Consider the following 72,089-nt stretch of genomic DNA (forward strand, 5'->3'; position numbering starts at 1 on the left):
CTGGGACTTCGATCGATTATTCTATTATTTATCAAACTCTTGGATCGTTCTGGGATCCAAGCCCGATCTGGGATTTCGGTCGGTTCTTCTATCAAAGCCTTGGCCCGTCATGGAAGTCGAGCCCGATCTGAGACTTCGATCGGTTATTCTATTATTTATCAAAGTCTTGGATCATTCTGGGATCCAAGCCCGATCAGGGATTTCGGTGGGTTCTTCTGTCAAAGCCTTGGCCCGTCATGGAAGTCGAGCCCGATCTGGGACTTCGATCGATTATTCTATTACTTATCAAAGCATTGGCTTGTCATGGGAGCCGAGTTTGATCTAGGACTTTGATATGTTATTCTACTATTTATCAAAGTCTTTGATCGTTTTGAGATCCAAGCCCAATATGGGATTTCGATCGGTTCCTCTATTACTTATCTAAATCTTGGATCATTTCGGGATCCAAGCCCGATCTGGGACTTCGGTCGGTTCTTCTATTATTTAACGAAAGTCCTGGCTCGTGAAGGGAACAAACCCCAACCGTAAGGGGGTCGACACACAACGAAAATCTTGGCTCGTGAAGGGAACCAAGTTCGGTCAATGAGGGTTGGGCTAACTCGTCTTTGTTTTTTTTAAAACAACTAGTTCGTAAGGGAGGCAAGTCCAATCATTAGGGTGGGTTTAATTGATTTCTGTTCCAAACCTAATCGTAGGGGGTTATATCTATTATGGTGGCACCACACCCAGTCGATAATTAGAAATGACAATTTATAGGGTGCGTGACTACGTGTCACATAGTACCATTCATTTATTCTCGGGCACTGAGACTAAAAGTCCAAACCCCCGAGAAGGGGTATTGTGGAGGATATTTATTGTTAGGTACCAAGGGGCGACACATGACACCTAGGGATTCGATTCAAGTACAGAGATACAAGGGTAAGCTCGATGACTCGGTCACAAACCAACCATTGGTTAGGGTTTCAGTTGGAGAAAAGCAGGGAATAGATCAAAATGGATTAAATCGTCCCTCATTGGGATCGTCAATTTGCAATATCAACACGTATTCCGGGGTGGACACGTGGCATCATTTGAAGAGGTTTATTTTCCTTTTTAATATAATAACTAATTTAGGTAAGGGTAATCTGGTGAATTGTATCCTAAGAAGGGTTATAACTCTTTTAGGGCTTTTTTATAAAAAGGCGTTGGGGCCATTGGAGAGGGAGGTGAAGAGAAAGGAGAGAGAAGGAGGTCATGTAACCGCGAGTTTGATAGTGGAACGGCTCCTCGAGCCCGTGGACGTAGGCACGTTTGCCGAACCACATTTTTTAAACTTCTATTATCATTTTGTGGATTGAATGTGAAAATGGTGATCGAGGTTGATTTATCCGAAAATCAACTTCCATAGCTAGCACTATCGCCGGCTCTCTCACATGGCAATACAAAGGAAAGGCAATGCCTTTCTAAGTAATACAAGACAAGGCCTTGCAACGCGGATTATGACTCATCTCTTGGCCTCCAAACATTTGACCTTTATTCTCTCACATATAGTGTAGTCAAGGCAAGTGTCTCAGTGCGCCTCACAGCAGGGCGGGGCAGACCGAAGGCGTCTAAATACATGTGAGGCGAGGCATCTTAAGTGAGGCGCACCAAGGCGTGCGCCTTGACCACAACTCAATCAAGATGGGCCACATGTGCGCCTCTTTAAAAATGAATTAATTTATTTAATTAAGACACTAATTTCATATTTGATTGTATACTTTTTATATACAAAATAAATTTTATTTTGTATGTTCAATTTTTTTCCATTAAAAATATTGAATTTTAAATTTGGTGATACTTACTTAGCCCAAGCCTGTTAGGACCTAGTTGACTCAGGCCCGATAAGGATATCGAGCTAGTCTAAGGTTGAACCCAACTTTTTAAGGTTTGGTTAGTGTTCAATCAAGCCTGACCAGAACCCACTTGATAGTCATAGTTGTTGTTCTGCCGTAGCAACAACAACATATGTTGTTGGCCTACTTTTACTTCTATGTCTACTTTTACTTCTTTTTCTTCCCTTATTTTTATTCTCCTTATTCGTCTCTACTTTTTCTTTTATTATAGATCATTCTTCTTCTTGAACTATTAACTCGTTTGTAAAAGCTCACATTTATACATGTTATAATTGTAAAATATCTAGAACCCACCTTTCACTATTTAATTTTTCAGTTTTCATAATTGTATTGTGCCTTACTTTACTCAGACATGCGCCTCGCCTTACGCCTTGCGTCTCAGGCACTAGGAGGCCTTTGCCCCTTAAGTGCACCTTTCGCCCCTAACTACAATGGACGTACTATACTAGCCATCTCACTCATGGGAAGTCCACAAGGAGTACATGTGGACCCATGTCATTGGCACCATGCCACCATCTACAATTCAAAGGCCTACACCACGAGATAGTCCTAAAGATTAATGGGATAAATCCAAAAGACTATTCAACCGTCTATATAGCATAGGGAGGACATCCTCCTCAGGCTGACAGCATTGATTCCTATCCAAACCCACTCAACCTAAACATTTTAGTCAAGGGAAGGTGCCAGCTAGCTTAGCTGGTTAAATCTATAGGCAATGATACCATCGACGTAGGTTCAATGCCCGTCGTCATTGATTTATTGATCTCACTAAAAAAAAAGGGCTTGCCAATCAAACAAACAAACAAAAAAATGGAATCTAGCAAATTTGTAAACTAATAAAGTAATTAGTGCACTCACATTGAGGAAACAAAGCTGAAATTAGAAAAGATGCACTATTACCTCAAATGCCTAGACAGAGACGCAGCCATCGCCCCAGATTTGGGGAATTGCCAACCAGACCACAAAGCCAGTGGCAAATACACATCAACCAATACTACAGCTCTCGCATCCCCATCGTCACGAACCGAAACCCTAACAATCCTAGTGAGAATCTCCAAACATTTATGCGCCGTTAACACATTAAGCTGATGGATCACACTCATACTCCCATGTACAAGCCCAATTTTCCTCCTTTTCTTCCTCGACGAACCACATTCACCATCAAAACCCTTAACTTTACCCAAATCAGGAGTTAAATCCCCAGAATTAACCTTTGTACTATCTTCCAAAGATGATTTACCGCTGTTTTGGATCAGCGAAAGCACGATGCCTTCTTCGGTGCGAAACCCTAACTCATCCGAGGAATCACGGAAGAGGTGACAGCGAGTTCCGAATGGTAGGGCTTTAGAGAGGTCGTTGAGCAGTTTTTCATGGTGATTTGCTGGATTTATAGAGAGAACGACGGAGAAGAAACCACAAAGCTTGTGTTGGTTAAGTAATTCTTCTGTTGCAGAACCTTGCATTGTCGAAATTGGTAATTAGGGTTTCGAATTTCGAATTTTAGGGTTTAGTGAGATTTCATCAATCCATGTTAGGATGAGAAACCGGAGAGAAGCTGCGAAGAGAACCAATTTGGAAAAAGCCAAACCTTTGAAATGTTTGGAGAATGAAGCGTGTGTTTGAATCTTCCGGGTAAGATAAATAAGTAATTATAAAAGCACCCCACAAAGTAATAAGGGCAACCCTCATCATAGAAAAATAAAAAAAAATTGCCTTATATGGGTTAAAAGTTCAGAATGATCATCTTCACCAAAAATCAGCCCATTTTGAATTTCTAATCTCATCAAAATAAGTTTAAAAATCATAAATCGTCAATTCTTTTTTTGTAAATTAGTTTTGATAGAGTTAGAAGTTTTGAAATGAACTGATTTTTTATGAGGATGATTTCCTCATTAGACCAAAAATTATCTTATTTCGAAACTTTTTACCTATATAAACCAAAATAATTCGGTTATGTTTAAAATCTTATTTGCAATCTCTTCTTTAATTCTTAAAAAATTCATAAATTTTTCATTTTTTTCAATTAAAGTATTATTCTTCATATTACTGGACTATTTTGAATAATTCACGAATAAGTTAAAAAAGAATAAAACACATTTTTTACAACTTTTATGGATTTTTAAAAATTCAATCGAAAAAAATGCTATTGTAAATTATTGTATGTTGCAAAGTGTAAACTTGTAAGTTGTGATGTGTTAACACAAGTCGACTTTAAAATGGCTAAATTTTGGAGGAATCCACCTTTTTAGGTTACAAATGTCTCTTTTATCTTTAAAAAAAATAATGACATGGCCCTCTACATTTATTTGAAATTGTACCTTAATTTTTCAAATTGATGATTTGTCCCTTGACTTTGATCTTCTTTTATAAACCAATAGAACAATGGTCCCAATGCCCTCATTATCACCACCATCATTATTATCATCACCAATTTCCTCTTCACCATCACTATCATATTATCGAATTTTTTATTTTCGAATTTTTAAAATGAGACGAATAATACACATATGAAGCATATGCTGCATATTTTCCTTTATTGAATTTTTGACCAGAATTTTACGATCTAATATTGAACTGAACTCAAATTTTCACGTATCAAAATTTTGTCGTATTCCGAATTGCTAACAAGGGTTTGGGTTGCCCTTATTAATTGGTGGGGTGCTTTTATAATCATCCAATAAATAATTAAAGAAATTAGAGTGTAATAAGTAAAAGTTGGTGTGGCAATAACAACTCTCTTGACTTTTATAGAGTTTCAATATTTATTATCTGAATTAGATATGAATTTATGATTAAAAATCTTATAATCTTCATTCCATGTTTTATAAAAAAAAAACTTAAAACTATTTTTATATAAATATAAATAATTGTGAATCAAATTAAATGCCTTATCTTGTCCAAGATGAGTTGACCCATTCGAGTCAAAGATTTGAAACCATGGCACGTGTACTATCAAAGAGTATAGTTGTTTGTTAAAAAGAAAAAAAAATTGAGAAAAATATAAAACTAAATTTGGACAATCGATTGAACGATACATCAATTGAAAACATGAAAATAAATCAAAAAACATCTTTATTTTAGAGATCTCAAAGCAGTAGTAATAATAGTAATAATAAGAGAGTCTAACAAATTCTTGTTCGATTCTAGAAGAAATTAATCTAATAGATATAGTCTAATAATATGTTATCTCTTCTAGACATTAAATTCATTATTAAACCATATTCTAAAAGTTCATTCATGTGTAACTTATGCAATTTAAATATAGCGTGAATAACATTGTCGATAATACATCAACATTCATATTATTGTGGACCTTTAACAATAATTAACAGTAACTTTCGGTAGAATCTCTCATCACAATTCGTGTTTGTAAAATATATTTTACTAATTTCAAACCGTTTGTTCTTTGTTGTCCATGTTTTTTATGCGGTGCTCTGGGTTACTTGTGATCTACAACTATTTGCTTTGAAAGTTGCACTCCATTTTATTCTTTCTACTCTTCACCAAAAATAGATAGATAAAGAATCATCTTTATCGTCTTTTAACGAAAAAAAAAAAAAAAAAAAGGGAAAGAACAAGAGTATATGGGGCAATGAGAAATATAAGTGATGGGGTGCAACCGATTCTTGGTGGTGTGCAAGTAGTCGCTCCCGAATTTTATAAAACCCGGGCTAAACTGGTCAAGTTTCCGATTTGACTAGGTGCACTTTTGAGTCGTCCGAGTTGACCCAAAGAGTAGATTCTATCGCGTTTCGGAGTCGTGCGTGTCACGTCGAAATCCAACCGAGCCGATTCGACGCAACGAGTTATAAAACTACTATAATTAGGAAAGAACCAAGACCGAACCGTTCGGGTTCAGGAAACCGGTCTCGTAAAAGGAAGGTGAAATCCAACTCAGCGAAAAACCAGAGAGAGAGAGAGGCAAAGAAGAGAAGTAATGGCGAGGGATAGCTGTCTTGCTCGGGTCACTACAGGTGTTGCAGTCGGTGGTGCTGTTGGAGGCGCTGTCGGTAATTTCAACTCCTTAAATCCTAAACCCTAAAAACCCTACTTTCCACTTTGAAAAAAGCAGTTTTTTTTTCTTGTTTAATTCAATGTTCTTTGTTTTGTATTCCAATTATACTTAATTGAACTGCTAATAATTTCATCTTCAATCCGATTTCATGGGTTTTCTTCTGTAGGTGCCGTTTATGGGACTTATGAAGCTATTAGGTATAAGGTGAAGTCTCTGATCCCTTATTCATCTTTAACACAATACTTTTTATGATTAAATTTTTTTTTTTTAATTTATTTATTTATTTAGTTTGTTGATTCATAATACTGAAATCACTCTTCAAATGATACATAATAAATTTATATCGAAATTTTACGGCATATAGTTAGTATGTGATAGGATATGGAATTGTAAGTGAATTTGTGGAAGAGTTTTATGTACATTGGACCCATATGGAGATGAATCAATGCTTGAATTTTCAGTGGGTATGATCTCCTGCCCATAGTAATTAAGACGAGATTCGCAATTATTTGATGGGGATCAGTTTCAATTAATTCAGATAAATCTGGGAAAGTTTTGGGAAAAAAATGAGGATTCATGAAGGTTTCTATTTTATAAAAGAATGTTTAATATGATTTTGGAAGAATGAGAAGTATTGGGTTGATGAGGTTTTAGGAAAGAATCAAGGTCCGAAAAAAGATCAATAAACCTTGAAGAAGAAGAAAGAAATGATAAAGCAACAATATACCTCGATTTTCCTCTTGCAGAAATTTGCCACACATTGGAGATCGATGGAAATAGTCAGACAAGATCAAGAATTGGGAGGGGCATAGTTGGAGCTGGAATTTTGGATTATTTCAGGGAATTAAAATCTAAAAACTGAAACACAATTGAATCCTTCAATAGGGAAGGGGGTCATTAAACGAGTCGGCGATATGTAATTTTCAAAAAAAAATTTAGTCGGTGATTTTATTGGCTTGTTTTTATGAATTTTTCTGAAATTTTGAAAAAATTCACAGGATTTTTTAACGGTGCCCACTATATTTCAATGTTTTTAGCATAGTGATGAGTGGCTTACAAGATAAACAGGTATGGATTGTCCACTTTCACCCTTAAATTGGATGCCTATTTGATTGGGTTAGAAGTTTAGAATGACTGATTTTCTATCCAATCCAAAAATCAGTCATCGATTCATCTCCATTTGGACTCAACAACCATGTGCGAACAAAAATATCAACTTTCCAAATGGCTATTAATCCTGGTCATAATACACACAAACTCCTGAACCTATCAAATGTGGCATTAAATTTAATTTTGAAAGTAGTTGTTTCATAATGTTTCGACTTGTAAACCACTTTTCTCTACATATGTTTGTGCACGTGTTAGATGTGTTATTTTTTTCTTTAATTTGGACACTTCCCACAGCATGTGGTTTTGCATTCCCACGTACACATTTTAAGTTTATATAAGTTGGTCCATATGAACCTTAACCAAATAGATCTATGTAGTCACTGACTGATCGAGACTTTGGCACTAGTATTCTGTTGTAATGTGGTTATCATGATCTTGTAGGCTGTCTTTAATTGTTGATTTTTGTTATCATCAGTTTAAGCCCTATTTAAATTTTTTGTTTTTTAATAAGTTAAAAATTTTATTGAAGAGAAAAAAATAATATAAAAGGCAATTTAAATCAACAGTTGGTACATGCGATTTGACTCTCAAACAATAAAAGAATATTATAATCAATATTAGCCTATGTTTTAAGGAGATTAATTTCAAGGGTATTAGGGTAGAGTCCTGGTATGTACATGCTACTGCTATGTAGCAGCAAGTTGACTAAGATTAGACTATGGTTGAGCTTGAGCTTATAGTAATTGGTTGATTTATTGCATCACAACAATGTGGTCCCAGGTTTGTTCGTGCTTAAACACCATACAAGGGAGCAATGCTCTCATATAAAGGTTTTAGAGTTTCTTTCTTGCATCAACCAAGTTGTTGTTGTTGGGGGTGCTGTGATAACTTGGCTAATGTTCCAAGACCAGACTGCCCTAGAACATTAACAAAGAATACCTCGGGATATGCACTATCCTTGGGGCAAACAATTTGGTGCAACTCATAGGTATTCACATCTCAAAATGCCTATCCCAAGGTATTTTTTATTATTGTTCTGCCACTTCTTACATCCATTTGATGCCAAGAAGTCTCAAATAGTATAATTCTCCACCAAATCCGGACTAACTTGTTTCTCTGCAAAAGAGTCTCAGTTGTTGATGATGTTGATGAGGTGGTAGGTATCTTGAGGATGTTTATGTCAAGCATTTTGTTCTTGGCTTATTTGGCTATTTATCATGGTTTTATCTATGGTGCATCAAGTTGATTTTCTAGCCACATGCAATATCATGCTCTCATAAATGATTTTTTCTAGGTTTAAAAATATGTAACACAACACGCTTAGCTGAAATTATCCATATCTACTTGTCCTATCTTTAGTGATATGTTCCTTTTTTAAACCCGGAGGTTTCCTTTCATTTTGACCGTATAGAAACACCGTGCGGCCAATTTTTTGGCAGCTTATTATTTTCTGCATAAATTAAATGTAATTGCTTATATATATATATATCTTTTATAAGTACAACAACTCTCTTGTACTGATCGGTAATAAAATTATTAATTACTAAGGAAAACAAAGGTTTGGGCTTGGCAAGCGCTCTCTTCTGTAAGTAGGGTATAAAATGGGTCGGATTTTATTCGAAATCCGAGTGATTTGAATTCGAATTTAGTGGGTTTGGTTCCTTGGAGGGTCGGATATGGGTTGATGCCCCTTTGACCCGAATCGGATCCCTATATCCGCCTCGATCCGAATGAAATATTGCTTTGAAAATTATATTATTATGTTTTTCAAGATAGCTTTCTTCTACTACTTTAATATAACATGAATTATATATATAATGGTAAAATAGAATACTATAGCAATTAGAAAAAAAAATATAGCAAAAAAATTTTGAATGGTTCGAAATTATCTGATCCAGCCGACCTGAATCAAGTAATTTGGACAGGTTGGATCTGGATACAGGGTTTAGTGATAGCAAAATGGGTTGGATATGGTTAGCTAATAGGAACTGAGTCGGATTCGGATCCAAAGCTGAATTTGGATCTGGATATACTCAAATCCAGCCCAAATCCGACCCATTTTATACCCTATCTGTAAGAGATTCTGTTTTTTTTTTTTCTCATTTGCATTCCTAATGGGTGTGTCCATACAAACTATTCAAGTCTTTGCCATAACAGACCTAAATTTAAGTGCTGGAATGTGAATCCAAATGATTAAATTTCAAGAACTGGCTGCATCTTATACAGTGTTGAAACCAACTTCATGAACATATTGCGTGTCAGAGGAATCTATTGTTGTTGTATCTGAGTCTTAGTAACCCAATCTTTTATTAGAGGTGACGCTCCCAATCTCAATCCCCATTATTGCGCTTTGGGAGCGAATCCTTCTCCAATCCCCACTGCCAAAATATGGGAACCCTCTCCCAAGATGTTTGAAACCCGCTCTTCATGAAGATTCCCATTTTATCCATTATATTAAGTATTTTTTATTTCTTAAATAATTATTAATCATGTATGGCCTTAAAAAACGAACATTGCAATAAATTTTTAAAATATTGGTGAATATTTCAATTAGAAGACAACAATAGTGTAACAATGAATTTTTTTAAAATATAATTGTAATCATAGAATTAATGTAAAACCTTCGAATTAGAAGAAACTTCAATTGTTAAAACTTATATTGATTATTGAATTACTAATAAATAATAATATTAATCAGAATTGTGTTGTTATAATTAACCAGGTGGGAATAGCATAGAAACACTGGTGATACTAGTCAAATTATGTAAATAGTACAAAAAAATGCATCCACTCCATGGACATAGGGTGAGTGAAAATATAACAGCTATGAACCCATGATTATATTTTTCAATATGAAATTTGTTTGTTTTCTTAAAATTGTCAATTCTAAATTGTAAAAAGGTTATCTTTAGCAACAGAGAGTAAGTGATGATGGAATAAATAAGCAAATGAAGCATACAAAAATAAAATTGATATTTGAGTATATTATTTATATAACGCTCTGGAGGCGCTCTACACCCTAATATATTTTTGAACTTGGCGCTCCCGTTATCTTGCTCTCACCCTCGCACCTGCCCCACACTCTGGTGTCTAAGATTTGAGATAATTGTTGTACAATTCAAGGCAAAAACAGAAGTGACCAACCTACTAATGCTTGCATCCATGGGTTTAGTTTTGTAGAGTCTCCAAATATCTTGTTTGAGACTGAAACTGAATCAGTGCATTGGTCCTAAAACATTTAATATTTTTTGTGATTTTCTCGGATTGTTTTTGTCGAGACTGATTCTTTTTATCTAAGATTTTAAACCTTGTTTACATCAGTGTTATTCTGTGAAGAGGTAATCTTTTAATCTGTTATTTCCAGTTCTTCTAAGTTGGTCATTTAAAACCTTGCAGGTCCCAGGGCTATTGAAGATTCGATACATTGGGCAGACCACACTTGGGAGTGCGGCCATTTTTGGTCTTTTCTTGGGTGCTGGGAGCTTAATACATTGTGGCAAATCTTATTGAGTCCTCACTCCTCAGCTTTGTTTGGCCAAGTTTGTGTACCAAATAAATTATTTTTAGTTTGGAAGGGATATTTATTTAGTTTGAAGTTCAGTTTTACTTTCTTAAAAATACAACACAAGCCTTCTTTAACAATATGAAGAGCAGAACTTTTGTCAAGTGGAAGTTAGCCTTCATTTTGATGGCATCTATACCATTGCCTGAAACTGTGTTCTTGGGATGATTCATTCTTTTGTTACAAAATAACAAAATTATGGTTTTGGCCTTCTTTGAACATTTCAAACTTTATTTCAAGTAATTGAGGATTTAAAGAGATTAGAACTCAAGGATGGGTTTGATGCTCTGCTCTTCTTTTTTTTTCTTGCTCTAGTTTTTATTTGGTTTTTTTTACCCCCAAAAAAGATATGTGAACTCAGAAGTTGGGACTGTTTGGACTGGACAGCCAAGTTTGTTTTGGATGCTGGTGGCGTTAACATGTGTGTATGAGATGGAGATTGGCCCTCTGCCTTTTCAATGGATGAGTGTTGTTATCCTAAGTTATGCCACAGGATCACCACATAAGTTAATAGTGGGCCAATCAGGTCGAATCATGATCCGTTGCATTCTTTGGACTGAATAGAAGGTATGGTTTGGTGGTTGAGGGGGGAGACCTATTATGGATACTCCGCGATACATGGGATCCGTTTTGTTACTAGTGGGAGTATCTGTATGACCGGGTCAACTATGATAAAAAGGGGTTCACGATGTCTCAAATTTATATGATTAGGCTAATGTTGCGATGTGTCCTATGTGTCATCAAGTCTTGATAAACATCAACGTTTTGGGGCTGGTCATGAAGATTAAAGTATCTTATCCACCCTCATTACAATGGCTGTTCGATTGTCTTTCTCGTAATGGATTATGATAGTACAAACCTACACTTGTCGGGTTCCTAGACAATGTTCTAAACAACGTGTTTTGTTCTATATAAGTTAAAAGTCTTGGAATTGGCCAATTTTTTATGAGGATGATTTTTATGGTGAGGGGATCATCCTCACAAAAAATCAGCCCATTCTGAAATTGTTACCCCCATTTTACAAGTTGAAGAATTATAGATTGTTCATTTTTATCGTTAGTTTGTAATCGTTTTTCATAGAGTTAGAAGTTTTAGAATTAGCTGATTTTTTGTGAGGATGATCTCTTCACCATAGAGATCATCCTTACAAAAAATTAGTCCATTCTGAAACCTTTTTGTCATAATAGGACAAAACATTGTCCATGTATATATATGTATACATGTAGGGTTGTTGTCCATATATATATATATATATATATATATATATATATATATATATATATATAAGGAAGTGACCTGCATCCTATTAGAGTTTGCACATGCTTACGGCATCATCCTTGAGTTCAAAGAAAAAAAAAGTGAAATCAGGGGGTATTATTGAAAAGTGGGTAAAAGAAGAAAGACAGTAAAATTATAAAGATATCATTGAAGAGGGGAGGATGAGAAAAGACAATAAAGTAGAAGATGTGAAGAGGAAAGATGATAAACTGGGGTAATGTAGACTCTACTCCACTATGGTTGGAGTGAAACGTTCATACCCTAGAATTTTTTTTGGCAAAGTGTGATTCACCGTTGTATTTTATATATGGAGATTGAGGATGTATGAGAGAAAAATATAATCTAAATTATCTCGCTCTCACACACACACACAACACAGTAAGATTTTTTTTTTTTTTAAAGATTTCTATGTACTATCCAAGAATCTATGGTGTAAATATTATTCTGATTGCTCTAGTAGTAATGATAGAGGGATTTTGGGTCTTTTCAATCTTTGTTGACCTAGGGCCGGCTCAATACACTTTGAGGCCTAAGGTGAAACCTCAATGTGATGCATTTTTTATATTTATTATTTTATTATAAATAATAATAATTACTTGTTTAAATAATAAAAATATTTAAAATTTACTTTTCTTGCTTTTTAGATGCAAAATTACTAATTAAGATTTTATGTTCTGATTTTGCTAATATATCTTTTTTCAATCAATAATATTTCTAGTCCATTAAATCTTTCTTGTGAGATAGTCGAACCAAAGTAAGATTTTATCGATTTAAAATTTGAAAAGCTTTTTTTTTTTCCGGCAAAAGCAATTGTTGTAGGTATTGTTAATGATATTAAATAAGCAATGTATGCATTTGAGAAATAATCTAATCTTTTATGTAATTCAATCTCTCGATAAGAATCTTTATTTCTACTTGTAAAATTTTCTTTAAAACTTTTAGTTCTAAAAATAAATTTAAACTATTAATGTCAGAAAACATATCATTCTTTAGAAAATATTCAAGATTAAGGCAATATTTATTTAGAGTTTCATTAATTTTTTAAAGTTGAATAAAAAATAAAAAATATCTTCATATATTTGAAAATTTTCAAATTTATTTTGAATTGAAGAAATAACTTGAATCTATCATATATATATATATATATATATGGGTCAAGATCAAGGGACATATGTAAAAACAATGTAACATTAATAAATTTTCAAAATTTAGGTTAGAAATTTCGGATTGAGTTGATTTTTTGTGCGGATGATCTCTATGATGGGAAGATCATCCAAAAAAAAAAATCAGTCCAATCTGAAACTTCTAACCCCATTAAAAGTGATTTAGAATGTGGACCGTTGATTTTTTGCCAATAATTTGTAAATCACTTTTGATGGATTTAGAAGTTTCTAATTTAGCTGATTTTTTGTGAGGATGATCTTCTCATCATAGTGACCATCCTTGCAAAAAATCAGCTCAATCCAAAACTTCTAACCCATATTTTGAAAGACCATTGTTTTTTCATATGTTTTTACATATGGCCCTTGAACCGCCCCCTATATATATTGTGGAGGCCGATTTTGGGATAAATCAACCTCTACCACCATTTTTTATTCAATTCCCCAAAACGATTATGAAAATATGAAAAAGAAATAGAAGACAGATTTTTTATGTGGTTCAGCAAATATGCCTACGTCCACGGGTTCGAGGAGTTGTTTTACTATGAATCTTTTGTTGGAATTAAAGGGTTGAATTAGAAAACCCTTTAATATTCATGTAATTGCAACCATATGGTAAATCAATCTATTAATCATAGGGTATTTAAATCCCATGTTTGCTTTTTTGCTTTTTACTTTATGCTTTTTACTTTATTGCTTTATGTTTAGTTGAATGTTTTGATTTTGCCTTGAGTAATTTTAGTCCAACATCGACTAGGAGAAGAATTGATTTGCAATTCTTAAGTAGTTATGCTTCTAATAGCTTTAAAGTAGATAGAAGTAGTAGGCGGGCTCACGCGCGTACACGGGAGTCTAAGAGGGAAACCCATGATTCTAATGGAAATTTGGATCCACCGGTCCAAAAACCTTAATGCGTGTGCGCACGTACGACGTGCGAGCAGGGAGGGGTGCAAATTCTCAGATTTACACCTCACGTGGGTGTGCGCAAAGGCCCGTTTTTGCTTTAATTACCAAGGCCCAAGCCCAATTTTAATTTCAAAATTCTAGACGTTTTTCTCTTTTATTTATATTAATTGTTTAATCGATTTAAACTACTTAATTTTCTCTGTTATTTTATATTTTCGAATTATCAATAATTTATTATTCGTTGTGAGAGCACACAACATCGTCGAATTCGAAATTACGTTCCAATTTAGAGTACCCTTTTGGATACGTGGGTTGTTGAATCCTGTAGAACGAACGCCTACAGACTGTGGTACCGTAGCAGGGGTGAATTTCGTTTTAGGACAGTACTTTGTGCAGGCCTCAACCATTTCTTTTTAGGTAATATTTTTCTTTTACATTCAATTTCGAAATTAAGATTTGTTCTAACTTCTTCTCTCTTTGCCATAAGAAATCAGTACATTAGAAATAACATCTTTTGGTTACATGGCCTCCTCAACTCCTCTTCCCCTTCACCTTCTTTTTCTTTTCAATAGCCTCAAGGCCTTTTTATAGAAAAGCCCTAAAAGAGTTCTAACCCTTCTTAGGAATTAATCAGATTACCCTTACCTAAATTAGTTATTACATTAAAAAAGAAAATAAATCTCTTCAAATGATACCACGTGTCCACCTCGGAATACGTGTTGATATTGTAAATGGACGATCCCAATGAGAGACGATTTAATCCATTTTAATCTATTCCCTGCTTTTCTCCAACTGAGACACTAACCCATAGTTGGTTTGTGACCGAGTCATCGAACTTACCCTCGTATCTCTATACTTGAATCGAATCCCTAGGTGTCACGTGTCGCCCCTTGATACCTAACAATAAATATCTTTCACATATATATATATATATAATTAATTAATTAATTCTAAAATATTCCTTAGTTGATTGTATTGACTCACCATCAACATTTTCATCAAATTGTCTTTTCCTATGAATTCGATGTCTTTCAAGAGAAAGAGATTATTAAAGATAGAATCTTGCAAATTTGTTTTGAGATTGGGTGATTTGAGGTAAAAACTAACGTAAAAGGAATTTTGTAAAGGTTATTTTTTTTTTATGTTTTATTTAGTTTTTAAGAAAATTAATGTACAAGAGTTTGAATTTATTATTATTATTATTATTAACATTGAAGTTTGGAGATAAGATTGTTTTAAATATTTTGGAAACTAGCTATTTTTAAGGGGGAAATTCCAACATAAGTGGATTGTACTTTTTTTTATATTTGTTTAATTTTAATTGAAATTTTTTTTAGAAAGTGTAAGATTATTAAAGAAAATTTATTTTTTGGGGGAATGAAAGAAACTCCCTAAGAGAGAAAATATTTAAAGAGTTTATTATTTTTAGGAATCTAAGAGATTTGGAAAATCGAATCTATTATTATTATTATTATTACTATTTTGGAAACTCTCCATTCCAACGTGTTAGGCAATAGGATTGAACGATTTCTTTTATTTATTTTTGAATATTCTCCCCCCTAATTCCACCATCTAAATGGTAATTAGGTTTTTTTTATTTTATTTTAATTATTAGTATTATTATTTTATTATTTTGAGGAGGGGGTATCTTTTTTCACTAAGGGGCCTTAGGCAGTTGTCGAAGTAGCCTCATGCTCAAGCCAGTCCTATGTTGACCAACAATAACGTGATATGATTTTGGTTCAACTTTTTCACTATTCACAAAAATATTACTAATCTTACAAGGAAAATTAAATATTTGATTGAGAAGATTAAGAAAGATAAAATAGAAATAAACACGTTTAATAAGACATACGAGTAACATGATTTTAAATCTCACTTGAGACTGAGACGACTCGTCCGATATGTCTCAATATCATCCACCAACGAGATGGATAGACAAGTCAAACGTATCATACGAGATTTAAAATCGTGGTTCATTTGTCTCATTGTTGAACGAGACAACTCATATGTATCCGAAAACTCATCCGAGATGGCTTGGTCTCGTTCGAAGAGTCAAGACATCAAAACTAATTTTAAAATCATGATGAACTAAACACGATGGAAATGTACACATTTTATTTGCCAATAATTATATATATATGGGTGGCCTACGGAAGTCCTGAAAAGAGCCAAATATTCTTTCAATGTATGAGTTAGAGGTTTCAGAATGAACTAATTTTTGATATGGATAATCTCTATGATGAAGAGGATATCCTTACAAAAAATTAGCCAATTCCAAAACTTCTAACCTCATCAAAAGTGATTTACAAAAATCGGACAGTTCACAATTTATCAATTTATAAATTAGAAAATTTCTAACTCCTATTTTGAAAAATGTTTGGCTCCCTTTAGTGCTTCGAACGCTTCTCATATATCATTAATTACTTATAATTTATATTATGTTGATAAATAATTCTAAAAGAATTCAACTGGTTTGACTAGTCCAAAATGACATGACTCGAACGAGTCAACTCTTTGTCGGTAGAGGACAGGTCGACTGGCGAGAGACTTAACGAGATACCGCGTTTTAAAACCGTGCTCACACATGTTTTTCTACATTTCAAAATCTTTGTCGGTTCGGTCAAATCTGTAAATTTCTTTGGATTTACACAGAAAAGTCTAGAAACACATGACAAAGGCTGCTTTTTGGTCTATTTTGCCACCTAACTACTCTTTATCTGAGTCTTCGATTGTCAAATTTTTATTCAGAATCGGACGATCTTCAATGGGTTTTAGCTAAATTTGGAGATAAACATTGGGTTGTTGATATTTTATTGAATCTGTGTCAAAAGAGAATAAAAAATTGCTAGATTCAAAGAAGACTTGGGTTTTGATTCTCTGCTGAATCTGTGTGAGAAGAAGAAGAATCATAGCCATGGCAATGCCATTAGGGATGGCTCTTTGGTTGACTAAGATGGTTTGGATGGCTATGTGTGAATGGATTTCTTCTTGTATGACAGTTGCACGTGAGATCGCACGTGCAATCAGAACAGGTGATATTGGTCTGCTTCATGTCGGCTGATTGATTGATCTGTCAATCTTGGCTTAATCTATCCAACAAAATTTTCGGGTTTGTTTTTGTGTTTGTTAGTTAATCCCCTTTGTTGATTATAGCTTTCTTGTTTACTTTTTGATTTTTTTTTGGTTAATTTAATGGTTGTTTGGTTACTAGAAATGGGTTTTAATTGAACACCCTAGAAAGGTTTGTTTTGGTGTTCTTGCTTGTTGTTAGTTAATTCCTATTCCTTTGGTTGATTATAGCTCTCTTGTTTGCTTTTTGATTTTGTGGTTAATTTAATGGTTGTTTGGTTACTAGAAATGGGTTTTTGTTGATCACCCAAAATTAGGGTTAGAATTGACTTGATTGTTCTTTTGGGTGTAAATGGTTTTGAATTCTCTGTTTTCTTATCAAAGTTGAATCGTTTTTATTGTTTTGCTTGATTCTTGTTTCATTGTTTGATGATTTGATTTGATTGGATTGGATTTTGTTTGGTTACCAACAATAGGTGTTTCATATGAACTATGTACTGAGTTGGGGAGAAGTTGGTGAGATTGGACATACCAATTATTGTCATTGATAGGATTCCATCTTATAGTTTGTCGTGTGACTATGACACAAACCCAACTGATACACCAACAATACCTAGGTATTAGTGACGTGGAAAGTTTAGTCCATATCTCTTTGGGGACTGGGATTGTAACTTACCACCATGTTCATCCGTTGACGTCTGTGGCAGCCCACTCTATGATGTCTTCTACTTTGTTACCCTTCCTTTTAGTGCCCCAAGTAGTTCTTTCCCCTGATCATCACTTCCTCTAACACCTCTAGTGCCTACTTTGTGGTGGTTTTCACTCTAGTACACTTCTTTTGGCCTCCCAAAGCAGCCTTTTCCTCATGTCACTCCTTCTGAGGTTTGAACCGAAGATGTGGTGCTGGCTCTAATACAAATTATATGAACCCAACAAATATCCCAAAACTACTTTGGTGTTAGTAGTGTGGAAAGTTATGATCATGTTTCTTTAGTGTTGTAACTGATAATCAGTTGATTTTGGTAGGTTTTTTTTTTTTTTTTTTTTTTTTCTGATTTTTATGGGTGCTTATAGATTGATTAAGAACTGAAAACAGTGGTTATTCAAACTCGAAATATTTTTTCTGATACAGATATCCTAAGTCATTTTACCAATGATGGTTTCTTGTGAGTTTTCTGTAAATTGGGGTCGTCTACTAAACATTCTCAATTTGTGTCTCACAGATTTAGAGGTTTTGTAAGGTGATAGGGAATGTTGCTAGGAGCTAGCCTTCTACTTCAAAACGTATGTAACAAGGACACCATACTTTTGAGATATTTGTTGTGTCAGATACCTATTGACACACATCCTACAATGTAAGATGGTGTTGTCCATTATTTTAATGAATTTCTAGAACTACTTCTGAAAGAGGATTGGTGTAAGTAATCCTCCATGCATCAATTGAGTAAACACAACCATGGTTTGATGTTAGAGATGTACTTCTATTTAGTTACGGTACATAGAATGTGTAGGGACATGTTAGCGTTTTGGGCTTCTCAAAGTACCGTCTTGGCCATCGACACATGTGTTTGTGTCCTTGTTAAATGATTAGAGCAAATCCAAGTAATTCCAGAAAGAAGCCAGTGAGTATGGATATCTGTAGACCCCTCTAGGCTGGTGTACACTAATAATTTTTTTTTTTTTTTTTTGTAGTTCCAATTTGATGACCCTTGATATGTTGGCAGTATGTCTCGTAGTACATATACTTTTAACCCTTCATTGAATTCAAAACTTTGCTTGATTTTTCCCCCTTCATAGGACCTAAACATAATGGAGTAGAAAATTGGGCAATCGACCAAAAAGTGTGCCTAAAGTTGGTGTAGCAAAAAAGAGGATATTGAGATAGTTGAGCAGAAAGACTAGAAAAGACAAAATAAATCAGCATGTCCAAGGGAATCAAGTAATAGCCCAACTAGGAGATACAGTTAAGGAAAATCAATTGAGATGGTTTTGGTATGTATAGTGAAGGCCAATCTCAGCACCAACAAGTACGAGAGTATCAGTGCAGGCTGAAAGCTCTAAACGGACGAGGCCGATGCTAAGGACATAGATTAGAATAACAAAAGGGAACAAAAGAAAATATTTGATGACACTTCAAGGAAAGATATGGCCTTATAAGGAATAAAACGGGATTCATGTTAATGGACCCAATAGTTGGGATAAGGAACTGTTTATTATGGTGATTGTGGTGGTAGTAATGGTGATGATGATGTTCTGAAAGAGGATCGATTGATATGCACAAACCACAGAATGAATAGAAGTGTGAATTCTTTGTAGTTTCACAAATCATCCCTCTTTTTTTTAATCCCTTGTTTTCCACATTTATGTTGATTTTTAGTTTGATGAATCGTTTGTTTCTTTCTAGATGGTCTTTTGCACTTTTGATCACACTATTTAATTTTACAATTGAACGACTTCTTATTTAGAAGGAAAATAATAGAAAGAAAAAGAAAAGAAGAAACTTGTAGTAAATCTTATGCTAAGTTACATTTTGTATTTTTAGTACAGCAGTTTTTGTATTTTACTTGCTAGTGACAACTAGGTGAAGCTATATTATGAATCCAAGTCCATATATTTTGAGCTGTTCTGTTGATAGCAGAACTGTTGTTTTGACATTGTGTCATAGCAATTTGAGTTGCATTTTTAATATGTACTTTTATCAAATAAATGAATTTATGCCTTTAGTTGGATACATCTTTAATTGTACAGAATTCAGTTGTCCAGAGGTGAATTTTGTCAATTTAAAATCCTAAGGCTTGCAAGCTTGTGTCATCTGCATTTTCTCATCTATCATTATCTTGATCTTTGTGTGCCTTTTTTCTTTTTTTGCTTAGTTCCAACCAGATTTAAATAGGGAAATTTCTCAAATAATTATCAAAGTTTTCAAAAATACCAAAAGTGTTACAAGTGTTGATAGAACTACCACATACTGTTGACAAATCATTCTCATAGTGTCTGCATTATGTCATAGCTTTGTCAACACTTGTAACACTTTCGGAATAAACAAAAATGCCTGTAATTATTTGGAAAATTTCCCATTTAAATATTGTGATGCCTTGATTCTCATCATCCTTTATTTTTTCAATTTCTTAACAACACCGGGAGAAAATGTTTAGGCTGGGTATCAAATGTTAGAATTATCGTTACGAGTATATATATGTGGTTTCTTATATCAGCAAAAGTAGATGCAAGAAGGGAATAAGAAAACCAAATTCTTCCTCAGAATAGTGAAATCCAAAAGAAAATATGATTTCATTTCTAAACTTAGTGGAGGGATCTCTAATCAAATATTGAGGAAAAGGTGAGGGAAGGTATGGTGAAATTCAATTCCAAACTCGATTTTACAAGCCTAGGCAAGACATTATGAATTTGGCATATTTTGCCCATGGAGAGGGATTTGTTGGGCATTATTGAAGTAGAGAAAACCAAGAAAATTGTGGGGTGCTATGATTAGAGATGGAGCTTCTTCTGTTCCAAATGGTTTCTCTATGGCTTTCTTCAAGAAATGTTGTATTTAATCAAGGAGGGCTTCATAAGGTGACAAAAGATTTCCAATAGGAAATTTTTATGGATAATGGATTAAAGTGTACTTCTATAGCTTTGATTCTCAATAAGGGAAGAGTAGAAGAGCTTATGGATTTTTGTCCTACCAATTTGGTGGGGAGTTTATTAGAATTTGGCTTAAGGCCAAAACTTTCATCTGGAAGAGGTGATATAAGCTCAATTGTTTCCCCATAATAGGATTAAGGACTCTTCTTGTTACCATTTTGGTGGACTAAAAGTCCGTTTGTCAATCGAAGGGTATGGTGGGTCTTTGAGACAAGGGATTTGATACCCTATATTTCTCTCTTATCTCATGGAGTTTTGAGTTGCTTCATCATCTTCTTCTTCTTCAAATCTGATTTCTTTTCTTCAACCTCAAAATTAGAGATGAAACCTGTAGAGATCGATTTTGTGATAAATCTACCTCGATAACGATTACATCTTTAAATTTACAAAATAATAGAAAGAACATGGAAAAATAAAGAAGACGATTTTTTACGTGATTCGGCAAACGTGCCTTTGTCTACGGGCTCGGGGAGCCATTTCACTATAAATAAAAAGTCGTTACATGACCTCCTCACCTCGGTCTCCCCCCTCTCTCCTCTTCTCTCCTCCCTCAGTTTTTTCCTCCCCTTTTATAATGGTCTCAAGGTCTTTAAATAGAAAAATCCTAAAAAGAGTCATAATCTTAATTAAATTACAATTGACCATCTAAATCCTTATCCAAATTAATAATTATATAAAAAGAGAAGAATCCTTTTAAATTGGGATTCTTCCTTAATAAGATAGAGTCATTTTTAAATGATGCCATTGTCTGCCTCGGAATGCGTATTGATGGTGCGAATGAATGATCCGGATGGAAGACAATTTTATTCTTCAACATAATCCCCTCTCAAAGGTGGAAATTGATGTATCGAGATCCGTTTTCGAAAAATACTTTTGACTTGAGTGAGCATCATTTTTTATTTTCGAACTAGTATGTATGATTCTTGATCTCCTGAACTTAATTTTTTTGCAAATTTGATTTTCCTTGTAGGTTAGATTTTTGAAACTTAACCTTCTTGAACCTATTCAACCAAATATGAGTAGGCATCGGTTCCCACAATGAATAGATTGTTAACCTTCTTAAACCTGCTCAACCTCATATGAGTAGGACTCAGTTCCCTCAACGAACCGAGTCTTAACCTTATTGGGCCTACTCAACCTCATATGAGTAGGTCTCGATTCCTTCAATGAATTGAGTCTTTATCTTATTGGACCTTCTTGGGCTTACTCAACCTCATATGAGTAGGGCTCAGTTCCCTCAACGAACCGAGTCTTAACCTTATTGGGCCTACTCAACCTCATATGAGTAGGTCTCGATTCCTTCAATAAATTGAGTCTTTATCTTATTGGACCTTCTTGGGCTTACTCAACCTCATATGAGTAGTGCTCGGTCCTCTCAACAAACCGAGTCTTAACCGTATTGAACATACTCAACCTCATATAAGATTTGGTTCCCTCAACGAACCGAGCTACTTTACCTTCTTAATCATGTTCAACCTAAAATAACATGATTCGAACCAAACTACCTTTCGATAATACGAAATAAATCAAATGATAATCATCTTTATTGTTAACACAAATCAAATTAAAAACATTTGAGGGAGAATCTTTATGTCTCATAACGTAGATCTCCTACTTGCAATTTAAATAAATTCCTTTAGTTATTAAAATCTTATTTGTAATACCTTTTTAAGTAATATTCGAGTCCAAGTTCTTGAGTAATTATACGTTGACCAACTCCCCATGTGTAAATTAACTGTTATACCTTACTGACGGGACTTACATTGAATCCCTAAGTGTACCACTTAACTCATTTGATTTCTTAAGTTAAACTCACTCGACTTGTTTAGTCGAGGTCAGTGAGTCAGGGTTGGTTGCCCGTTAACAAATTTAGTCTCCCGAATTGTACCTTACTTATACCATATGACTTGACAGTTGGGCTCGGGAATAGCCCTCAAGTTTTCCTTTTGTCAAGCCATCTAAGCAAATTAAATTGGATCATATGGGGTATATTTTATGGGCTTGAATTGAGTCCCCAAACATTAGCCCCCACGTTATTTTTATGATGAGTTAAGTAATAAATTGGGTTACGTGATAACTTTTTATGGGCGTAGCTTAAGCTTTCGAGCAATATAATCGCTCGGCAATATAGTTGGCCTCTTATCCCTATTTGTAAATCCGACTTAACTAACAAATTGGATCGACAGGATTAAGCCTCCAAGTAATTTATTGACTCAGTGGGAATTGGGAGTCCCCAATAAATCAAATCGGAACAATGTCCTTTTTACCTTTAGTTCCTTATACAACAATATAAATTTTTATGTACATTGAATATTGATGTGTGTGCCCCACACTCTAATGTCGTTTTTTTTTTAAACTTTTAATCACTATATACATTAAATTTATAGATTTATATACACATCTAGAGTCGATTCAACCAAACTTTTAACTATTGAGAAACTTGCAACTATAAATACCTCTCTTTTAGAAAGCATACGTCCTTGTCGACGTGATTGCTTCCAAGTTTACATAACAGTCCTCGTTGTAGACTATGTTAGTTGATCCCCCCAACACTAGCAGCCTCTGCACATTCACACCCCAGTTTCTTATTTTTAAATTTTTTTTTAATTTTATAACAAGTCCCTGCACCTTGGCTATATGAGAATCATCCTCCACGTAAAATTGGATATATGAGAATGTTTGGCCTTATTATATCTTGATGGACCTCAAACTTGATGCCTAGGCCATATGTCCAAACTAGACTTTATCTTCCCACTTCTTTACTATACATGTTACTGATTACCCAGTTTTTTACAAAAAAAAAATGTCTCATACATCAAAATTGATGTATAAGCCATGCATCAAACTGATTACTTTTTTTTATATATATTTTAACATGAAATAGAGGTCGTATACATCAATATTGATGTATAAGTCATGCAGCAAAATTTACCTCTAAACATACTTTTTTTAGAAGGTTGCTGTTCCAACAAGTAACAAATTGCCACTACACAAAACAATCAAATCTTACCTGAACACCATGGCTCCTCCCTCCTGCACTCGTGTTGTGCTTAATGCAATTAATAAGGAAAGGGTCATGCTAGAGTAACTTTTTTCACATGTTCTCCTTTTGTTTTACCTTTTACTTGACTCAACCCACATACCTTTCTCCACACGTATTCTCGTTCTTATCTCCTATATTTTTTAAGAATACAAAGAAGTCAAAGAGTATCTTCGCTCCACACGTCACAATTTTCTTGATGGAAGCCAAGTTCTTTGGTAATGGTGCATTAATCTCATTCACACAAGCTTTGATCTCCGAGCCGTAGAAATATGAGTAGCGGGCAGTGAAGCCATCTAACTTGTTAACAAATTCAGCCACAAGAGGAATACTAGTCGCAAATCTAGTACCACCAAATGCCGTACAATACGAATGAATCACGTTCTGTTGGACACACTCTGAATTTTTCCTAATATAATATGTCTGATTTTGATCGTACTTCGATAGCATTGAAACTAAGTTATCTGTGAAGAATACTATATCACTATCAGCGGTTCGAATCGCTCAAGTTGTATTGGAGTGTTATCCACTCGATTTGCAGAACGTGAGATGGTTTGTGATGGGAGACAATAATATAATATTCTTCAGAGATAACTTAGTTTTGATGCTATCGAAGTACATTCAAAATTAGACATATTATACTGGGGGAAATTTGGAGTTAGTCAAACAGAATGTGATTCATTCGCATGGTATGACATTTGGTGGTGCTGGATTCGTGACTAGTATTCCTCTTGTGGCTGAATTTGTTAATAAGTTGGATGGCTTCATTGATTGCTACTCGTATTTCTACAGCTTAGATGAGAGGATCAGAGCTTGTGCGAGTAAGATTAGTGTCATTAGGGGGCCAAAGAACTTGGCTTCCATCAAGAAAATTTTGACGTGTGGAACGAAGATACTCCTTGACTTCTTTGTACTCTTAAAAATTATAGGAGATAAGGACGAGAATACGTGTAAAGAAAGGTATGTGGGTTGAGTCAAGTAAAAGGGGAACATGTGAAAAAGGTCACTCCAGCATGATTTTTTCCTTATTAATTGCATTAAGTACAACATGTGTGTAGAGGGAGGGAGCCATGGTGTTTAGGTAAGATCTGATTGTTTTGTGTGGTGGCTATTTGTAACTTGCTGGAGCAGCAACCTTTTGAAAAAAGTATGTTTAAAGGTAAATTTTGCTAACGGACTTATACATCAATATTAATGTATAAGACCTATGTTTCATGTTAAAATAAAAAAAAAAAAGTAATCAGTTTGGTGCATAGCTTATATATCAATTTTGATGTATGAGACCTCTTTTTGTTAAAAAAAAAGGGTAATCAGTAACATGTATAATAAAGTAGTGGGAAGATAAAATTTGATTTGGACGTATGGCTTAAGCATCAAGTTTGAAGTCCATCAAGATATAATAAGGCCAAACATTCTCGTATATCCAATTTTACGTAGAGGATGATTCTCATATAGCCAAGGTGCAGGGACTTGCTATAAAAAGAGAGGAAGAGATTGGTGTAATGTGCAAAGGTTGCTAGTGTTGGGGGCTTAACCAATAGAGTCTACAAGAAAGACTGCTATGTAAACTTTGAAGCAATCACGTTGACAAGGACGAATGTTTTCTAAAGGAGAGGTATTTATACTTGCAAGTTTCTCAATAGTTAAAAGTTTGGTCGAATTGACTCTAGATGTGTATATAAATTTAGTGTATATAGTGGTTAAAAGTTATTAAAAAAAAAAAAAAGACAATAGGGTGTGGGCACACACATCAATATTCAATGTACATTAAAATTCATATTGTTGTATAAGGAAATAAAGGTAAAAAGGACATTGGTCCGATTTGATTTGTTGGGGACTCCCAATTCCTATCGAATCACACCGAGCCAATAAATTGCTTGGGGGTTTAATCCCATCGATCCAATTTGTTTGTTGGGTCGGGTTTACAAATAAGGATAGGAAACCAACTATATTGTTGAGCAATTATATTGTTCGGAGGCTTATGTCACACCTATAATAAGGTGTCACGTGGCCCAATTTATTATTCGAGTTAACTTATCATAAAAATAACGTGGGGGCTAATGTTTGGGGACTTAGTTCGGGCCCATAAAATGGACCCCATATGATCCAATTTAATTTGCTTAGATGGCCTGATAAAAGGAAAACTTGGGACTAATTTCTGAGCTCAACTTGTCAAGTCATATGGTATAAGTAGGGGTCCAATTCGGAGGATTAAATTTGTTAATGGGCAACCAACCCTGACTCACTAACCTCGACCCAACGAGTCAAGTGAGTTTAACTTAAGAAATCCATTGAATTAAGTGGTACACTTAGGGATTCAATGTTAAGTCCCGTCAGTAAGGTAAAATGGTTAATTTACACATGGGGGCTCGGTCCAAGTATAATTATTCAAGAACTTGGACTTGAATATTGTTTAAAACGGTATTACAAGTAGGATTTTAATAAGTAAATGAATTTATTTAAATTGTAAGTAGGAGATCTACGTTATGAGACATAAAGCTCCCCCCTCAAATATTTTTAATTTGGTTTGTGTTAATAATAAAGATGATTATCTTTTGATTTATTTCGTATTTATTGGAAGGTAGTTTGGTTCATTAAGGGAACCGAATTCTATTATTTTAGGTTGAACATGATTAAGAAGGCAAAGTAGTTTGGTTCGTTGCGGGAACCGAGCTTACTCATATGAGGTTGAGTAGGTCCAATAAGGTTAAGACTCGGTTCGTTGAGGGAATTGAACCCTACTCATATGAGGTTGAGTTGGTTCAAGAAGGTTAACACTCGGTTCATTGTGGGAACTGGGCCCTACTCATATGAGGTTGAGTAGGTTCAAAGAAGATCAAATTTGCAAAAAATAAACTTGGGGAATCAAGAATCATTCTTGTTTGAAAATCAAAATATTGCTCACTTCGGTCAGAAGTATTTCTCGAAGGCAGATTTCGATACATCAATTTCCACCTTCGAGAAGAGTCTATATGGAGGGATAAAATTGTTTCCCATCTGGATCGTTCATTTGCACCATCAACATGCATCCCGAGGTGGACACGTAACATCATTTAAATAGGATTCTATCTTATTAGGGAAGAATCCCAATTTAAGAGGATTTTTTTCCTTTTATGTAATTATTAATTTAGATAAAGGTTAATTTGGTCAATTGTAATTTAATTAAGATTAGGATTCTTTTTAGGGTTTTTCTATTTAAAGGTTTTGAGGCCATTGTAAAAGGAGAGGAAAAAACTGAGGGGGAGGAGACCAAGGTGAGGTTATGCAACAATTTCTGATTTATGGTGAAATGACTCCCCAAGATCGTGGATGTAGGCACGTTTGTCAAATCACATAAACAATCCTTTGTCTTCTTTATTTTTTCATGTTCTTTCTATTATTTTGTAGATTTAATGATGAAATCGTGATTGAGGTCCATTTATCACAAAATTAACCTCTACATCTCACATTCCTCAAATTGAGTGGATAACACTCCAATATAACTTGGGCGATTCGAACCGTTGATAGTGATACGTCGTTCAGCAAAAACTGCTTCGACAGTCCATTTTGGTTGTATCCCCGACCCCCACGTGGTTCTTCGTGATTCCCTATTTGTTTTTATCGTTGTTCTCACCATGTGTACGTTGTTCGGTATCCCACTAACGACGCCAATTATAGAGGTTGATTTTGTGATAAATCGACCTTGATCATGATTTCATCATTAAATCAACAAAATAATAGAAAGAACATGGAAAAATAGAGAAGACGAAGGATTTTTTTATGTGGTTCAGCAAATGTGCCTACGTCCACGGTTTCGGGGAGTTGTTTCTCCATAAATCAGAAATTCTTACATGACTTCCTCACCTCGATCTCTTCCCCCTTAGTTTTTTTCCTTTCATTTTACAATGGTCTCAAAACTTTTAAATAAAAAAATCCTAAAAAGAGTTATAATCTTAATTAAATTACGATTGATTCAATTACCCCTTATCTAAATTAGTAATTACATAAAAGGGGAAGAATTCTGTTAAATTGGGATTCTACCCTAATAAGATAGAGTCATTTTCAAATGATGCCACGTGTCTGCCTCAAGATGCATGTATGATGCGAATGAACGATCTGGATGAGAGACAATTTTATCCCTCCACAAAATCCTCTTCTGCAAATCCAAAACCCCCATTGAATCCACTTAACCCAATCTCAGTCCACAAACTCCAAGACAAAGAAAAAGATGGGAAATCTGTCTTCTCTTCTGGGAGTAATTTAAAAAATGTATGAAAATTAGCAATAGATCCTTCAGTTTTAAAAAAATCTTGTGGGGGCAAAGTGCTCCCATCGCCCCCACAACAAATCCTCCCGACTAATCCACAGTCACGCGCACCGCCCCCTCGGAAAGTCCTACATGCAACTGGTTGACGCGAGGGTCAACCAGATCTTCGTGGAGCTTCAAACACTTGACCTACGTTGGACTTGTGGACACAAGGATGATATCTATAGGGTGGTTTGGTGATTTAATATGGTATTTGGTAAATATAATATGAGAACACCTCCTAGTATGAACCATAAACTTAAGCCTAGCCTGATTTCTCTCCTATTTTTTCTGATTGTTTCCCATTTTACTGAATTTTATGAATTTTTCCCTTGCAAACTTATTTCTGAACCCCAACTTGGTGACTTTGCTTTGATTGTGTTATCTATTTTAATTCTGATATGCATGATAATTGCTAGTTTGTATATCATGCAGCTTGACCCATTACTCAGGTGGGAGGACTATTGGAAAATGTCTGATCTTTACTTACCAATTGACCCATTGAAAGAAGAACTCCGAAGCGTAACTCGATTTCTTCTCTTCCAAGTTGCAGTATGTCGAATATGATAAACAACTTGTGCTTGTGGTGATGTGAAGATCCGAAAGTGATTATGAACGATAGGTAATTAATTTCTAAGTTAAATAAGATGACTACTGTTCTAATCTCCCTTTTTTGTTTGGCTAATTCTAGCGAGTAGGTAGTGAGTCATGTTCAACAATTAACAACCACGGTATTTGGTGTTATTTCAAATAGTATAAATAATGCTTTGGTTGTACAGATAATGCAATCTGGATTGCTTTTTATATATTTTTCTTATTTTTGTGTTGATGGTGAACAAATTCTGTGTTGTTGTTGTTCTTGTCGATGTTTTTGTCAAGCGTTGCCTTCTCAAAAAATGTCTGCATTAATAGATACTTGTCTGAAGGCAATGTGATCGTCTGTTTATTTTAGAGAGCTGTTATTGGCACCCCAACTTCTACTTATCACACCCTAATATGTTAAATTATTTATAACATCCTAATTAAAGATAAAACGCACCATTCAAACACTACAAAAGCTTTGTTCAAATTATTACATCAACATTAAAAAGCATTTTGACAAAACATTCAAACAACTTCAACAGTTGTTTACAATTATGATTAGGCTCTTATAAAAATCCTAAATCTAAGAAATAGATATCTAAACACACACATGCACGGTTCTGTTGGCACCTATCCCACCCCCACTAACTTTTACTTGTTCTAGTTCGTTGACATCTTTTTATTATCTTAGTCGGTGTCCAATAAGTAAAAGTTGAGGTGCCAGTACTATCCCTTATTTTACAAAACCAATTTTTTTTTGGCAATATGTATAAATTAGTTGAGCTTTAGGAAGAATTTGCCATAGCATCCGGTTTGAATGGTTAAAGAGTTGATTTGCTTTCGAAGTATAATAAGATGGTAATAAGACAACCGTGTTATATGGAATTGAATGTCAAAAAACACGAAAGAATTTGAAGGAATGTATTCTAGAAAATGTAACAGTAGCTCTAATAGCGATAAAACTAAAAAGAATTGAGATTGTTTGGGCCTATGTTAAACCATGAATCTTGTAGTTGTGATTAGAAGAAATATTCCAGTCGGGAGTTCGTAAAAGAGTGAAAATCCAAAAAGAACTTGGATGGAGACTCAAAAAGATATGGACTCATGGTCTCAATAGGAGAAAACTTGGCTTTGGAATAGTGGAATGAAGGAATGGGATTCATTTAATTGACCCCAAATCTTTGACATAAGGCTTTATCATTAACGTTGTTGGCAAAACCAATAAATTTCTTTTGTGAGTCCACTGTTTTTTTTTTTTTTCTTTTTTCTCTCTAAAAAGCTGGATCATATCAGCAAGCAAATGTGACTAAATTCATGAGAAATTTTCTTTTGAAATGAAAATTTAACTCAAATCCAATTTAACATTTGTTGAAATCCATCACGATTATCATCATCGTCAAAGTCTTGTCCCAAAAATTTGGGGTTGGCTCTGACATTCTCCGTTCCGAACAAAACCATACCGAAGAACATTTAATTAAAAAAATAAATGTCCCTTGTTCTTCCTCTGTCAATAATGTCGCAAGTAAGTCTTCTAGAACTTTATATGAACACTGACGAATGGCCTATTGGTGTGTTGAACCATGTGGAGGCGGTGGCGGCGGAGGCAGACCCGACGGATGGCCAATATTTGGATTTCCAGACTGTCACAAAGAGAACATTATGCCTTCAGTTAAAACAGTTTGTGGAGTATCAAAATAACCAAACCACAGATTCTAATAGTAAAAGAGAGCTACTATTGGCATCCCAATTTTTACTTATAGCACTCCAATTAAAATTAAAGAAAATAAGTGAACGGTTGTGAACAAGTAAAAGTTGGGGTGCCAAAAGAAGCTCTCTAGGCTTTTATTTTGTGCTAGATTTATATTTTTATTGGCACCCCAACTTTTACTTATTCTCAACGGTTTACTTTATTTTCTTTATTTTTAATTAGGGTGTAATAAGTAAAAGATGGCGTGCCAATAGAAGCTCTCTATAACTATCAAGCTACTTGAAACCACCAGAGTTTCACAAGTTATATCTTGCAAAATTTCATAGCAAACCCTGCATATTCCATCCAGGGCTCACAGTTTCTGCATCACCGCCTACAACTGATTTGCTTGACGTCTTGTTCATTGGGTTTATAACTTCAAAATTAAGAAGAAACGATTGATCAATATGGAAATAATATATGCTAGTGATTTTAGATGTGCAAATTAAAATATGGGGAAAAAGAAAAGTTCCAAAATAAGGATACCAAAGAATAAGGCAGTGGACTCTAAAAGGAGAACTAAAATCATTTGGATAAAATAGTTAAAAGAATTAAAAGAGTAGCCAAAGAAGCTCTTGGGAAATCTATGGGAAGAAATTACACACAAGGAAACCAAATGATAGAATGACGAGGTTTAACATGTTATTAAAGAAAAAAGATTTATAACTACGAAAAAAAATACAAAATTATTAAAAAAAGAAGCAAATATGGTAGTAAATGAAGCTAAAGTTAAAAGTATTTGATGATCTATAAAATGTGCTGGGGACTAGAGAGTGGAATGTCTACAATCTGACACAAAACGTAGAAAAAAAAATAAAGGTTTAGGTAATGTTCGAGGCATTAGGTGCAAAAAATGAAGATATTAAAAAATATTAAATGGTGAGTACTTAGGAGCCTTAAGAGTAGGAGACACATGAGAGATCATAGAGTATGCATACCGCCATAGAGCCATAGAACTAGAATATCAGAAATGAAAGAACTCAAGCAAAAACGAGGTTAGACGTAAATGCATGGGAAGTACTGAAGCCAGACTAAGGAAGTTGTTCAATAATATCTTGAAAACGCTGTTAGATGAAAAGAGATAATGTACCACACACCTACTTATATGAACAAAGGAGACAAACATAGATGTGAGCACAAAATATTGTTAATGTGAATCAGACTGTTATACATACATTCTTTCATATTCAATATTTAGAATGAACTAGCGACGATGAATTAGAGAGATTCTATTGATTGGTGTGTTAAAATTAACCAAGGTTTACATATTGATTGGTGTGTTACAATTAAAAGTTGGTGTGTTAACAGAAGCTCACTAAAAGTAATACAGCTGGGGCTTTAAAAAATTTGCAGTGTAAACAGTTGCTTTCTAAGTTTGAGACAGAAATCCTTCGACAGATATTTAAACAGAAAATAGAATACAAGAAAATAGATGTGAGCACAACATTCTTTCATACCTGGTAGGCATTGATTCCAGGAAATTGTCCAGTTGGTGCTCGGTTGAATGGACCACCCATTGGATACATTGGGGGGCCACTTGCATTAGATGGGCCCTGCATATTTGCCATCCCATTCACAAAACCACCACTTGGAGGTTGTAGGCCATTAGGGGGTACGGATCCTGAATGCATTGGGTTCATACCCATAAAATGGCCTTGTGGCAATGGAGGGGCCATCTGATTTACTGAACCTTGCATCCCCTAAACCAATCAGATCGGAAATAGATTAGCATTGATTATTTGATAGATTGAGTGAAAAAGGAGGATATTTTAGAAACAAACCCCTGTAAAATTGGTGATATTAGGTTTACCTCCCTTGACTGTAAGTCAACATTGTTTTTTCTTGATAACTTCAACTGTGGAATTTTGATATTTTCTAATTTTTGATTAAGTAATTTAAGTATTTAAAGAGCATTTTGAAAAGAAAAAAAAAATCAAAATTTCACCATTAAATCATGAAGAAAATGCAATGTTGACTTACGGTCAAGGGGGTAAGCCTCATCTTGCATTTTGCAAGGCAGTAAACCTAAAATCACCAATTTTACAGGGGGTGTTTCTAAAATACCCACAAAATAATAATAATAAGAGAACCTTCTAAAATGCAAATAAAAGAAGTTACCATTGGTAAAGGTAGTGAACTAGGCATGGGCAAAGATCCTGGCATAGCTGAAGGCATACCGAGTTGTGACATTTGGTGAGGGGGAGGGCGAGGTAAATGAGGATGTGGAAGCAAAGGTAGATGAGATGGAGGCTGCAACTGCGGAAGATTTGGGGGTGGTAATGGTAAAGAGGCCATTTGTTGTGGTGGTCCTTGGTGTTGTTGATACGGCGGGATCTGCTGAGGAATTTGTTGGTATGCTTGCTGACCAGCCAAAAGGGATGGATGTGGACCGGGTGGGAGGGGTGGAGCCGCGACAGGCAAAGAAACTTGTAGAGGTTGCTTCTGCTCTCCTTGTTCAGATGTGTCAAGGGATGGGATGGATAATGGCATTGGAATGCCAACACCAGGGATCGTTCCTTCGTTTCGAGAAAGACCGGCACCAAATGGTCCGGGAGTTGTTGGGACTTCAGGTACTGAGAAATTACCAATAGGACGGATAGCAAAAGCAGGGTTGTGCTCACCGTAACCTAAGATAAACCAAAACAAAATATTGAAAAGATGCCTCAGTATACTTCTCTATCTCAATTCCAAAGCAAAATGAGAAGTCATAACCACTTCAATTGAAACCAAAAAAAAGAAAGAAAAAAGAACACCCTCAAAGATAGCTCAATAAAGATATAAGAGCAACCTTGGTTGTAACCCGTAGTAAATTTATCTCGTGCAGGATCTCCTGGTCTGTTTCTACACCAAAATCTTGTAGTGTGATCATGGCTACCACTGCACAAGAAACAAAGGGAGTAAATTCACTGGGAGATTGGACTACACCCAACTGAGAATGCATAGAAAGTAAATAGGCACTAATTACTTCTACTCTCAGCTATTAAATCAAAACTATCATGCACAGTGAACACAACTAGCATAACAGTGCAAGTGAATGGAATAATAAGCAGAAACCAGCATATAATAAAAGAAATGGTTCTGTTCAATCTAACTACTAGCATATAATAAGCAGAAACCAGCATAAAGAGAATGTAGCAAAATACTAAGCTAAACCCCAGAGTCAGCAAAGTGAAAATAGTACTGAGTTAAGTCACATAAGCAACTGGTGTTGCTGTGATCTGCAACCTTTTCTCTAGGGATTAGAAGTCAAAGGACCCGCTTATAGGACATACTCCAATTTTACACAATGGAGGCCATGTCCAATTAGTAAAGTAACTACATAAGAGACAGAAAAATTCACACAAGAATGCAAACAAAATAGACGTTCCTGCAATATAAATAGGTCCCAGTGAGTTCCTGAAATTATTTCCTGAACTCATAGCACAGGAAAGGCCATCTGCTAAACCAAGCTTGTACAACGGATTTGATTCCACGGCCCAACACGATCTTTTCATGTGCTAGTTAGGCGTCCATAGATCTCATGTATCATATTGACTTGCCTAGGTTCTTTTGTAATATAACAAGTCGATTAGAACATTAGTCTTCTCAAAAACTAAACTCTCAAGCCAGGGTTCATATGATATGTAGTTCTCCTAGTGATGGGGACATCAGAGATCCCATGCCTATCATATTTGGGCGATAGTTTAGTTTTAGTGTTTTAATTTATTTGAGCTATTGGGCTTTAGTTATGGACCTATTCTTTTAGTCCTATTCGTTTTAAAACTTTCTTATTGAGTATTTTAAATTAGTAGGAGAGTTTTCTTTAATTATGAAATATGCATTTTCTATTTTGGGAATGTTTAATTTAGGAAGTTCACTTACTTTGGGTTGGTACGATGGAATAAAGACTCTTAGATTAGTTCAGGAGGTTTCTTTTTTAGTTGGTTTCTACTTTGAAGGGTTTGTCTAACCGATCTCAATTATTCGGGATAAGAGTTTGATGATGAGGAAGACATAAGTTATGGGTGATTTCATAAATTATACATGGTTTCATAAATTATCAATCATTTAATTTGGTATGTTAGGATTGTAGTAGGACTCTTTGCAGAAGGTATAATTGGACCATTGTGGGGTCCCTATTTTCTTTTTAATTGGATTAGTATGGATACTTTTCTACATTAGAAGAGGTTGGTAAGAACCTGCATTTCATTTTAAAATGTGTTGGCCAAGACAGTCTGGGAATTTGAACATTCAGAAATGAAACACTCATGGAACGAATGATTCGAAGGAATGTTTTGATCCATCTCAGAATCTCTCGGTTCATCTTGGAATGTTTCATAATGTGAAGACTGCAACATCTGTAGTGAAACTAGAATACCGACTTTTCTGTCATTTTTCCATGACTCTTGAAAAGAAAACAAAAAAACTCTAAGACCCCTAAAAAAATTCCAATGCATTTGGGTACATTGAACACCAAAATATAAAAATAAAAAGGATCTCTAGCGAGAAAAAAAAAAGTTATTCAAAGGACAATAATGCATCAATAGTTGTCCATTGAATCTCTAATTCTTCCAGAAATGTAGGGCAGCTCTATTCATGCTGCCCTAGACCAGACAAGCTAAGAGAGAAAGGTAGATCTCTCACTCACTCAGATCACTTTTATATAAATAAAACATTTGCTTCTATGCTTTGGGTAGTTAGGTAGCTAAACAAATTTAGATTGAGTTTGCACCCAAGCTCATTGACCAATGAATATTTGGACCAAACTGGATACACCAAAATCATTTTGATTCGACCATTGGATATAAGCTTTTTATTATGACATGACACCTTCAATTTCATAAGTAAAAAGCACACATTTATGAAGTGCAATTGCAAATAACCTATTTAATAATATCAGCATAATCCTGAAAAAGATCAAAAGTACCTGCACAAAATGTAGCCAATTGGATGCCATGCAAGGTCCCACACACTATTTTCATGTGCACCAGGTATTTCGACCTGAGGAGTTTCATGCCTGCACAGAATGCATTTTGGTGATCCCATCGTCAAGGACAAAAACATAATTGGCAGTAAGGTATGGAAGAATCAAAATAGGATAAAATCTGATCACCATACATCCAGAAATCAGAGTAACGAAAAAAATGTTTGAAGAACCATCCATATAGATCCAGTTAACAAGTAGCATCAGATGTATTGTATGGTCCAATTGGTTGGAATGCATAAAGATTTATACTTATTTCAGGTGCTTTATTCAATGTTGCAAAAAGAAATAGAAGAACTCAAGGCCTGCTTGGCTTGTTGCAAATATTTGCCTAGCCATTTGGGACTTTTTGGGCCCTCAGTACTTGTTCCGCAATTCCAACCTCTTCAGATATTTTTGATGGAGCCAACCATTTTGGCTCAATCTCGATGACAAATATTTGCACGGACCATGGAGCTCGGTTCTTATTTTCTTGTCTTCCTTTGGTGGATTATTCACTCTCTTTGCAAAGAACTCAAGTTTCTGCAATTCTTTCCAAGAAAATCTCCAATGAAAGTGGCTTCACCACAATCTAAGTGTGTATGAAGTTGTCTTTGGAGGTCCGCCAAAGTTGGGAGTTCCGAGTTTCAAGCTTTGTGCTGTTCTTTGATTCCAATGGAGTCAATGTTCGGATAGTGGTTGATCATAATCCAAAGAACACAAAATTTCTGTTTTTATTCCCTCCTATTTCATACAACCAAGTATTTGCAAATGCTTGCAGTTGCAGACATTTGCAGCTGCAATCATCCACAAAATGCATATTTCTGCTTACCATACAAGGCCTCATTGAGGCATTATACAGAAGGCACTTAAGGTTGTTGAAATACAACTCGAAAGAAAAATATGAGATGTGGAAGAATTTGATGAAGAAATAAATCTACAGTAATAATTAGTGTTTTCAATCAGGAAACAAAGATTACCCAACAAGCCAATGAAAGATGGACCCATCGAAGCTCCCGCTTACAAAGTATTCTTCATGGAATGGGTGCCAAGCCAAAGCTAGCAAAACAGAAATAACATACGCAAACAATTAAGTAACCTATCTCCACACCAGATCAATACATAAACAAAGATAGTTGAGCTACTGATTTTGGCTCACGGTGACAATGAAAAGTTCTACTTATGAACCATGAAGTATTTATGAGCAAATCCAAGACCCATTAAGAATGCAACACACACATGGATAGGACTCCATTTTTTCTATGGAAATGTGTTTAACTGTATATATATATATATAAACGTGCTAACTGTATAAGGAGTAAGAAGCTTGAGAACTATCATATGCACACCATCTCTTTCATAGAATATAGAATTTAATCTCACCACAAATCTCGAGGACAACTTTCAACTTTATTGCCTTTTCTCTTCTCACCCTTTTCAAGAATGCCCCTTCAACTTTATATATTGACTTTCACCCATCAAAAATATATTGACTTTCCTCTTCTCCCCCATTTTTCCAATAATACCCCTCCCAACTTTTTGTCTTTCCACTTCTACCCCATTAATCCCTGAGAGGATGCATGTCCCAGTAGGCACGGGCAATCTCTACCGTTTATATACATATTATGGTGCTGTAATCTTATTTGAGTGGTTAAAAATGCAACTAAATGCCCCCTACATGGATGAAGTTAAATCTACGCAGTTAGGTGTGGTAGCAGGAACATACTTGACACAAAAAGCAATCATGATGGCATGGTAATAATTTTAGGAAATAGAACCGAATGTTACAGCACGGATGTAGTAACTTCCCATCAATGTTTTCAAAGGCATTGGAGGTTCACCGTAGGAAGAGACTCAGAAAATGCCTAGAGGTTTAAAGGAAAGGCTCTTACACCTAAATCAAATAAGCATTGAAAAGACTTACGCCTAAGGGGACACTAAGAGGACACGTACAGTTTTGGGACGCCTTTTGACTATGGTACATACCTTGTAGGGAAAGGTTATCTATCTTCTTTTTTCCTATGTTTGAATCTTGATGGATAATAATATTTATAAATATAAAGATCCGAGAATAAGAATGCCCGCATTTGTTCTCTTTTATTATAGGGTTATAGATAAAGTTGTCATTATAAACATATTTCACATACCCCTGGCTCTTTTTTCACTTTCCTTCTATTTTTATCTCTACTTCGATCCAACTCCTCTGTGCCTCCTAGAATTAGAGTGGTATTATGTTTTTCAGTTAAGAGCGGTTATTACACTCAAAAGTGTTCTTTTTATTTGAGGAATTAAAACTTGGAAAGTTGAGAAGTATGAAACTATGATGTGGTACATTTTAATTTGATTTTGACAAGTATATGTTATTTTGCAGATGATGTGGTAATAGTTGATGAGATTCGAGGAATTAACAAAAATCTAGAAATAGGGAGAGAGGCATTGAAGTCCAAGGGCTTCCGAATAAGTAGAACCGAGACCAAATATACCAAGTGTAAATTTAATACTGGCACCTAGGAAGAGGAATATTCGGTAAAATTTATGGTCTAGAAAAACCTCAAAGCGACAAATTTCATTATCCCGGATCTATTACAGACAACAACATAGATTTTGTATTCAGATTTCTGCATACAAGAGCCGGATATGATTCTATTTTTGTGGCTATTGACCATTTTTCTAAGAAGGGGTACTTTATACCATCTAGGAAGATGGTTTTTTGCATCATAGTTGGTCGGATATTCTTGAGGGAGTTTATACATTTACATGGTGTACCTCGATTGATCATTTCTAACTGGGCTACCAAGTTTACTAGTAACTTTTGGTGTACTTTGTGGAATCACATGGGATATAGTAACAGTTTTCTAGTGCATAACACCGACAGATGGATGGGCATAGTGGCAGACTGAAGTGGACAATCATTCTTCTCGCAGTATTAGTGAGTAAATAAGTCTATCTATATTCTTCATCAACAAATATGTTCTGGGTATCACAGAAATCATTTAGGCGGCAATAATCTTAAGGAAGAGAGAAACTCACTAACCAGTCACATCCTTGCGATGCCCGCGGAAAGATTCAAGCTCTTTCATAGCTCTTATATCATAAAGCTGAAAAATTATAGGAAATAATTCAATGTATGAGCAAACATGATGATGAGAGTTTAGGGAGAAAATTCAAAACATCTCATTGGCCATCCCCCTTGGTGCTTTATGAAACCAGTACACTTGGCACGTGTTGGAAGGGATGATTCATGTGTCCATGGGAATAGTTGGACTAAGTTTGGATAACCATGTATCAAAAACACCCAAAAAATAATAATAATAATAATACAAATTGAACAATGTTCAAGTTTGTGGAATTTTACATTCGAACTCTGTTACCTTATCAGTTTGGCTTATGACAACATTTCAAGGAATCACATATTACCCAAATTTTTGGGTGGAGAAAATAACAAAAGAGAAACATATAAAAGAACATTGTAGCCCTTGCCCTATTAAAAAGGAATTCTCAGAGCTTTATGTGGTGTCTTTGAAGAAAGGTTGACCCATCTCTTTTTTCTTAGTCAGTGTCAGTGATGATAGCGAGATATCAGGGGATTTTGACTTTAGAAGAGCATTCAATGATTGGGAGCAGGGGAATTTGGGGCATTTGATGGCCATCATCGAATTGCCTATAATTTGTGCAGATTCAAATGACCAGAGGCTTTGGGACGATTTGAGGGAGGGCTTGTTTTTGGTGCTTTCTATGTGCCTTGTTGGGGTTCCTAATCAGGTCAATGGTTTTCCAGCATCTTTTATTTCGGGTGATAAGGTGCATTCCAAAGTTTTTGTTTTCATTCAGTCTGCAGCATAGAGAAGGTTAGCTATGATGTATAAGATCATCAAGAGAGGTTCCAAGCACCAAATTATTGTTGTATGTGCAAGGAGAATGAAGAGTTGGCTGATCATATTCTTATACATAGCTCAGATGCCCAGCAGATTTAATATCATTTTCTTGGTCTGTTCGACTTGGTGGGTTGCCTACGTATTCTGTGAGGGCGTTATTCAAGTCTTGGTTGGCTTTGGGTTTGCATTTTCAACTTCCAAGCCTGTATTTTGTGAAGCCTTACGCCTTTCCCCCATTTGCTGAGGTATTTGGAATGAGAGAAAGACACATTTTTGAGGAAAAGGGGCAATCCATTCAGGATCTTATCACCTCGGTTTTGGCATTTTTTATTTTTTCTGGAAAAATTGTTGAAAGAATTTAGGGGTCTTCTTTGAAGATTTTCTTGTAAGACGGGATAGGGTTTGTGATATAGTTGTAGTTTAGGTAACTTTGTTGGAAATTTCTTTCCATGTACTTTTTTGTCTGGTCAGCTCGACCCATCCTTTCATTAATAAAAAAATTATTGGTGATATATATATATATATATATATATATATTTGAAAAATCACAACAATGAACAATAAAAGTTAATTATTTATTTATTGATTGATAGATAGAAAAGGACAATAAGAAGTTACAAACCTTGATGATTTGATCCTTTGAAGCAGTTAGCACCCAATTACCATTTTGGTTCCATTTGACACAAAGCACGGTATTTTTGTGACCATGGCTGCAAAGCACATTATTTTTGTGTGACCAAGGATTACAAAACAGGATCCAATTGATAGACTAAACTAGAGGTTTGTCAGTTAAAGAACTGAACTTACAATGAAGAAAGCTCTCTTCCAGATTTGGCATCCCAGAGTTTCACAAGGTTGTCTTTCCCACCTAATGTAATACAGTGCAAACGTAATACATTGTGGTAGATAGCACCAGTGAGGAAGATTCAAATAAAAATGCACAAAATAGAGATGCGTAAGTACAAAACCTGAAACTAGTAAAGACTTTGTTGGGTGCCAATCAACACTCTTAACATCCCAACCATGGCCTGCCTGAGTTCAAAGTACATATAAAAAAACTCTTAGGTAATCTCAAGCATGCTCGAAGCACAAATCACGGTTACGCAAAGAGAAGGCATTCCTCCTTTGCTCAATTGGCTCATAAAAGATTCAAGCAAACATTCCTTCAGAAAAGATTTGAGATAATTACTCTGAAGTTTTGAGTTTTCAAGGCACATTACCAGATAAAGACCGCTCTTCTTGGCACCGAGCAAAGTCCCAAACTTTAACAGACGTATCATCAGAGCAAGAACAGAACTTCAAATCAGTCCTACAGAAACTGTTGAACAAAAATATTACTTAAGAACCTACTAATCATGAGATTCTTCATGGAAAATGCATCCGAAAAAGATTACAAAGATGTACCTCAAGTCACGAACCGATTCTTTATGAGCAGTTTTATTTGCCTTCACATTATTCATGTTATTTTGCCAATATCTATCCAAATGTTCAAGGTATAGAATAAGTTTCTGTCCGAAGAAATGTGCAATAACAAACAAAAATAAACAAGAATTATCAAAACAACAGTATCCTGATGTACTATGAGAAGCATGTATACTTTATTGAGCCCCCATCATCACCGGTGACCATCCAGTTCTCATTGTGACTCCAGACCATGGACCTAATCGCTTGATCGTGAGCCTGTACATAAAAAATAGAAAATAAAAATAAAAAATTACAAAAAACATTCATTTTGTACCTTTATAACCAAAAAATTTAGAGAGGAACATCTAATGACCACTACATACCTGAAGAATCATTTCAAAGTTAAATGACTGCCCATTCCAAAGAGTAAATTCACCACTTTGAGAACCTGTGATTAGCCTTCTCCCTGTAGGAGTCCACTTTAATAGAAAACAATAGAGTTTGTCAGACATAGGAAAGTAAAATAACTCATATCCAATCAACTAACAATAAATCATGATTCAAAGCATCGTTGGCTAGGTCAACGCGTCTTGTTTGGGATATACATATTTGGAACACATAAAAGACAAGCAACGTATTTAAAAATCCAAGAGAAAGAGGAACAACAGGCGTGGCTAGAGAGACCTTTCAAAGAGGAAGAGTTCTTTTCCACTATTAAGAGTATGGCGGATGACAAAGCATCGGGCCTAGATGGTTTTTCTATGACATGCTTTAAGTTTTGTTGAGACATTATCAATAGGGATCTCTTAGCAGTCGTAGATGACTTCTTTAGATAAGGTTTTCTTGACCATGGTTTGATTTGCACTTTTGTGGCTTTGATTCCGAAGAAGGAAGGAGCAATTAATATCTCAAACTTTCGTCCGATTAGTTTAGTTGGCTCGGTGTACAAGACATTATCCGAATTGCTAGAAAAGAGATTAAAGAAGGTGTTACATTACGTTATTGGGGCGCATCAAGGGGCTTTGGTAGCAGGCCACCAGATTTTGGATGGTATTCTAATAGCAAACGAATGCATTGATTCAAGAAGGAAACTAAATGAAGCAGGTATTGTTTGCAAGATTGATCTCGAAAAAGTCTATGATCATGTCAATTAGTCCTTCCTCGAGTATATGTTACGACAGATGGGGTTTGGTAATTTAAGGATCAACTGGGTGATGAAATGTGTCACTTCTCCTTCCTTTTCTATTTTAGTTAATGGGTCACTAGAAGGGTACTTCAAGAGCTTGAGAGATTTAAGACAAGGGGATCCGTTATCACCTCATTTGCTTTTGCTAGTTATAGAAGCTTTTAGTAGAATGATATCAAAAGCAGATCAGAATGGTGGTTTGTCGGGGTTCAAAGTGAGTAGTCAAGGGTATTTCATATCTCATCTCTAATCGGATGATATTCTTATTTTTCTAGACTTTTCAGCATTGCAATTGAGATTTCTTAGTAGCATTCTTGGGTGTTATGAGGTAGTGTCTAGCATCCCTGCTAATCTCAACAAGAGGATGGTGATGGGGGTTTGTGTGACTCAAGGGATTGACGTGTCGATGGCATCAGTTGGGTTCAGGTCGGGTTCTTTGCCAACTACCTATCTCGATTTACCACTTGGTGCGAATTCTAGAAGCAAGGAGATTTGGGATCCAGTTTTGGAGCGGATGGGTAGAATGTTGAGGGGATGGAAAGCTAGGTATTTATCAAAAGGGGAAAAAATGACACTAATTAAGAGTATACTTGCTAGCATCCCCAACTATATCTTGTCTCTATTCTCTATTCCCCATAATGTGGAAGTTAAAATGAATAAGATTTGTAAGACTTTCTTTTGACATGATAAGGAGGATAAAGAACGTACCACATGGTGAGTTAGAGAAAGGTTTGTTACAGAAAGTTAAAAGGGGTTTGGGACTCAGAAACTTTGCAGCGATGAACAATGCTCTATTGTCAAAGTGGTTGTAGAGATTGGTGAAAAGGAAGGAAGCTTGTAGAGGGAGGTAGTTCTAGACAAATTTGGGTTGAAGAAGTTGGGATAGGAAACGAAAGAAGCTAAAGGGGTAAATGAGTGTGGGGTTTGGAAGAGCATCCTACGTTGCTTACCTTCTTTTCGTAAGAAAGTGAGGTTTAAGGTGGAGAAAGGTAATAAAGTTCGATTTTGGGAAGATAAGTGGTGTGGAGACATTCCGTTGAAAGAAAATTTTCAAGTTCTCTTTGTGGTGTCCAGCAAAAAGGGGATGACCATTGTCGTATTCTTGATAGGAGACGATTTGGAGAGAGCGTGGGACTTTGGTTTTAGGAGGGACTTCAATGATTGAGAATTGAGTAGTGTGGAACACCTCTTGGAGATAATTGATGTGGGTATTACATTTTGTGAGCAAGATGATCATAGATTATAGGATGGTACAAGGGAAGGAGGATTTACTGTATGCTCAATGTATATGGCTGAAATACCGAATTCAACTTCCCTTTTCCCTGCTTCCACGATTTAGGGTACAAAGGTTCCCTCTAAAATTTCAATATGTGTGTGGTAGGCTTCTTGGGTAGGTTAACCATTATGCATCAACTCAGTAAAAGAGGTTTCCAAACGCCAAATTGTTGTGTTTTGTGTATAAGAAATCTAGTAATGGTTGACCACATCTTTATGGACTGTGACATAGCGAATCAGTTGTAGGCCCATTACCTTAGTTTTTTTGGTATGGAAGGTTGTTTACCACATTCAACTAGGGTTTTCTTTTCGTCGTTCAAGGCGGATCTTGTGGAGCCTATTGCCATTTGTCATTTGTTGGGGTCTATGGAAGGAAAGGAATACGTGGATTTTTGAAGGAAATGAGTCACTTTTTGAAGAGCTCAAGTTTAATGTGTTGGGGTTACTTTTCCATTGGGGAAAGGTTTCACGAGAGTTTAAGGACATTTTCTTTGACAATTTTGCTACTTGATGGAATCTCGTTTGTAATTTGGGAATTATTTGTAGCTTTTGTAGGTTTCTTTGTTTTTCCCTCTTTTTGATAAGCTTTGTAATTTTGAGACTTCTTGTCCCCTTTCTAATGAGATTAACTTATAAAAAAAAAAAAACAATTCAAAAGAATATCTAGTTGTATATATATATATGTATATATCAAAATGTTTTTTTTTTCAATTCCATGTTTTGCCTAAGCTGAGATTTCTCATTTTGCCAGTCTACCGAGATATTGAAGAAGATCAAGATTTTAAACCTTGAAATCAAACCATAAACCACATGAAAGAAGCTGTAATTCATCAAGCAGATAAAAATTATAAATCCATAAAACAAAACTTTGGAAAGAAAGAAATGTCTTGAGTTAAACTATAAGCAAATCTGCAGATCGATCAGTAGAACAAAAGACACTAAAAAATACAAGAGTTGGAACTGCCAAAGAACAACTTCTTTAAAAATTCAAGAAAATAAGCAAATCTGCAGATAGATCAGCAGAACAAAAGACACTAAAAAATACAAGAGTTGGAACTGCCAAAGAACAACTTCTTTAAAAATTCAAGAAAATGTCTCTCTCTCTCTCTATATATATAATATATATATATATTGGGGCGGTTCAAGGGACATATGTAAAAACAATGGTTTTTCAAAATATGGGTTAGAGGTTTTGGATTGAGCTGATTTTTGCGAGGATGGTCACTATGATGAGAAGATCATCCTCACAAAAAATCAGCTCAATCTAAAACTTCTAAATCCATCAAAAGTGATTTACAAATTATTGACAAAAACTGACAAAAAATCGACGGTTCACATTCTAAATCACTTTTAATGGGGTTAGAAGTTTCAGATTGGATTGATTTTTTTTTCAAATGATCTTCCCATCAAAGAGATCATCCTCACAAAAAATCAGCTCAATCCGAAACTTTTAACCCATATTTTGAAAATTTATTAATGTTACATTGTTTTTACATACGTTTTTTCATATGTCCCTTGATCCTGACCCTATATATATATATATATATATATTCCATGTTTTGTCTTAGCCAAGATTTTTCATTTTGCCAGTCTACCAAGATGTTGAACAAGACCAAGATTTTAACCTTTGAGATCAAATATCTATATAGAACACCATAAACCATGTGAATGAAGCTGGTCTTCATGCAGATAAAAATTAGAAATCCATAAAACACATTTGGAAAGGAAAAAAAAGGGGAAATCTTGGTCTGTACTAATGATCCCTTATTTTGTACAGACGAATATAAGAGGGAAAAATCATCAAACTCACCAAGACTCGATTAATTGAACACCGATTTTTGTTTGTAGAAGCATGAACAAACTTTGTGGCGAAGCTTGTTGATGGATTATCAGCATAGGCAATTGTTGGCAACATCTGCAACAATGACCAACCTTAAATGAATAATCATTTGCCAGGAACATAGTTACCAACACAACACCAATGCCATGAACAGTGAAACAATTAAAATGAAAATAGCAAATTTAGGCAACCTCATGAAAAATGGCACCCCACCACGAACAAGATATGATAGTCACAAGAAATGGATGACAAATAAATGAGCAAAAACATAAACCTTGAACATGTGAAGAGAAGTCAAAATGTTGTAATATGGGAAGCACTTCATATTCTACAATTTATAATATTAAAACCTAAATCAACACTTCATAAGGAAAGTTAACTAACATCAATTGCTGCAGCTGGAGTAGGTTGCAAAACAGTTCTGTCCCTAGAGTCTCGCTGCCCCATACGAATCTGCAAAATATTACCACAACTTATTAAACCATCAATTGAATTTAGTGAATAACAAATGAACTGAAAATTTTATTTCTTTATTATTGTTATTATTTATTTATTTGATAGGAAAGTGATGAGCCCAAGTATGTGATATTACCACACAGAATTTATAAATTTACAAAGCTGGCACGTTCTAAAACTGACTTTGTGCATCACAAAAGTGAAAATAAAGAGAATCATCAAAAAGATGTATGTCAATGAAGTACAAACTATCTAGTGAGGAACTTGGAGTAGTATACAACCTTCCATCCAATATCAGATCATTGTAGCCATAGTTTTTTTTTTTGTTCCTGAAAAGTGTAAAGCTTTATTGATAAAAAGAAAGAAAGAAAGAGGGGGGGGGGGGGGGGGGGGGGGCTTACAAGCAAACTAAAAATAAACAGACAAAGATGCAAAAGAAAAGAAAAATCTAAGCAACCTGGCTCAAACAAGCCCGAACTACACAATACAAAGAGCACCCCCTTGAAAACAAAATCTTCGAAGAAAACTACCTCAAACTCTCTGCTCAACTTGCTCCAAAATATAATAAACCCAAGATGTCCAAGGCAAGCTCCTGAGACTTTTTTTCTTCCCCTTGGAATACCCTTCGGTTTCTCTCTTCCAAATCCCCCAACACACAGCAAATGGCAGAACAGACCACAAGTATCTTTTCCTTTCGGAGAAGTAGTTAAGAGACCAACCTTAGAAAAGAAAAAGGACCGAGTCCAACGTAAACCAATCCACTTGAAAACGGTTAAGAAAGTATGATCGAATAAGAGTAATGAAGGGACAGTGTAAGAAGATATGATTACCGCTCTCCCCATTTCTCTTACACAGGACAAAAATTTGGTGTAGACAAGTCACGTTTTATAAGATTATCAAGAGTAAGAGTTCTGTTGAAGCAAGCCGTCCAAACAAAAAATGCCACAAGGGGACCAAATCACCAACTCCAAGATGGAGAAGTTGTATGAAGGTAATGGAAACTTGTGAAAGGCACGAACTATGAATCTTTTGTCCTTGCTCCATATCCACTCTCTTTGGTCTTCCTCATTATCCACGATAGGGTAAGTAGAGATAAGCTTTGAAAGTAAAGCCACCTCATTGATTTCTCAGTCGTTGAATTTCCTTCTAAAGCCAAAGTCCTAAGACAAATCCCGCTCATTGCGAATTAGACAATCTTGAATCACAACATTCTTTTTTGAAGACACTGCATACAGGAGAGAAAACTGAAGTGAGAGAGCTGAGTTGCCACACTATTTGTCCTCCTAAAATCTCATTTTATCCCCTTTCCCCACCTTGAAGCTAATCCCTTTATTAAGCAGTTGGGACACTCTGAAAATTCCTTTCTAAACACTACAGCTACAAGAAGTCTTGGCCTCTCCACTCTCCCAACCAAATCGAGTCTTTCCATAGTTGGCCCTAGACCTTCTTCCACAGACTTCTCCCCTCTCCAAACCTCCACAACCATTTCCCCAGAAGAGCCAGATTTGTTCTCTTCAAACCTTTAATCCCCAAGTCCCTGTTCTTTTTTGGGGAGAAAATGAGTTTTCAATTAACCAGATGGAACTTCTTATTTCCTTCCCTATCTTTGCGCAGGTAATCCCTCATCAACTTCTCTAACCTAGCCTCTAGCGTTTCGGGGAGCATAAAGAGCGAAAGGAAGCATATAGGTATGATCGCAAGGGTGCTCTTAATCAAAGTTAGCTTACCTCCTTTCGACGGATATCTCGTTTTCCACACACTTAGCCTATTCTCTACTACTTGATCCCAAATCCTCTTTGCTATTATAGTGTGCCCCTAAAGGTAGACCTCAATAGGAAGACGGTAACGTATTGGATTTACAACCCAAAATTCCTACCAAAATTAGTAGATATCTTGTCTCACACACCCCAAAAATTTACTATTGTGAAGATTAATGTTGAGACATGAGACTGCCTTGAAGCAACACAACAAAGCTCTCAAGTACCTAACTTGGTATCTAGAATCTCCCAAGAAAATCAAAGCATCATCAGCAAACTAAAGAAACTAGGGGACCATTAACTTTCACCCTAAATCCTGACAAGTCCCCAATATTCACTGCTCTAGCCATATATCTACCCAACACCTCCGTCACTAGCACAAATAGAAAAGGCGATGCAATACCTAGACCACCACTTAGCTTGGTCAAGATGCAGGCACCCATAACATGGCTAAAACAAGCGTTAATTGAAGTTAACTCGCTTCTACACTCTTTTAGGTTGTGTACAGTAGCAAAGAATATCATTCTAAAAAATTGAACTTCTATACTTGAAAATTACAAAGTAATCAAAATTTTGTAGCAGTTGGAAACTACTGACTGGCTTCTCATGCCCAAAAGTGCATTTAGCCCTTAAATTATCATTTAGTAAATGATGTAGGACATCTACAATTCTAATTAGAATCTTAAGTAGTTTCCTAATTCTAGTATGCTTTATTTCCATTTTCTAGTTTTAATAGGATTTATATTTTCTAGTTCTAGTAGGATTTATATTTCATAGTTATTTTAAAGGTGCAATTCCTTGTCAATTTCTAATTTGTTTTAAAATCCGTTTTTATTCTTTAGGCCATTATTAGAAGTATCATAATTGAGTTATAATAGGTTTAAAAAATTAGTATTATGTTATAGATAGGTTAGGAAAACTACTTTTTGGTATTTTAAAAAGTTTCTAAGTTGTTATGATGGAGTTATCTATATAAGGAGCTCCAAAAACAAAATTCGATGAATTCCAAACATATCAATTTAATTATCTTCTCTCTCTTAATTACTTTTTAGTTTTATGATTTATTTTCTTTCAAGTTATTGCTTGTTTATCAATTGAATATATCGATTCAAATTGATTTTGTGTATTCCACTGAACACAATATCTTAATTTCTTTCAAACCTATTGATTCACACATTTTCGTTACGTCAATAAATGATGCTAAAAGAACTTCCTGAGAAACGAGAAGCCAAAGTAGGAAGAAGCCAAAAGTGGGAAGTGGCTCATACTCGCTTCCGACTTCCAAAGTCTACACGAATCTGACAACACTTCACATTATGGTTTTTTTATTTGGATGTGGACGTTCATGCATTTTTTTAGTTAACGAATAAATACCCCTTACAATGGTCCTAAGTTACTAACTTTAGGACCAAAATAATCCAAACTTCTAACGAAATATCAAAGAGAAGTTATTTACTGATGAGTGTCTCGAAACACTGAATTATACGCACGTTTCTCGGACAGTTATCTTGATTTTTGTCCTTATTTCTCCGTATGAAGATAATAATCATGACAAGCCTCGAAACATCATGTTACATGTTATTAGATTATAATTAGGCTTAATTATACATAAATAATTTCATTTATTAGATAAATCTAATTACGTGTGTTTCTTTTACAGAAAATCAGCATTTTTAGAGTCAGAATCTCAAGGCAAAAGCATTTGGACCCACTTTGAAATGCCCTAATCCTTAACTCATGTTCTCCTCTTTTGTCCTTTTGTCAAAAAAAAAAAGTTGAGATTACTTTCGGACTCTTCTACACACTTTTTTCTCTATAAATAGAGCATCAATCTTTAGAAAAAGCTCTCTCTTAGTCCTTTCATCCAAGACTCCTTTAATCTAAGGCTCTTAACCTTTTCTCTTATATTTTTGTCTTCTAATTTATTTTCTTTTTAATAAATAGTCTTGTAAGAAGTAGAAAAAGAAGAATTTGGTTTCTCCATGAAATGAAGAAAAGTTCTTCCATCTCTTCTCTTCCCTCTTTTGCGATAACATTAGGCTAAGCTCCCCTCCATTGGAGAGTGGAGAAACCTAGAGCAAGTTCTTATATTATTTCTAGTTTCATGTCTTTCTTTTACTTAAAATGCTCATGAATTCTCTTTAAGATTTCTTGCACCTTTTATTCTTAAAATAGATATTTTATGCTTATATTAGGTCAAGATAAGTTATTCAAAAAGTAGATAGTTGGTAGTAGGAAGTTAAAGAAATTCCACTTTGTTTATGTTCCCTCATTTGATTTCATTTGCTAAACTTTCCGATCTAAGGAGCTAACACCAAGCCCTGACGATTGAGTTATAAAAAAGCTAGAGACTTGAAGTTGCTCATTAACATGTTCTAGGTAGATCAACATCCAATGGTGTTTTAATTTCATAAGTTTACTAACTTTTAACTTCATTTACTTTGGTTCATTTTCCAACAACTTTAAATTTTCTTGATACAGTTTTTAATTCATTTTGGTTAATACGAATTTTATCCTCTTAGCTTTACTCTACTCCCCCTTTCTCTTGGGTCCGATCCCCTACTTGTCTCACAAGTAAGGTAAAAGTAAGATTAATATTAACTCTGGTGAGAAGAACAACTATAATACCATCAGAATTTTGACGCCGTTGCCGGGGAAAGGTAAAGGTAGTGGTAAGTTTTGATTTAAAATTCATTTCTTTCAACAACTAAAAAAAATTCTTTTTCACCCCAAACAGCAGAACTTAAATTGACTGTAACTTTCTGCTTCGATCTCCGATTAACTATTATAGTATATCGATTTGGGGTAGAACGAAATTTTCTTTCAAATGTGACAACGTCTACAGAATTTTGATATGTCAAAATCAGTTTTTGAGTCCGTTTACTATCATTTCTGCTAACATTTCTATTCTGTTCCTTGTAAGGGTATATTTCTTTTTCATTTTTCTTTCAAATTCTTTTAATCTTTAGCTAGGTTTATTTTTCTGTTTTAGAAACTCTTGTATAGGATTCTTTGTAAACAATTTGATTATCCAAGAAGGCTTGGATTGTAATAAACTAAGGAATGACGACGGGTGGATGATACTGTCACGGCTCCTTAGGTTCACACACCAAATTTGGAATTGGTGGCCTAAGTCGACTCAAACTGTCTTCACTCCGTCTAGCATGGGAGGTAATTCCGAAACACTCACACCTCTCTGTGCTAGTGGGTTACTTCTTGCCTTTGTATGTTATTTTTCCAATTTGCACCCACTTGGAATAGTTAATTAAGTAGTAAAAAACACCCCTCTCCTAGGGATGGCATGATAAGATAAGGATTGGAAGTCATTACCAATTCCTTACTCTAATTAGGATAATCAACTCACTAGTCATCCAATCAAATGAAATAAAATCAATTAGACTTGACTATAGGGCTCACGAGCTCAATAAGAGAAATTCCGCTTCAAGTTGTACCAATTGTGCTTCTTGGTCATCTTTTGTATCTAGTAAGATCTTGTCCTTTGAGGGGATAGACTCAGTCTATTTAAGAAATGAAGGTGATTTAAGAGTGCCCTTGTTTATGCATTGGGTGCCACCTTCGATCTAGAGATCCAAATGATTCAAAATTGACTTCATAAAACTAAGTTGGAAGGCTAGTTGCGCTATTTCTACCCAGTTAGGAGCTGTCTAGCTTTAGGCAACATATTTAGGTTCAGTCTTTCTTTTCGTGATTGTTTGATCGACTGTGTGATTTGCATGCTTGGTAGACATTCTTAGAGCAACGTATTAGAACCATTTGATCATAAGATCGAACATATCATTAGTAAGATACGCAAGACACCATCAGTAGTTATGATAAATGATCGAAAACGAACTTTCAATGAGTTATTCGCTCCAGCTTCCGTATCTCCTCTTACATGCATTGTGTTACCATTAAACAATGCACCTCAGTTTGAAATTAGGGCTGCCACCATCAATATGCTCCCTAAGTTCTACGGTCTAGAGCGTGAACAACCTTACACCCACGCAGCTACGTGGTCTTCCAAGGATAACGGGAACAGAATAATCTTGACACTCTCCTCATCTAAATTCTGATTTCTAAAAGTTTGACATATAGTCAAGAATTGATTAAGGTGGGTGTAAGGTTGTTCACGGTCTAGAGTGTAAACAACCTTACACTCCCGCAGCTGCGTGGTCTTCTAGGGATAACGAGAACAGAATAATCTTGACACTCTCCTCATTTAGATTTTGATTTCTAAAAGTTTGACATATAGTCAAGAATCGATTAAGGTCGGTGTAAGGTTGTTCACACTTTAGACCGTGGAACTTAAGGAGCAAATTGATGGTAGCAGCCCTAATTTCAAACTGAGGTGCATTGTTCAATGGTAACACAATGCATGTAAGAGGAGATGCGGAAGCTAGAGCGAAGAGCTCATTGAGAGTTTGCTCTCGATCATCCATCATAACTACTGATGGTGTCTTGCGTATCCTACTAATGGTATGTTCGATCTCAGGATCAAATGATTCTAATACGTTACTCTATGAATGTCTACCAAGCATGCAAATCACACAGTCGATCAAACAATCACGAAAGAAAAGACTGGACCTAGATAGGTTGCCTAAAGCTAGACAACTCCTAACTGGGTAGAAATAACGCAATTAGCCTTCCAACTTAGTTCTATGAAGTCAATTTTGAATCATTCAGATCTCTAAATCGGAGGTAGCGCGCATTGCATAAGCAAGAGCACTCTTAAATCACCTTCTTTTCTTGAATAGACTGAGTTTATCCCCTCAAAAGGCAAGATCTTACTAGATACAAAGATGACCAAGAAGCACAATTAACACAATTTGAAGTCGAATTTCTCTTATTGAACTCGTGAGTCCTATAGTCAAGTATAATTGATTTTATTTCATTTGATTGGATGACTAGTGAGTTGATTATCCTAATTAGAGCAAGGAATTGGTAATAACTTCCAATCATTGTCTTATCATGCCATCCCTAGGAGAGGGTTGCTTTTTACTACTTAATTAACTATTCTAAGTGGGTGCAAATTGAAAAAATAACATACAAAAGCAAAGAGTAACCAACTAGCACAGAGAAATGCGGGTGTTTCGGGATTATCTCTCGTGCTAGACGGGATGAAGACGGTTTGAATCGACTTAGGCCACCAATTCCAAATTTGGTGTGCGAACCTAAGGAACCGTGACGGTTTGATAGTAAACGGACTCAAAAACTGATTTTGACTTATCAAAATTATGTTGATTTCGTCACATTTGAAAAAAAAATTCGTTCTATCTCAAATCGATATACTATAATAGTTAATCGAAGATCGAAACAGAAAGTTACAGTCAATTTAAGTTCTGATGTCTAGGGTGAAAGAGAAATTTATTTTTGTTGAAACAAATGAATTTTAAATCAAAACTCACCACAACCTTTACCTTTCCCTGACAGCGGCGCCAAAATTCTGGTGGTACTATAGTTGTTCTTTCCACCGGAGTTAATATTAATCTTACTTTTACCTTACTTGTGAGACAAGTAGGGGATCGAACTCAAGAGAAAGGGGAATAAAGTTAAGCTAAGACAATAAAATTCGTAAATAATCAAAAGGAATTAAAAACTGTGTTAAGAAAATTTAAAGTTGTTGGAAAATAAATCAAAGTAAACGAAGTTAAAAGTTAGTAAACTTATGAAATTAAAGTACCATTGGAGGTGGATCTACCTAGAACATGTTAATGAGCAACTTCTAGTCTCTAGCCTTTTTATAACTCAATCGTCAAGGCTTGTTATTAGCTCATTAGATCGAAAAGTTTAGTAAATGAAATCAAATAAGGGAACATAAACAAAGTAGAATTCCTTTATCTTCCTACTACCAACTATCTACTTTTAGCATACCTTATCTTGACCTAATATAAGCATAAAGTATCTATTTTAATAATAAAATATGCAAGAAATCTTAAAGAGAACTCATAAGTATTTTAGATAAAGAAAGACATGAAACTAGAAACAACACAAGAACTTGCTCTAGGTTTCTCCACTCTCCAATTGGGGGAGCTTAGCCTAATGTTATCGCACGAGAGGGAAGATAAGAGATGGAAGAACTTTTCTTCATTTCATGGAGAAACTTACAAATTCTTCTTCTACTTCTTACAAGACTATTTAGCCAAAAAGAAAATAAACTAGAAAACAAAAATATAAGAGCCTTAGATTAAAGAAATCTTGGATGAAAGAACTAAGAGAAAGCTTTTTCTTGTGATTGAGGCTTTATTTATAGAGAAAAATGTGTATAGAAGAATCCAGAAGTAGCATCCACTTTTCTTTGCAATAAAGAATAAAAGAAGAGAAAATGAGTTAAGGATTAGAGCATTCCAAAGTGGGCCCAAATGCTTTTGCCTTGAGATTTTGACTCCAAAAATGCTTATTTTCTGTACAAGAAACACGTAATCAGATTTATATAGTAAATGAAATTATTTATATATAATTAAGCCTAATTATAATCTAATAACATGCTACATGATGTTTCAAAGCTTATCATCATTATTACCTTAATACGGAGAAATAGGGACAAAAATCAAAATAAACGTTTGAGAAATGTGCGTATAATTCAGTGTTTCGAGACACTCATCACACTCCCAAATTTACCTTTTTTCTAATCCCTAGAAAATAAAATTGCCACTTTCGTAGGCACCTCGACTGCATTTAGCAATTGCAGTAAGCCCTTGAACCGCTAAGTTACCCTTAGTGGACGAGTTTGACTCGTGAGGGTTTGCAGAAAATATACCCACAAAATTTAAAACAACTTTGAAGTAAGAATAGTCAAAATCAAAACTTATACTGAAAAGTACAAGTCTTTTTTTTTTTTTTTGTCAGTAAATTGGAAGTAATGTTTGGTATAGAGTTCCAACCCTTATTTCTCTAGGAAAAATTTAGACTTAAATTGACTTTTGAGCGACAGTGGTTCTAACTCATAAATTAAGAGATTCGATATCCTAGAATGAGTTTTAACCTTCTAACTACTCAAGAATAGCTGGAGTAACTTAGGGTTTAATCCTAAAATTCAAAACAACTTTGAAATAAGAATAGTTAAAATCAAAACTTATATTGAAAAACACAAGTCTTTTTTTTTTCTGTCAATAAATTGGAAGTAATGTTTGGTATAGAGTCCCAACCCTTATTTCTCTACGACAAAATTTAGACTTAAATTGACCTTTGAATGACAGTGGTTTTAACTCAAAAATTTAAGAGGTTCGATTTCCTAGAATGAGTTTTAACCTTCTAACTACTCAAGAATAGCTGGAGTAACTTGGGGTTTAATCCTAACTTAGCATCCTGTCTGGGGTAGTGAGAAGTGTGGACATTCACTTCAGTACCTCTAAGGGACTTTATCTGTGATATTCCAGTATACTCACATTTTTACACTTGATGGCTTTCACCCTACTAAAACTTTACATTTATAAACTTTTGGATCTTTGATTCGTTTTCTTTGAGGGGTCTTTTTCTTTTCTTACTCTATTACTTTTTTTTTTTCTTCTTTTCTTCTTTTCTTCTTTTCTATCACTTTTTCACTCTTTTTCTAAGAAAAGTAGGCAGTCATTTTCAAGGTACTCAATCTAATTCAATGCTTGTTGTACAAGGTGTATGCAACCCATTTATGCTTTTCTTCTAATCAACCAACCAATTGAACAAGGAAGTCAAAGCTCATCAAACCCAGTTTTTCCTTAAACTCTAGTTAGAAAGAAGGTAACAAGTTCTCTTAATTCAATCTAGACTCTTGGTAACCTTATTAGAAGTGACTATAAACCAAAATGTAACTTTACTCTAACTTTTGCCTAAGAGAAACACAAATGGGGACTCCAGATCATTAGCTTTCAATGAAAGACTGATTAAATATTTTTAACTATGTTCTTAAAGATACAAGCTAAAATTTTGAGCAAAATACAACAAAGTCGCCAACCAAATTTTTTTATGTTTTTTGGAATGAAAAAAAGAAAATAATAAGTGGAAATCCGACCCATACACCCTCAAACTTAAACATTATATTGTCCTCAATATTTCAACATATACATGCAAAGGTAAAATTGAAATTGACAAAATGAAATGAAATGGATTAGATAGCACCTGAGAAAGACCCTATAGTCATGTTGATATTTAACACAATGTCCCTTGAAAGGAGACAAACACCAGTCCCATTGTCGCAATATCAATTGTATCTCCCGTATTAATCGTGATCATGTTGTATGATGGCAGGAGTACCATGAAAGATACTATGCTTAAAAACTGGGTAATTGATTCCTAGACTATGTCGGATAAACTCACACCAATATCTTCAATCCACATTGTGTAAAAGTAGCAATAAAATGAACTAAAATCCTAAGATTTGGATAGTAATGGTAGCTATGACTATCACTTAACATGATATGGGAACCGGTAACTGTTCCCAATGAGGGAAATGGCAAAGTTCTAGGACAACAAAAGCAAAATAACTAAATTACTCATCCGAAAAACAAAAACAAGTGGGTTGCCTCTAAAAAGCGCTAAGTTTAACATCTTTAGCCAGACGAAAACTTAGTTAATTTTGATAAACAGGATCATCGAAGAAAAGAACTTCCTCCTGCGGAACATACTCGAGAAAAGATTTAGAGGAGTTGGCCATTCACTTTGAAAGTGGATCCGTCCTTAGGATTAAGGACTTCAACAACACCATCGGAGTAAACTGTTTGAATAATATATTGGCCAATCCATCGAGACTTGAGTTTTCCTGGAAAAAGGTAGAATCTATTATCATACAACAGAACTATTTGATTGGGAATAAAATTCCTGCTAAGAATGTGTCTATCGTGAAAGAATTTGGTACGCTCTTTGTACCTTTTGGCACAATCATACGAGTCATTTCTATTCTCTTCTAACTCATCTAGTTGTAACTTTCGCTTCTCACCGGTTTTATCAAAATCAAAATTGAGGCGCTTGATCACCCAATACCGACGATGCTCAAATTCTACAGGGAGATGACAGGCCTTGCCAAAAACTAACCGGTAGGGAGACATCTCTATGGGTATCTTGAATGCGGTCCTATAAGTGCAGAGTGAATCACTCAATCTCAAAAACCAATATTTCCTCGAAGGATTGACTGTTTTTCCTAAAATAATCTTTATTTCCCTGGTAGAAATCTCCACTTGCCCACTTGTTTGTGGGTGGTAAGATGTGGCAACCTTATGCATTATGAGGTATTTCTTCATTAACGCAGCAAAGATCTTGTTGCAAAAATACGAGCCACCATCACTTATGCTAACTCGCGGTGTACCGAATCTTGAAAAGATCGTCTCTTTGATGAATTTTATCACAACCTAGGTTGTGATCATTAGTTCCACATGCCACAACTTCGACTCATTTTGACACATAGTCAATGGCAACTAAGATGTAAAATCCAAAAATTTATAAATGTAAAGTTTCAGTAGGGTGAAAGCCATCAAATGTAAAAATGTGAGTATACTGGAATATCACAGATAAAACCCCTTAGAGGTATTAAAGTGAATGTCCACACTTCTCACTACCCCAGACAGGATGCTAAAGTAGGATTAAACCCTAAGTTACTCCAACTATTCTTGAGTAGTTAGAAGGTTAAAACTTATTCTAGGAAATCGAATCTCTTAAATTTCTGAGTTAGATCCACTGTTAAAATTTTAGACACACTCACCAAACTTATTCTAGGATGCTAAAAAATTTTATTAATACGAATTTTATCCTCTTAGCTTAACTCTACTCCCCCTTTCTCTTGGGTTCGATCCCCTACTTGCCCCACACGTAAGGTAAAAGTAAGATTAATATTAACTCCGGTGGGAAGAACAACGATAGTACCACCATTTGCTCACCAAATACCCTATAACTTCTCTAGACCCAAAAAAGTAACTCATAGACATACTCACCAAACAAAGAATCCAATCATCGTTAACCCCGTTTATTTTTTGTTACAGTAATTGGTAGGAATGAAGCAATAGGATATTCGGAGGGAAAGAACATTCTTTGAGGAAACCAACAACAATCATAGAGTAAGATGTTTAAAGAATTTAAGTAGTTGTTTATCAAAGATCTCAATTTTTTATTTTTTATTTCTTTGATAGGTAAAAGTTTGATTAGTGGTTAGTGACAGGAAATATGATTAGTGGTTAGCATAAAAGTTTTGGTTCAAGGGGGTTTAAACCTAAGATATGGGAACAACTCTCCACATGTCTTACCACACTAAGTGGCGCTTCTTTCATTTTCAAGTGAGATATTGTTTGTGATTCTTGAGTGGCTGGAATTTTTTGTTTTGTTCGTGTTTTATTTCTTGTCAGGCAACCACCTTGTCCATTATTTCCTTCTTGATCCTTTATCAATCTTTTGCATAAAAAAACAACCCAACAACTGCGGCAAATAAAAATTTTCTGTAAGTGAAAGGTAACCCACAATACAAATACACGGAAAGAGGGTGCGAGAGATTCTCTCACATAACAATCTAGAAACACCTAAGACCGTCCCACACTAACATTCAATCAAATGCTACCACTTAAAAGTCCCCAATTCAAAATGATGTATTTTTGACGAATTTAGATGAACATTCTTCGAGAATTTTGTGTTTAGATCGGATGCTCTTTATTCTGCCTAAGTTTCTTGTTTTTGGATGTTTTCTCTTTTTGTTTTTCTTTGTTTTCTCTGTAGTTGGGCAGACGCTTTGGCTTCACCTTTTTCTCTCTCTTACTTTATAAAGCTTTTCTTTACCAATCCAGAAAAAAATTGTAAGATAGAACAACAGCACTCTTGCATTTTGTAAGATAGAACAATAGCATTCTAGCATTTCTTTATATAAAATCATTAAGATATAATAGTTGGCACTACAATAAACATCAGAAACTTCCAATGGGTCAGGTTTTAAATGGAAAGAAATAAAACCCAAAGGTTTACCGTCGTCGTTATATAGCAGACCGTCCAGTATAACGTCAGAATTCCAAGCAACTAGGTGATTTGATTCATGCTAGTATATTCCACAATTAATAGTTTGAACTTGGAAGCAGTTAAAACATAATACATCCGCATGTATATTCATAAATTGCTAGAAATGACAAACATCGACCTGCATATATCGCACAACAGTGCTTGTATAATCAACAGCTTTTCGATGAACAAGCTTTCTAACTCTTTTGGCAGCAAAACTGTCTCCATGAGCTGCACCAAATACACATACATAGAAGCAAAAGATGACTTGGCAACAAACATGGAAACACCATAAGTTACCGAAATATATTCTTAATCTCAAATATGGAACTACGATCAACCTATCTTAACCTCCTAAGATAAACTAATATGCATTAATTGAAATAGGTAAAAACACAGTACCGAATTTCGGAATGGATACTTATTCAGAGAAAGTTCAATTTGGTTAATTCATACAAATTTGGGAAAGTTCCATAAAAAATGAGGAAAATTCCGGAGAGTATATAAATGATCTTTATGCATTTCTTTCCAAAACCCATGATCTTCAGCCTCTCTAAAAACCCTATCTTGTTCTTGAGATTTGAATGTTCAAGAAAATAAATTTCAAGGGTGACAGGGTAAAAAATGTTACCATATTTGGCAATTAATCTATAAACTAGTCCCTCATTTGGAGAATTTTACAATTTTTTGGAAAAATTCAGAAAATTTTGTGATAATTGGTAGAAAAAATTGATAACCATGGTTTTTAATTTGGGTATTTTAGTAATACCATCATACTGCAAAACTAGTGATATTAGATATACCAACCCCCCCTTCACTGAAAGTCAAGGTTGCTTTTTGTTGATGAAATAATGTTGAAATTTTGATTTTATTCAAATATTGACTCAGTAATTTAAGTTTTTAAAGGGAATTTTGAATAAAATCAAAATTTTCAATGTGAATTTTACCTAACTTCACATGAAGGTATTACTAAATTACCCTTTAAATCTTAATGATCTTTTGAAAATAAAAATGATCAAAGCTTTTGCGAATTTCGTCAAGTCCCACACAAAATTACAGCACTTTCATAAAGTTTCAAACACTACTTCCAATATGTAACGAAAACTGGTGTCAAACCCAGATGTTTAAACCATTGCCAACAAAATTTCTCGGTTCCAACAAGCTCATTTCTTTTTCTAAACCAAAAACAGCCCCAAAATCTTTTAAATTCACTAAAATAACTCTGGTTTGTTAAGTAATTTAAATAATAACATATGTTTATCAATAAATTTCACGTTTTTCTCCAATCTTTCTCAAAATTACAGCAATAAACATCCTCTGAAACTTTAAAAATAAATGAATTTTAACAAAAGGGGAACAAATCAGAAGATAAGAAATACCATCGTAAGGAGGAGGTGGAGCGGTGTTGTGATGGTAATCTGAACTGAGATTAGTCGAAGAAGCTGAGGGTTGTCGCATAGGCGGAGGTCCTCTGTGAAAATCGACATTTTGATGTTGTTGTTGTAGTTGTTGTTGTTGTTGTAGTTGTTGATGTTGATGCTGCTGTTGTTGATGTTGTTGTTGCTGCTGCAGCTGTTGTTGCTGTTGTTGATCACCGTACATCATCCTTACCTGCAGAGAATGAAACCCTAACACTCTAAAAACCCTAAAACTAACTGAAAATGAAGAAGAAGAGCCAAAAACCCTAACCCTAGCGACCTAAATCATACGCGCGAAGAAAGACGATTTTAGTGAAAAAGCTGACTGTGTTCAAGTGTTGACTTGGAACCTAATCAACCGGTTCCTCGTTTGATTTTTCTCTTTGGGTTTTAGAAAGAGAAACCGGTTCTTTCTACAGTTTGGTCACCTTCCCCATTTCCCTCGTATTGGTCGTTGGACTCAAAAGTATGCAACTAATTCGAATCATAAAATGATCCATGATTTAACAAGGGTTTCAACTTATTCAATTTATTCGATTTGGGGCCAAATTGTCGATTCCAGTAAATGAGAACCAGAACCCAACCGAATTGCCATAGAATCGAACAAAACCAAACCGAGCTTCTATTCGAAGCCACATAATTTCTCTTTTGTGGTTCAATTGTTGAACAACTTGCCAAGGGGAAATAAGACTCGTTCAGGGTTTGTAAAGAATTAAAGTGTTGGAGTTGAAAATTTTCTCATAATGGAAGCTAACAGGAATCAAATTTGTAAAAATAAATGTAAGCAACAACCACCAATTAAGAAAGTCAAAAGAAAATACCCTAACCCTAAACCTAATTTAAATTCTACTAAATAATAACCAAATCAAAACATGCGATGAAAAGCATAGCATCAACAAATCCAAATCCAAACACAAACCCCTAACCCTAATTCGTTCAAATATTTTTTTCATATATCATCTCACTGGCATTTGAGCCTTGATAGTTCTCCACACACACACACAAGAGAGAAAGATAGAGAGAGATCTAATTAACCTGAAAACGTCGAAAAGCCATCGGAGTTTAGTCGAGTAGAGGGATTAGGGCTTGCGACTTGCAGAGAGAGAGAAAGACGCGAGAGAAAGATGATAGTAATAGAGTATACAAGGGTTTGGATGAATTAGGTAATTAATTTAATAATTATAAAATATATTGTAAATAATCATATCTATATAATAAACACAATGTGTGGGTCTCACTATTTTTGTCTCAAGATTTATACCCATAAACAACATATCTCGAGGACGTGTTTTACCTTTTATTTCTTTTTTTTTCCAATAATACCTTTAACTTTATTATCTTTCTTATTTTACCCTTGTCCAATATTAGTCCTCCGACTTTATTATTTTATCCTATTAACCTCAAAATTATAACATGGGTAAACTCTAGTCAATATAATAAAACACAAGTGAGTTGTTACAAGTTTGTGTCTTTTGAGGTTGGACAAACATCCTCTCAGCTACAATTTTGTGGTATGAAAATATCACATCAACTTACACCATACATTTTTGTCTTTCATTTTCAATTCCTCTAACATTATTATATCTCATCTTTAACCCATTTTATTGTTTTTATTTTTTTACTCTCTTTACCTCAAAAAATTAAATAATATCCTTTTAACTTCTTTTTTTTTTTTGGCTTTTACCCCTTAACCCCCAAAGAGGATGCCCATGCCATTGTGTCACGGCTGTATTATTTCGAAGCGAAGTCATGTGGTGCAAGGGGTGTCAAATCCACTTGCAAGTCTGTAAAAATGATCGTACACCACAAACGTAGCTAGCAAACAAGTAAACGAGGCAACACAAGGCAAAGTCCGAAGGTAACTTTGTTGATATAATATTGATTACACGGGGTAACGCGTTACAAAAGCATAAAGGTGCATTACAAAGCAATAGATGATCCTATGACACGCGGGATTTCCACGCAGCTTGACTCAAGGGATTCAGTCAACGTGAGTATAGGCCAGGGATTGGGAAGCACTAGACACCCTTTCTGTATACTTTTCCTTTTCTAGGTTTCTAAAAGGAAAAATAAAAAGTGAAGACCGGTCATACTTTCTTATTACAGAAATGCCATTAAGCTAACATATATGCCCTGGCACGGGACTGACATGTGCTTCTAAGCTAACAAATATGCCCAGGCACAGGGCTGACATGCTTCATGTTGAACCTTACATATTGTTACATGGATGCTCCCAGGTAGCTCGAGGGCAAGCTTACACCTAACTCTAGGTGACAGATATTATGGTCGTCACAGACTCCCCCACCTATTCTGCAGACGTCCTCGTCGCATTGACTTGACAAACTCTTCAATCTTCTGTTTGAAATGCTGTAGGTTCTCTGCACTCTCCTGTGTAGCTTCAAATTCTGGCATGTTCTTCTGTGTGACGAAGTACTCCACGTGTTATTGATGTTATTGCTGGATTGACGTCTTCGAGAACTTGATCGACAATACGTTCTGGCTGAATAGCTAAATGAGAAGATGTACGTGTTGGAATGTTATGCGCGGGATCTCCTAGATCTGCATGGTATGGCTTGAGATTTCTTGCATGGATGACAGAGTGAATGCTACGTAACCTGTACGATAACCAGAGTTTAGCAAACCTGTATGTCTTTAGACTGTGTCTCCTGTAGCCTGTAATAATAGTATGAGAAGTTAAACACTGTCGACCTATGATAAATTCAAAAGGACTCTTGTTGGAGGGAGAGCTCTTTTGAAGGTTGGAATTTTTCATGGTCAGCATTGGCAAGATGCCTAAAATACTCCAACGCAGAACTGAATCACTCCGTTGGCCAATTTGATTGACGATGTCCACTGGTTGGAAAGTCAAACTGAAATCCAAGTAATCTGCACTGTTCGTCCAAAACTTTCTTATGACTCTTGAATTTCTAACGCTGACAATACTTTTGGGCATATCCCAATTCTTATTGACACTCTAACAAAGTAACTAAAGGGCTTAATCTGCAAATTAAATCTGACAGTAAGCTATCTCAAACCCAATCTTGAAGAGTACTTGGATGTCCCAAACTTATCAAACAAGTCGACACTATGCTGGATCATATACCTATTCTTGATGGTGATCTTCTTCGATGCTCGATAATCGACACAACGTCGTAAAGACCCATACTATTACTTGCTCAACTCAGCTAGTTTTGGAGGATTCATCTTGAAAGACCTCTCTACAGGAGGTGTGGCACTATGTAGCAGTTCATTCTGATGATCTATCGACCTATGTGGTTGTAGTGTCTTCGGAAACTCATTCACTATCATGTCATCAACTTCTGTTAAAACCTGTGTAAACTGTGTGGGAGTTGAACTATGGTCCTGTTCTTCGGATTCAATTCTCAAGGTAGCAATGTATCGTTGCTCACATTGCTTCCCTTTCTTCACTCGAAGGGTTGAAATCAATTTTTCCTCTTCCTTGCTTGTGGATACGGGAACGAAGCTTGGACATTCACCTAACATGCCAATGTATTGGCAAATGGCATCGGTACAACCCTGTTCTGTCGCATGAAATCCATCCCAATGATAACTGTGAACTCATCGAGCGAAATTGCGAGTAAATCAAGCTTACCCTTCCATGTACCTATCTTGACGGACACTGACTTGGCTGAACCTTGGATAGGAATGGCTTGGGAGTTTACAGCTTTTCATACAACTTGAATCCTTATCAAGCCGAATATTGAGACGCTTCGCCTCTGTAGGGGTAATGAAGCTGTGCGTTGCTCATGTATCAACCATTGCCTAGGTGGTCGTGCCATCAACTTCAATATTGACATACATAAGACCCTTCTGTTGATGGCTATTCTGAGTCTTAGATGTCTGCTTTATTGCATTCAATAAATGCAAGGCTCCCATATGAAAAGAATTTTCATCATCTCATTCACTCGTACTCTCGTGACTAGGGTCACTCTGGGATGCTAATAATGCATTTAGTTTGGCTCGTTGTGGGTACTTAAATATCTTGTGAGGCCCACCACACAAAACGCATACATGCTTGTGACAACGCTTAACTGGCGAGGTACTTCTGCTCTGTGAAGGGGAGGAATTCTGTGAGGATCCCTGACTAAAACTTTGTTTGTGCCCTCCATTCTTGCCATTCAAGAACTTCTTTGTATGCTCATGTTGTTGCGAGTAACCCTTCAACTGAGGGTATACATTCTGTTGGCTCCCTCCCGTAGGAGTATAATCAGTCAACCGCTCGACTGCTGCAAGACACGAGATCTTGTACACATTACCATTAGAACTCTGTCTGAACCCAAGGTTTGAGTCCTTCTTAGAATGAGAACATCTTGTCTTTCTCTGACATGTCATAGATATCAAGCATCAAGACAGAAAACTGTTTGACGTACTCGTGACCTGTATCTGTGTGTTGGAGTTGCCTCAACTTTCTACGGGCAATGAACTTCATGTTCTTTGGTAAGAACTGGTGCTTCAACTCTCTTTTGAGGTCCTCCCATGTATCGATGGAACATTGACCACATTCCATCTCGGTGTACTTTGTTCGCCACCATAGTTTGACGTCACCTGCAAGATACATAGAAGTAACTGTTACTTTTATCTCTTCTGAATTAGGATGAGCTACATGGAAGTACTGTTCCATGTCGAATAAGAAATTCTCGAGCTCTTTCGCATCGCGAACACCTTCGAAGGTACGTGGCTCGAGGACTCGCAATCGCAAGGGAGAAGCATCACTATTGGTAGGTCAATCATTAGTGACGGCTTGGACTAAGAAACCTACCTTCGTAGTGAGCTCCGTAATCTGTTCCTATAAGGTGGTTAGGATTCCTTGGGTATCTTCCTCGAGGTTATCTACTCTAGGTCTGATGGTCACAGATTCTTCTTCCAACGTATTTTAGGGACCATCTAATTGCGCAATACCATCAACGAGACCAGATAGCATGGTCATTTTATCTTCTAATGCCTCAATATGTTCTTTGTTTGTACATGGTGGTGGTGTGTTTGGAGCAGGTTGGTCCGCGGTACTTATAGCTCCTCTTGCCATCGTTCGCGTGAACTAAATGGAAACTGGGGAAGAGCTAGGGAATAAAACCAACGTGAACCTGAACCAACGTGGTTGAAATGCCAACTGTGCTCAAACAACTGTAACTCTAACACTAACTGTCATGGTCGTATTCTTTCGAAGCGAGGTTGTGTGGCGCAAGGGGTGTCAAATTCACTTGCAAGCTTGTAAAAATGATCGTACACCACAAACGTAGCTAGCAAATAAGTAAACAAGGCCAAGCCTGAAGGTAACTTTATTGATATAATATTGATTACACAAGGTAACGCGTTATAAAACATAAAGGTGCGTTACAAAGCAATAGATGATCCTATGACACGTGGGACTTACACGCAGTTGACTCGAGGGTTTCAGTCAACGTGGGTTTAGGTCGGGGATTGGGAAGCACTAGAGACCCTTCCTACAAGGTGTACACTTTTCTTTTTTTAGGTTTCTAGAAGGAAACATCAAAAGTGAAAGCCGATCATACTCTCTTATTACAAAAATGCCATTAAGCTAACATATATGCCCTGGCACGAGGCTAACATGTGCCTCTAAGCTAATAGATACGCTTAGGCACAGGATTGATATGGCTTCATATTGAACCTTACATACTGTTACATGGGTGCTCCCGAGTAGCTCCGGAGTGAGCTTACACCTAACTCTAGGTGATAGATGTTATGGCCGTCACACATTGGCACGGGCAAACTCTAGTATAGAATAAAATACAATTGTGGGTGTAAACGTAAGATTTTTGTTTTCGAAGATCTCTCCTATTTTTGTTTGGAGTCACCACCATTATTTTTTAGAAAATGGTGTGAATGGGCACCCGAAAAGTAATTTTTGAAAAATTATATTTTTGTTAGTGACTCTAGTACGGATAAGGTCCGTTGGTCCACCCTAGATCTAAGCAAGGGATTAAGGAGTGGGAAAGGTGCTAGGCACCCTACTCCCTCCACCATTGGTGGTAACCTCAAATTCAAATTATTTTGAATAATGAATAAAAAGTCGAAAAAATTGATTTTGTGCCCTCGACTACGAGGGATTTTGATTTCGGTTTAAACCAAAAAAGACTTTTTTATTGAGTAAGGGGCCTTTCTATAGTCCATTCATTTGAGCAAGTTTAAAAATGCAGACTTTTTAGTCGATGACCTATTTCCATAGGAAAAAGGCCCAAAACCTTAGTATAATTTTTTTTTGTGATGTGTGCATTAGTGTAGGGATTTTAAAAATATTTTTTGAAAAGGTTTTTTAAACTTTACCCTTTTGACTGAGTCAGAGCCCGATCTACCAGAAGTAGATGAGGGTTTTCATCCCATCTTAAAGCTAAAAAAAAATAAAAAAAAAATAAATAAATGGGAGAAGTAGAATAAAAAAATATGGAGAGGAGAAATAGATGATTATTTCTTTTCTTTTAGTCATTATTCACCCTTGTTCTTGGTTTTTTTTCTTTTTTTTTAGAGATCGATTTTTTTTTACTTTGTCTTGATATGCTTATAGAGTAGAGATTGTGAAAGAGAGGATTGAGAGTTGATAGTGAATTGAAAGAGATTTTCAAGACTTTGGGTATTGTGTTCAGAATATGAGAGTTTTATAAGATTTTGGAGGTAAAGTTTAGGGGTAAAATGGGATGAAAAAGTGAAAAGATGTAAAATGGTATGAGGTTTTGTAGACACCTCATTTTTGTACTCGCCTGATTAATCAACTCGTCAACCCGATCGCAACGGTTCCTAATGATGGATATTTATTCCAATGCTTTATTTTGTTACCAGATATGTTTCAGAAATCCGGATGAGATATCTCGAACTGACAAAACTTAGAAACCATGCTACGCTAGGAAAATAAGACCCCAGAAACATAGAAATCATCTTACAAACCAAAAAGAAGCTTCACGATAAAAATCACTAAAAATGATCAAATTACCAAAATACCTCTAACATCAAAACAACCCTAGAGCCTACGTTACGATTACGAAAACTCATTTAAACACATAAAATAACAAATCGAAATCAAATAAATCATTTCGCCAATTTTCACAGAATTTGACAAAATTATGAAAATGCCCCTCATAAAGTTCACAATCATTTCATACAAAAAACTTCATAAATGACAAAAACCAACATTCCCATTGAATTCCTTATAAAAAACTAATTCCAAAACATCCTGAAACGTTGAAAAATGACTTAAAACGTAAAAAATATCTCCGAGGATAAAACGATAATTTTCACAAATTTAATAATTAAAAATTTTAAAATTAATAAATAAAACATTAAATAATGTAAAGTGAAACATTAATAAAATTAATTTAAAAATTTTAACCAAAAAATCGATCAATCAGATTTTCAGGCAAAATTGTTGATGGTTGCCAGGATATTTATTCAAGGACCCCTCCATCTAGGGGCCCAAAGAATTAAAGATATAATAAAAGGGGGTTCTCCAAAATCTAGTCAATCAAGTAAGACTAAGGTCAACTTTAAAGTTAATCAAGTAAAACTAAGGTCAACCTTAAAGTTAATCAAGTAAGACTAAAGTCAAGATATTAAAAGCTAACCAAGAAAGACTAAAGTCAAATTATTAAAGTCAATCTCATAAGACTAATGTCAAAACCCTAAATCAAAACACTAATCTAAACCAATTAAATCAATCTCATAAGACTAAAGTCAAAACCCTAAATCAAAACCCTAATCTAAACTAATCAAGTCAATCTCATAAGACTAAAGTCAAGACCCTAAATTAAAACCCTAAAGACTAAGTCAATCTCATGAAACCAAAGTCTAAACCCTAATTGAAACCTTAAAAGAAATCCTAATCAAACCTTAATTCTCCTAAAAAACTTTATAAATAGGAGCCTCCACACCCTATTTTCGTATAAAAGAAAAAACCCTAGAAAAAGTAGGTCAATAAGCCTTCACAACCTTTCCAAAACCTTAATTTTGAAATCTCAATTCCTTACCTAACACCCATACTTCGATTTTAGCTTGAAAACACTTAGAAGCCCTTCAAAAATACCTCAAAATCCATAAAAAAAAAAGTTTGAAGAATCCAGATATAAGAAATCGGAGACAGAACGAAGCATGGAGTACGGTACAAGGAACGATTTTATCAAATCTAAGAGAATAAAATCATTGCGCTCGAAAAAGGTGAGTATTTTTATTTTTTTTATTATTATTTAGGTCTTGGTAGCAATGTAGTTTTATTTGAGAATTAGTAGAGACCGACGTTTGTTGGGCGGGGTTGGTGCCTAACACCTTCCAACCCCGTAACGTGATCCCTGGACCCGTATTTTTCTTTCGTAGATTAGTTTATTTGTCTTTTAGAGTCAAAATTCAGTTCCTAGACCGTAATAACTAGGTAGCGACTCCCAAACTTCAAAGGTCAAAAACGGATCCGTGTATCCCGCGGATCGAGGGCGCTTTCAGGTTTGTGAGGGGGTATGTGCAAATTGAATGTAGTGGAAAAGTATTTATGGAATGGGTGTAAATGAGTTGTTTATGATTTAAATGGATTGGATATTTCAACCCATTTGGGTTGAGTGTTAAGTGAGTTGAATAAAGTAGATTTTGATAAAAAAAAATGGGGGTGTAAGGGAGTGATTGTAGATTGAGTATTATATGAGTTGAATGGAATATGTTTTGATTAAAAGAATGGGGGTGTAAAAGAGCAATTATAGAATTTTTTGGGAGAGTGGAGGATTTGGTAACATGTGTCCACTTGTAATGATCTTGAGTTATTGTGGTGATTTGTAACAACCCGAATTTTTAATTCATATATCGAGAAAAAAATAAATAGTGAAATTTTAAGAAAATCTTGAAAGTGGGACTTAGGGGTAAAACTTTAGGATGTTTCTGATCATTTTGAATGGAATGACCTCACCATTGGATTTAAAATGATCGAAAAACATATTTTACCCTGTAAGCAAGCTCAAATGTGAGTCCGAATATAAAAGTTGCAAAATCATCGATTATCGAGTCGGACCAGGCCAAAATAGTGAATTTTTACTAAAGTAATAATTATTAAGATTAAATTATACCATTGGATTCGTAACGAAAAATTATTGAACATGGACTATTTATTTGTCATTTTTGGAGATCAGGAAGTCGAATTATCGTCAAAAATGAAAACAACATCAAGTTTAGGGGTCACCTTAGACCAAAAATGTAAATTTTTGTTAGAGACATAATTTGTAGGAATTGACTATATTATTAGATCCGGAATGAAAAATTAGACAAAATAGAATATTCATTTGTCAGTTTTGGAGTCCGAATGATCAAGTTATCGTCGATCAAAATAATTAGCAAAATACCGAATTTGTCCCAAATTTTATATAAATAAAATTTTTAATTATTCGTCTTCTTCAACTCGTCCAGCCAACGAAATAACGAATTTTCTTCGATTTCTTTTGATCTTTTACCTCAGATTTCTCGCAAACGGCTCACCGTTGACGACCGACACAGAATGGAGAAATGTCCACAGCTGCGTTCTCTACAAAACCCACCCAACCTCTTTCAATATCACTTTCTTTTTCATCCAATATCGTCAAAAATCAGCCGTATTTATATACAAAAATTTCGAAATTTTAACCTCATATTTCGTCCGTTTTGGGGTCAAACCGCCTTCCGACGCAGAAGGGAGAAACGTTCGTAGTTTCGACATCTACAAAATCCACCCAACCTTTTTTCATTTTACTTTCTATTTCACCTGATATCGTAAAAAATTAGCCGTATTTTTATACGGAGATTTCGTAACTTCGACCTCGGATTTCATCCGTTTCGAGGTCAAACTGTCCTCCGTCGCAGAAGGGAGAAAAAACAACAACATCGAGATCTTCAAAACCACCAGGCCGATTTCAAAAATCATCCATCTCGAATTACGAGTTGTCCTGATTTTTGTGCATATTGCCTCGATTTCCGCGTACGTGTTTCGATCATTTTGCCTAGGGATTGTAAGGAACTTTCAATTTCTATTAGTAATCGTAGATTGTGAAAATTGCATTTAAGATTTTATAAAAAAAATTTTGATGTATTTTCAAAATATAGAATTATTTTGTTATTTAAAAATTCATGCCAGAAATTGCATGTTTGATATGTTTAATTATATTTTTTAACAAATTATACGTGGGTAGGGTATTTGAACTGGTTATTTCCATCAATTGGGTCTTGTGCACTGTTCGGACCTCGTTTTGATATAAAATTTGTATTCTTTTTCAATATTATTGGTAAAAATAAATTCTATAGTTGAAAAATGTGATTTAATATTCAATGAACTCATATTGAATTGATGAATATCAGAAAATCGATATTTTATTGGAGAGATTGAAAACAGTAAAAATTGAAAAAAGGAAAAAAAAGGTATGAAATGGTAAAATGTCAGAATCACACCCGAAGGGTGATGTCTGCATTTTACGTTGTTGTGTTGTGTGTAGGTTAGTGAACGGATATCCATGGATAATATTACTGGTTGCATGTTTATTTACTTTCTGTTAGCGCGAGGCGTTGTTTACGTTTCCTTTTTGTTATTTATTTTAGGTTGAGTGGCCACACTTGTATGGTAGGAAACTGGATATCCATTCTCAAACTTGTATTATTAATTTCTCTTTTATTTTTAAATGAAAATAATATATATGTAGCTATTTTGTGAGCTGTTAAAGAGTTTGTGAATGCCTGAAGGGATAGTGTGTCATATCATCCGGAGTGATGTACTATCCTAGGATGTACGGTAGGGACCACCGAGCTCATACGAGGTATGGGACGCGTATGAGAGTGGAGTCACAACTGGAATCCGGGATATTCCTTTCTATCTTTACCAGTGAACTTGTAATATAAAGTTGGTCGTAAACGAATGGTTTGTATATTTGGGAATCACATGTACGCCTGATAGGCATAGACGAAGATGATTAATCAGTGATCACTAACAATCTATAGTAGTCGAACAATTTGATACATCAAAAAGAGACCCATTGCTTACGGTCACGTCAAACGACCAACCTGATCCGGATAAATGGTCAACCAAGCATGGTAAACAGCGATCAACCACAAAATCAAGAATTAAAAGTCAGAGAAGAATTGTAACATCATGTCCCGACTAGGAGCGATCCAGTCGTGAATCCCAACTCTCTAATTCCAATACTCCACCATAGTGTGCCTTGCTTTGATATATAAAATAAAATGAATGTTTAATGTTTTCATTTGATCAATTAGATTTATACATAAAAAAAATGCTATAGTGAGTACTGTTGATTGATGTAATGTCAGTTTTAAAATGTTTAGTTGCTCATCCCTGGCTATATGTACCAGTTAATCGTAGATTATTCTGTAAAATTTTATATTGTTAAAATGATTTAATATGCTTATTCGTTCATGCTAGGAGGGGTTATTGGTAGAAATTGTTTGATTCCCTACTGGGTAACCATTGTTACTCACCCTTTCTTTTTCCATTTTTTTAATTTCAGATCCGGAGCTTAGCGAGGCAGGTGTAGAACATGAGTGAGAATCATCTGGTGGGTCAGATAGACAGCCAGAGTCCGTTATTTGTTGAGTATTGGGGTTATTACCCCTAGTGGTGTTGATTCGTCCAAGAGTAATATAGATTTTTGTTTTGAGCGTTAGGAATTTTATTAGAGTGAGGAGTATCTGTATAATCCTGTATATAATTTTCTTCTTCCGCACTCTGATCTATCGTATATTATTAGACGTATATAGGCTTCCGCTAGTATTATATTTTGTTTGTTTATATGCAGGATTGTATGTCGTTTATCAAGTGCAGGTTGAATCGCCTTAGAATGCTAACATAAACAGATTAGACCATGCCAAAATTTTGAGGTGTCACATAGTACCTCGAGTTTTGACATGGGATTTTGTATTAGTATTTGGCGGGACGCCACATGATTGGTGGTCATTGTTGGATTCAAATTGCGACTTAGGCTTACGATTAAGGTTTTGGGTTGGGTTTTAGGTCCAATGGGCTTAAAAGTTGGGTTGAATTTGATAAGAATAGGATTGGATTGGGTAGAAAAATGAGGTGGAAAGAGGTGACTCACAATATTTATTCACCCATGGGCCAAACAAGGGACTTTAGGCATTTCTTTGAAATAAAATCATTATTTTGCGGGTTTTAGGCCCTTACGCCCATTAAGATAAAATTAATTTTTTTAGCATTTTTTTAGTATGACCCGTTTAAATTGGGATGTCTACAACTGCCCCTCTTTACAGTAATTGCGTGTAAAGAACTGTAAGGAATAGATAAATGCCTATTTATATAGGCCCGAAAATTTAGTTGAAAATACGATTTTAAAACATCGAATGAATTGATGATTTTTTGAAAGGTGGCTACCCAAGCACAGGATCTGACAATGTTGACCTTGGAATTCCTCAATCTCATGACATGAAGCTCGTTTGAAATCTCAAATTTAATGAAAGTTTGATGAATTTAAAAATTATTGTGCTTTTGGTCATATTTCAACAAATTGGGATATATTGTAACTCAAAATGGATTTTTTTTTTTTGAAAATTTTTATTTTTGATTTTTAATTAATAAAGACATATTCAAATAATAAATTTTTTTTAAAAAAATTAAGGGGTTTGTGATGATCCTTTAATAGGTCTGCACGAAAGAGTTTTTCAAATTCGCCGTAACACTTGCTAATTACAATGGTTGAAAAAATAAAAGAAAACAT

General features: G+C 35.2%; 3 protein-coding genes and 1 long non-coding RNA gene across 6 annotated transcripts in view; 2 read left to right on the top strand and 2 right to left on the bottom strand.

Annotated features, from left to right (window-relative positions):
* LOC147384095 (SNF2 domain-containing protein / helicase domain-containing protein / F-box family protein) overlaps positions 1-3,489 on the bottom strand; it is a 20,042-nt gene extending 16,553 nt beyond the window's left edge. The window contains exon 1 of one of the 3 annotated variants that reach the window (XM_086425007.1): positions 2,775-3,489. In XM_086425007.1, coding sequence (XP_086281133.1) covers positions 2,775-3,337 — 563 coding nt within the window. In that variant the 5' untranslated portion in view covers positions 3,338-3,489. The remainder of the gene's footprint in view (positions 1-2,774) is intronic. The other 2 variants (XM_086425008.1, XM_086425009.1) reach the window with 2 other exon arrangements.
* A 2,238-nt stretch (positions 3,490-5,727) lies between these two features.
* Positions 5,728-10,782, top strand: LOC147384096 (reactive oxygen species modulator-like protein). The gene is made up of 3 exons (XM_086426645.1): positions 5,728-5,884; positions 6,056-6,093; positions 10,396-10,782. Exons 1-3 carry the CDS (start codon positions 5,812-5,814, stop codon positions 10,507-10,509), a joined length of 225 nt encoding a protein of 74 aa, XP_086282771.1. The 5' UTR covers positions 5,728-5,811; the 3' UTR covers positions 10,510-10,782.
* A 5,717-nt stretch (positions 10,783-16,499) lies between these two features.
* On the top strand, positions 16,500-28,779 carry LOC147384097 (uncharacterized). Its single transcript, XR_015172497.1, has 2 exons — positions 16,500-16,940; positions 28,386-28,779. It is a non-coding gene; the product is annotated as an uncharacterized LOC147384097 (long non-coding RNA).
* Positions 28,780-29,835: 1,056 nt separating this feature from the next.
* Positions 29,836-60,536, bottom strand: FY (Transducin/WD40 repeat-like superfamily protein). The gene is made up of 19 exons (XM_086425155.1): positions 60,412-60,536; positions 59,338-59,569; positions 58,098-58,189; positions 45,186-45,254; positions 44,772-44,876; positions 40,884-40,979; positions 40,694-40,776; positions 40,501-40,572; positions 40,317-40,414; positions 40,065-40,124; positions 39,904-39,964; positions 39,719-39,806; positions 38,256-38,319; positions 36,202-36,280; positions 35,186-35,275; positions 33,068-33,156; positions 32,398-32,906; positions 31,737-31,979; positions 29,836-30,172 (listed from the first exon to the last, which is right to left on the bottom strand). The coding sequence occupies exons 1-19, from the start codon at positions 60,430-60,432 to the stop codon at positions 30,095-30,097; spliced, it is 2,229 nt and encodes a 742-aa protein (XP_086281281.1). The 5' UTR covers positions 60,433-60,536; the 3' UTR covers positions 29,836-30,094.
* Positions 60,537-72,089: the final 11,553 nt, after the last annotated feature.

The sequence above is a fragment of the Akebia trifoliata genome, chromosome 15 (genome assembly GCF_017979445.1).
Source record: "Akebia trifoliata isolate Shusen 1 chromosome 15, ASM1797944v1, whole genome shotgun sequence".
Lineage (NCBI taxonomy): Eukaryota > Viridiplantae > Streptophyta > Magnoliopsida > Ranunculales > Lardizabalaceae > Akebia > Akebia trifoliata.

Bases quoted from the DNA above. Each gene is read 5' to 3' on its own strand.
- LOC147384096 (XM_086426645.1), top strand. From the start codon at position 5,812: ATGGCGAGGGATAGCTGTCTTGCTCGGGTCACTACAGGTGTTGCAGTC. The intron at 5,885-6,055 runs GTAATTTCAACT...TTTCTTCTGTAG, and splicing joins TGCTGTTGGAGGCGCTGTCG to GTGCCGTTTATGGGACTTAT. The intron at 6,094-10,395 runs GTGAAGTCTCTG...AAAACCTTGCAG, and splicing joins ATGAAGCTATTAGGTATAAG to GTCCCAGGGCTATTGAAGAT.
- FY (XM_086425155.1), bottom strand. From the start codon at position 60,432: ATGGCTTTTCGACGTTTTCAG. The intron at 35,276-36,201 runs GTAATCTTTGTT...CATTCTGTGCAG, and splicing joins ATCTTTCATTGGCTTGTTGG to GCATGAAACTCCTCAGGTCG. The intron at 32,907-33,067 runs GTTGCTCTTATA...GGTTTATCTTAG, and splicing joins TACTACGGGTTACAACCAAG to GTTACGGTGAGCACAACCCT.